This window comes from Coffea eugenioides, chromosome 1 (genome assembly GCF_003713205.1).
Source record: "Coffea eugenioides isolate CCC68of chromosome 1, Ceug_1.0, whole genome shotgun sequence".
NCBI classification, from domain to species: domain Eukaryota; kingdom Viridiplantae; phylum Streptophyta; class Magnoliopsida; order Gentianales; family Rubiaceae; genus Coffea; species Coffea eugenioides.
Window position 1 is genome coordinate 37,583,479 of NC_040035.1, and position 72,089 is coordinate 37,655,567.

Here is a 72,089-nt window from a genome sequence, read left to right on the forward strand (position 1 = left end):
GTCCTTCACCATTGTTGGCCAGTAGTATCCCATTCTTTTAATGCGAAAGTGTAATTTCGGGCCAGATTGGTGAGCACCACATATCCCAGAGTGAGCCTCCTCCATTGCCTGCATGGCCTCATCTTCTCCAAGACATCGTAGAAACACCCCATCGAATGACCTTCGGTAAAGCGTCCCTTTGTAGTAAATGAAACGTGATGCTCGACGACGTATATCAACCCTTTTCTTAGGATCTTCTGGTAACTTCCCATGATTAAGGTAATCAATGATGAAGTGACGCCAATCCTCCTTTTCGATCTCATGGACAAAAATATGATAAGCATTTTCTTCCTCTCCATCCTCACATTCATCAAACATCGGAGGTATGACCCAATTTTGACATATTGAAATCTGATTTCGATGAGAAGGTAGAGTGATCATGGACGCCACCCTTGCCAAAGAATCAGCTTGTTGGTTGAAATTTCTAGGGATATGTTCTATAGTGACATTACCCAGATATCCCATGAGTTGTCTTGCATACTTATAATATGGGATCAATTCGGGTTTCTTGACATCATAAACACCAAGAAGTTGATTTACCACCAATTTTGAATCACCATAGACTCTAAGATGCAACTGCTTCATGTCCACAGCCGTTTCAAGACCGAGAATCAACGCCTGATATTCAGCCACATTGTTGGAACACCGGCCCGTTAAAGTGAAAGAGTATGGCAATATATCTGCTTCAGGAGTATAAAAGACAACTCCTGCGCCAGCTCCATCACGGTGGGCAGCTCCATCGAAATACATTGACCACGACGATTCGACCATAAACACTTCTTCATCGGGAAGTTCATCAGTCAACTCCCACTCGGCAGGTAGTGGATGATCGGCTAAAAAGTCTGCCAATATTTGTCCTTTGACAGCTTTCGCAGGTACATAAATAATTTCAAATTGTTGAAACTGGAGGTACCATCTCGCGAGCCGATCAGACAGTACAGGTTTTGCCATCACATATTTAATGGGATTAGACTTAGATATGAGTCGAATAGTGTGTGCTTGAAAATAATGTTTTAACTTCTGAATGACAAATATAAGTGCCAAACACAGCTTCTCAATGGGAGAGTAATTCAACTCATTAGGTGTCATCATCCGACTCAAGTAATACAGCGCATTCTCCTTACCTTCATCATTTTCTTGAGCAAGTAAGGCCCCAACCGACCGTTCTTGAGCGAAAATATAAAGAATCAATGGTTTTCTTGGGATGGGTGCAGCCAAAACTGGAGGATTCATGAGATACATTTTGATGCTTGTATAGGTATTCCTACACGATTCATCCCATTCGAAGGGCACCCCTTTCTTCATCAGTCGACTGAAGGGTTGGCATCGTCCGGCCAAATTAGAGATAAACCTGCGGATATAAGCTAACTTCCCTTGAAGACTCTTCAATTCATGAATATTTCGCGGTTCAGGCATATTCACAATGGCATCAATTTTAGATCGATCGACTTCTATTCCTCGCTGATGAACGATGAAACCGAGAAACTTGCCAGAAGTGACTCCGAACGCACACTTCAAAGGATTCATCTTCAGTTGGTATCTCCGAAGGCGTTGGAAAACTTTTCGAAGGTCTTGAATATGATCTTCCCGCTTCTTTGATTTCACCACAAGATCATCGACATAGCACTCCACATTTTTATGGAGCATATCGTCAAAAATTCTTTGCATTGCCCTTTGATATGTTGCTCCAGCATTTTTCAAGCCAAACGGCATTACTTTATAGCAATAAATTCCCTTGGGGGTGCGGAAGGCAGTTAGCTCCTCATCCTCGGGCGCCATGCGTATTTGATTGTAGCCAGACGATCCATCAAGAAAAGATAGTGCTTCATGCCCGGTTGTAGCATCTACCGTTAATTCTGTGATGGGGAGAGGAAAATCATCTTTGGGGCAAGCCTCGTTTAAGTCTCGAAAGTCAACACAAACTCGAATTTGCCCATTCTTCTTCCTTACAGGGACGATGCTTGAAATCCATGTTGGATATTTTACTTCTCGTATGAATCCGGCTTCAATCAATCGATTTATCTCATTTTCTATCAGAGGAATCAATTCGGGTCGAAAGCGCCTTTGAGTTTGCTTGACAGCCTTTGTTCCTCGCTTGACAGACAAATTATGAACGGCGACCCTTGGATCCAAACCAAGCATTTCTGAGTAATTCCAGGCAAAAACGTCCCTGAACTCGAGCAGCAAATCAACATACTCTTTTTCTTCTTCAGGAGTCATACAAGAGTTTATGTAAATTGGGCGAGGATCGTCGCTTGTGCCAAGGTTAATCTCTTTTAGCTCATCGACCGTATTTTTTACCCCTTGTTCAAGTTCAGGGGGAGCGTCATCTGCATCTTCTTTTTCTTCTTCGGGATCACTGATCGTAATATGGTGACAGGAAGCCGTACTTTCTTGACCCTGTTCTTCAAAAATGGTTTCAATTCTTACATTGAATAAGTCTCCATAGTGCACGAAGAAATTGGAGACTCGTTTTCTTGGTCTGTTCTTCTTTATTGGAGTAAGACTTTCTTCCTTGGCAACCTGGTACTCTTGCTTTTTACTGCCTAATCTTTCATAGACAGGTGACTTCAAATTTTTCGGCTGCGGGCCAAGTCTGTCAAACACAGAAGTACGCTTTGACTTATTTCCCAACCTATTGAACACAGATCTCTTTCGGCTTGTGACCTCCATTTCTTCGTTCACATAATTACAACTCGCTCTTTTGATCATTATACGAACAGGAGAGGACGGTTGATAACCAAGACCCATCGATGAACTTTCAACATTATAGCCCTTTTCTTTCAACATTTTCTGCGTAGGTGTCAATCCGTGAGTCTTCTCGCCAGTCACTTCAGGAGGGAGTTTGCCCAATGTATTCTTCTCATTTGGGTTATAACCCGCCTTAGCAAGAAGTCTATAGGCGTTTGGATCAAAACCTTCTTGAGTCCGATTAGTTGGTAGCGAGTAATGTTCCACTGCCGGTTCTTCTTTGGGACGGACAAACCCTTGCAAGCTCACCTTCTCAATTTTGACAGGCTCTATCTTGGTGAGCGGAACATTTAATGTGTCATTTCTGATAAAAGAAGACTGACCTTCTTCTCTCTTTGATCTTGGAGTATACCGCAAAATGGGTACTTTGGAATCTTGACTTTCTTCCCTTACAGATTCATTTCTTTTTGCTTCTTTGTGAAGATAAAATTTGGCGTCGGCAAAGTGAGTTTCGGCTTCCGTGAACGGTTTGTCGTCCGCAGTGACTTTTTTAACAATACCGTCTCGACAATACTTGAAGCATTGATGCAGAGTAGATGGTATAATTTCATTCTCGTGAATCCAGGGTCTTCCCAAGAGCATGTTATAAGAGGTTTTGGCTTCAATGATATGAAATAACGCACTTGAAGACAGCTCACCAACGAGCAATTCAAGCCTTATGAGGCCAATTGCTCTTTGCCCCCCTTGGTTAAATTCTTGGATCATGAGGCGGCTCTGGGAGAGTTCATCACTTGAGATTCCTAACTCCTTCATAGCACGTACGGACATGATATTGACGGCAGATCCCCCATCAATGAGTATCCGATTCATCTTTTGTTCTCGAACATATGCACTAACAAACAAAGGTCGATTGTGGGTTTTGAACTCAACAGTTAAATCGTCATCATCAAAAATGATGGTCGTTACACAATCCACCGGTGGTTTTTCATCGACTTTGAGTTTTTTTCTCAAATTCAGTGCCAATTTGTGTGACTTGAGGATTTTCAGCTTTGACGACATTACAAGAAGTGAAATTATCAGTATCGTCACTTAAATACCCCTTGGGTATAAATTCTCTCAAAGTCACGGGCTGTCGAACCTCTTGAAGAAGCTGAAAATCTGACGAAATTGGTGTTGTGGCGACTCCCTTTTGTTTCTTTGTCGCATTTCGTCGTTTCATCGTCACTTTCGGCTTTGTCGAATGAATGCTTTTCGAAAAGATGTACTTCTTTATTTTTGGCTTGCAAGTCCTCTTTCGAGTGACTAAAGTCCATCCTTCGTTGTCATCTTCAATAACATTTTCAATTGATGATTTTTCAAACTCCGTTTGTACAGACAGAGCACTGCTTGATGTGGGTAGAACTTCTATCGGGCAACACACAGATCCAAACATTATTGTTGTTTGGTTTGCCGATACTTTATCCTCCTCAAGAAGGATTTTTCCTTGGCGGGCTAATTCCATAATTTTGTCCTTAAAGACAAAGCATTTAGTGAGAGGGTGACCAATCAAGCGGTGATAACAGCAATAATTCGGATCATTGACTTGACCGGCTTCCTCCGGACGCTTCATGTCGGGAAGTTCAAGGAGCTTCTCCTTGAAAAGATCATCAAACATTCCTTGTAAGTCGGACTCAAGGAAAGGGTACTCCCTTTCTTGCATCTCTTTTAAAGTGGGTCTTCTTACTGATCTATTCTGGGAGGAATCTAATTTCTCAGTGATCTTTCGACTCACTTTGGTAGCAATTTTCATGGGAGCTGTGTTTATTGCCATGGACTCCTTATTATTGAATCTTGAAGGAGGCTTGCCCCCTTTTCTATTTTCTTGTCTTTCATTGTTTTGCCGAGGTGGCTGTACTCGCGGAATTTGGATAGGAAGCCCATCAGTTGCATTGGCCGTGATGCTTAACTCCATGTCATGAGCACGAGTAGCTAATTCTTCAAATGTGTTTGGGCGTATACCCTGCAAAATGTAACTTAGGCTCCAATGCATTCCTCGAATGCACATTTCTATGGCAGAGGGTTCAGACAGCCTGTCCTTGCAGTTGAGACTCAGACTCCTCCACCTATCAATGTAGTTGACCACAGGTTCATCCTTCCATTGACGAGTGTTAGTCAACTCCAGCATACTGACGGTTCTTCTAGTGCTGTAGAAGCGATTCAAGAACTCTTGTTCCAACTGTTCCCAACTATCGATGGACCCCGGAGTGAGATCAGTGTACCAATCAAACGCGTTGCCCTTCAAGGATCGGACGAACTGTTTGACTAGCAGGTCACCATAGGTTCCAGCGTTATTGCAGGTTTCAACAAAATGGGCCACATGTTGTTTTGGACTGCCTTTCCCATCGAATTGTTGAAACTTAAGCGGTTGATATCCAGCAGGCATTGCTAGATTGTCAATTCTAGCAGTGTAAGGTTTGGAGTAGGTAAAACTCGATCTTGAACTACCCCCATTTTTGTCTTTGATCACGCCTTCAACAAGTTCCTTCAACTGTTCTACGGGGATAGTTCCCTCAGCGGTCACGTGTACTTCCTTCACCTTGTCTTTACCTTTAGATGAGAGATTTTCACGCTCTTGGTTCTCCTTAGAATTCATATGGCTTCCTTCAGGAGCGTGGTCCTTTTGGGTGAGCAGTTGAGCGATAAGAGCATCTTGGTCCTTGATGTGTTTCATCATCGTCTCCATCATCTTGGACATGTTCGAAACTTGTTCTTCGAGACTCAAAGTATTTGTCATCATGGCAGGCATTGCAGCAGAAGAAGCAGCAGAATCGTCAATACAAAATCTTGAATGAAGAGTTTCATGTGAAGAGGCTGATCCAGTGCTTGATGAATCATCGTCATGCTTATAAAATTTGGGTTCGGATCCAAATTCGAGCATGGCAAGAGCCTTCTCGATCGAGGTGAAAACGTCTTGGACCCCCATCGTGGAGGAATAGCTCATTTGTGATGTTGACCCGAAGACGGGAGTTGGCGCCGAGGGTTCCATGCTACTTTGGGTGGAGGCCCTCGTCATACTCCTTGTCACGGGGCCAATAACGCGGGTATTGTGTGCAGCTTCCTGAACAGGCTTAGCATCAGTAGCCTTGGAACGTGCAATCACGATTTTGTTGCTCTTTGGTGCCATTGGTGATAGACGTAGTTGAATATTCGAGGAGAAGAGATGGAAGGCAGAGATGGTCCCACCGGGCGTGCCAAAAATTTGTACGCGATAAAATTTCAAGTCTGCAAAACGACAAGAAAAAGAAATACACGACAAATATATACTATATAAACTTAGAAAAATATGTAGGTACAATCTCTGGAAGTTTCTCGAACTTATGGAGAGTTTCCTTCGATTCTTCTCCTCGAACAACAATCCAAGGGCTTCGCAGCTTGTTCTTGGATCAACCACCGACTCCTTCAAATCTTGATATGGAAGATTTGAAGGATTTGAAAATACTTGAAGGCTCAAGCCTTGATATGCGGAAGACTTGAGGAGCTTTGAGACCCAGACCTTCGTAGCTTGAAGCTTCAATACTTGAGTGTATGAGATGTTTCTTGATATCTCTGTGTGTCCCCTTAACTTGGTTGAGAGACCTCTATTTATAGTTGTAGCAAGAGGTGGAGGTTGAAAACCTGTGTACCACTTTACTTGCCTTGCAAGACGTGCAGTCATATTAGGACTGTGCCAGTCAAATATTATCTCTTCATTTTATATTTATCAATAAAGAGATAGGTAATTTCCCGATTGGCCAAGCCTGTGGGGACAAGTGACGTGGCGCCATTTTACTGGCCAGGCCATTGCAGTATATAAGAGATATACTTGGATTAAATAACTCTAAATATTATCCCTTTAATAAGAAATAAATACTTAGATATTTATCCAATAGATATGTGATATGATATGATTTGGTTGGTGAAGATACCCCTGCGATTTGAATTGGTTTGGAACACCTCAACTTGACACGTGGAGGAATATAATTGGCTATTTAATAACCAAACTTTCCAAGTGTACATGCCATATGGCAATATCCGATTGGATAAAAATATTTTATAGACCAATGGTAGTTTTTGGAATTTAATTAAAATTCCATTGTTTACAATGCTCACTCGGCCCTACCCCGATCGCCACTCCATTACTCCCTGTGGGATGGGCACCTCGTTGTCATCCCTAGTTATTATGCGTATTTCTATTTTTCAATTGTGTATTGGCCTTTTGAAATTTTCAACATTCAATGATGGATTTGTTGTTGCTATATTTAGCATTGCTTGTAGTAGTCATGCCATATCTGTGAAAAACTCTTTTAAAAAAAAAAAGTTTTAGTAAGAAAGAGGCGGAATTTAAGAAGTAAGGAGGTGGACAGGAAGATTTAAATCCAAAATCTCTAATTTCTAGAGTCTTAACTATCTTTGAAGAACTTCTCAGTGCTTTCCTCTGCTAAATTAAATTTTGCTAATTTTTTTTACTATTCTAGCAGATAACTTTAGAATTTTATGGGACTTTGATTAAATGTTCCCTATGATTGTGTTTCAATGTGCCAGCCAATTTTTATGTTGGAACATTACGTAAGGAGCCTTAAATTATTTCAATTGTCAACTTTTGGTCCCTAATTTATATTAAATCTCAAAATGGCTCTTTGATGATAAAAAGTGTCAAATTTACACTTTCGATCCATTTCCACCATTAGATCTGTCAAATTTCACCCTTAGATCCATCAGCTTTAACAGTGAAGATGGATTGAAGGGTCAGAATTTGATACTTCTTATTGTTGAAGTAGCAATTTAAAATTTGAAGTAGATGGGCAAAAGATGACAGGACTCCCTAATTAGTTGACACCTTTTTATGTTTGCTTTGATTGAGTTGCTTTGTTTTTCTTTTGATTTAGGCTGTTATGGCTATCAAAGTTGAAACAGCCCATCGTACAAACTTCTGCAATAATGAAACTTGGACATGTAGTTACAAAAATATTGTAAGAAAATAAATAAACAGCACATTGCTAGAAGGTATGATGATGAGAAAGGAGATACGTCCCAAGACAAATAATATATATAATCCTATAATACAATTGAGATGCTTACTTAAAGAAATGTAGGCAAGAATGTGATTTGGAGCAACAGTAGGAACTAATAAGACCAATTTTTTTTGTCTCCTTTTTCGGTCCCATGCTGACGGCTTTAATCTTTCAAAGCTGCTAAACAGCCCCTTTCAGAAAAATTGTGGCCTGTTTTTTGGTATTTTATGCACCATAGGAGAAATTATTTGACTTGGGCCAACTTAATCTTTCTTTTACTTGTGCCAGACTTTTGACCAATATTTAAGAAGAAGCATATGATTTACACTTTCCTTCACTGTCAACATTATTAACTTTCTACCAAAATAAAAAAATCCTTAACTAACTTCCAATATTACTATACTATAGATTCAGAACGTCTATAAAAAAATAAGAGGTTGGTTACTTTCAATAAGAAGAAGATACTACTTTTATATATATATATATATATATATGTATGTACAATGCATAAAAGAATACATGAAGTTCGAGAGGGCAATGCCATCACAATCACTGTTGAGCCTACAAACTCATATTCACCTTATTCTTGTCAGCAGAAAATTTTTTTGGGTAGGTCTTATCAGAAGAAAATTGCACAAAGTGATCCTTTTTTTTTTTGAAGTCCCATACACTTGGAATGATATTCAGAATGCAATTTATTTTCTACCTTTTCAATGCTAAAACACACATTTTCTAAGCCACATGAAATACATTTTTTTATCTCACATATATTATATCCTAAAAAGTGTTACAGTAATTTTTTCTCAAAAATTCTTGAAAAGTTGTAATCCAAAAACAGCCTCGTTGCCTAGACAATTCACCTATATATTTGGTTTGAAAGAAAAAGGGAGAAATTGAGAATTGATATAAAAAGAGTTAATATTCATTTCATTTTTATGTCCAAAATAAGAGAACTAGTGATTTTCTAGTTAACTAATTTCCTCAGCAAGTTGGTCTTGAGAACTATATTCAAACCTTTTATTTGTCTCTTCATAAGCAAAAGGCACATGAATTTACAGGTTTTGCTTGATTAACAAAAATCTTTGGTTAAATGAAAAAAAGGAGTCCAGAACCAAAATATTTATATCTCTTTTAATGGCTTGTCTTCATGTCACATGAACTACTAAGACAAATTCTTTAATACAATTTTTGTCCTCTATTTTCAGAGTTGGACCCTTAAACTATAGAGGCACTTGCACTTTATTTTTTAAATATAATTTTTGGACGGCTTTACCTTCTAAAATATGAAATCTGTCTCACTTTAATCCTTAAATTTCAATTTTAGACATTTTATCTCTGAAAGTAAGAAATCCATCCCACTGTAGTCATTAAATTTTGAGCATCACTTGCTCCTATTCCATTTGCTTTGACAATTTCATAGATCGTATTTCATACTTTAGGAGATAAAATGCCCAAAATTGAAATTTAAAAAATAAAGTGGGAAGACAACTATAGTCTAATGGTCCAAGGTGGAATTTAGCCTTCAGAGTTCTTCTTTTTTGAGCATCTTAGCTTGAATATTTTAAGAGTTAATCTGTTTTACAATTTGAGTATCTTAACTTAGACAACAGATAAAAAAGGACTAATTTGACTCTATATTTCTCAACCATTCCCTCATTAAAAAAGATGGCCTGTAGATTTTTGAAGTTTAAATTTTAACTTGGGTCAACTCAAAGAGAAGAGTTTCCAAACTCATACCAGGTCTTTGTTGTCCCTTTTATCATTCTTTTGACTGAATCCAAGGACCAATTACTTGCACAAAGAAGAAAGGACAAATTACAAAACCCACCTCTAAATTTTAAATTGTTTTCAACCATTCTCACATTTCAATGTTATTATTCTTGGCAGATTGCACCTCAAACTTTTCTCTTCAGTATACTTTGCATCCTGAAGTTATTGATTCATTCCAAATTAACATAACTTACAAATTGATTATTCTTGACAAATTGCAATTATTTGATGCTGAAAAAAGGACATTGATCTTTTTGATGTCGAGAAAAAGGACATTATTCTTTAATCTCAAAAAAAAAAAAGGAGTGAAAGCAAATTCTTTGGTTTACTTTCATTGACAATGAAAAGACATTGCAACTATTTGGAAAATTTTGATTAGTTTAGAATGTAAACCATCTAAATTGACATTAAGGATGTAAAGTCGAAATTAAATGAGACCCTTAAAAAAGATAAAGAATAATTCGTAAGTTTAGTCAATCCTTTCCCATGTCTTTCCATTTTCCGGGCCATATATTGACAATAAAGTTTGTTACTACTTTGAATTTTTCCTCTTGGTCAGACCTAAGCATAAAGAATTAAATTCCATCAACAAATATAGGTACTTGATTAATTTAAATTTTGTTGCTTTCACTAAACTCATTTTCTTTGAATTCAGTGAGTTTGAAAATTTAATGCAATAACTGAAAGAATAAGACAAAAAGCAGACTGCAGCCTAGTTGAACGTTTGGAAGCTTAACTGATGTCAATTTCCCGTGACTTTCTTGATATTAATTCTTAGTATTTTTTCTATTTGGTTTTTGGCATTTAAGAAATGATTCATTTGATAGTGTTTTGAGTTTCAAGAATCTTGTACCTTTTTTCGTTGGTCTAAAGTGGAATCAACAGAACAATAAGAATAATTAAGGAAGGCAGCAAGAGATCGAAAGCGAAAAGAACTAAAAATAATAGTTGAGGTTGGTGCAGTTCTCAAATCTAAATTCTAGCAGGCTCCCATATGTACAGATCAGTTAATTGAGAAGCAAATTCAGGAGACATTTGTATTCTTCCAGTTTCATTGACAAGTGAAAAGTACAGTAGCACTTGAAAGATGGTATGGCTGCTGAGTGAACAAAGTAAGATTACGAATTCTAAACTCTTGCTTTTTTAGTTCAATATCACTCTTTAATGTCTATCTTTTCCTCCCTCAATATTGCAGGATGCAGAGGAAGTTCACAGCTCAGTGAGTTCATCCACAAAGCAAAAAGGTGGATTCAGGGCTTCCATGTTTATATATGGTAGGCGTCTGATTTGTATCTTTATGGCCAATGTGGCAGTGAAATCTGTCAGTTTTCCTGATAAAGATGAAATGTTACAATTTTGATCTGAGAAAATCAAAATTTGCTTCTCCAATTTAGACATGTAGGTAAATATGTGAAAATAGTTGTAATGGTTTCTATTTCCTGTGTTAGTTTTCTCAACTCTTGACAACATTGGATTCGTGGCGAACGTGGCATCATTAGTACTCTACTTCCACTTTGTGATGCAATTTGATCTGACCGCTTCTGCAAACACCTTGACGAATTTCATGGGATCAACTTTCTTGCTCACAGTATTTGGAGGCTTCATATCAGACGCTTCAATAGACTCTACACATGCTTATCATTTGGCATCCTGGAAGTACTGGTAATATACACTTGAACATGAACTTATTCCAGCTTAATTTTCTTCCCACATTTCCTCCTCTTCACTGATGTAATGTCTAATTGTGCTACAGGGTTATCTTTTGCTTTTTGTCCAAGCATATTCAGCTAAGTTGCAGCCTGATCCTTGCTATAAATCAAGCTGTCTGAAGGGTGATGAAGCTGTCATGTTCTATTGTACCATATTCCTTTTGGCTGTAGGTGCTGGTGGAGTCAAAGGATCAATTACCGCACTTGGCGCTGATCAATTTGATCAGAAAGATCCAAAGGAAGCAAAGGCACTTGCAAGCTTTTCAACTGTTATCAGTTTAGTATAACTATTGGATCAGTAATCGGAGTTACTGCAGTGATTTTGGTAGCCTTGAATAAAGCCTGGCACTGGGCATTTTTGATAAATTTGATTGCTGCTTCTATTGGTTTTGTGGTTCTTGCACTTGGAAAACCTTTCTACGGCTTGGCAGCACATAACACCAGCCCTCTTGTCAAGACATCTCAGGTTTTTCTCTAGAGTTTCTTTTCCATTTAAGCCCTTAATAGTTTATTTACCTTATCACATGTTCTGATCCTTTATGTTCGTGTATTCCAGGTTAAGTTGCTGCAACCATGGTTCGCAGTTGCGGGTCACGGTTGCGGCATATCGGTTGGATATCAAGTGATACGCACATTATAGAATATAAAACTTTGAAAAAAATTATTAAAAATAGAAAATACCAAAAAAGACACAATTTGAAAAAATATTCAAGTCGACTCTAAGTGGATTCGGATATTTTGGCCTATTCCATGCATTACAGATTCGAATCGGCCAATTTCGACTGAGTCAGAACGAGTCACCGCGGATATGAAATTATCCACGATTCGGAGATCCCTTCCGTTCCGATTATGATTCGGCCGAGTTGTATCAGACTTGGCCGAGATGGCGAACCATGGCTGCAACCCGAAACAGAAATTTATCGATACCCGTAAACCCCAAAGAGTTATATGAGACAGAAGACAGAGATGCAATTGGACACGCTAGCCAATTCAGGTAGTACAACCATTACAAGTCTTTCAATTGCATTAGATATGATGGTTGAAATATTTCCTGCACCATCTCTGCATATCAGATTGATATGACTCGGAAAGAGAAATCAATTTGGTATTGCAACAAGGGAAAGTCTAGAAATAACTTGTCTTAGATTACGTTCTTGATAATTCCAACTATTTAACAGGTTCCTAAACAAAGCTGCTACAGTTCAAGAAGGGGAGACTCCAGAACCCTGGAAAGTATGCACAGTAACACAAGTTGAAGAATTCAAAATTCTCATCAGGATGCTTCCAATACTTCTTAGCACAGTTACAATGAATACATGCTCGGCACAGTTGCAGACATATTCAGTTCTTCAAGGATACTCCATGAATACTCCCATTGGATCTCTAAAGTTCCCATCAGCTTCAATTCCAGTGATTCCCTTGGTTTTCATGGCTATTCTTCTCCCAATCTACGAGTTTTTATTCGTCCCGCTAGCTAGAAAATTTACCGGTCATCCAACAGGCATCACTCAGCTTCAACGCGTAGGCATCGGTCTTGTGCTCTCGTCCATCTCAATGGGTATTGCAGGACTCATTGAGGTAAAGAGAAGGCATCAAGCATTGAAGGATCCACTGAAGCCAATCAGTCCTTTCTGGCTTTCTTTCCAGTATGCAATCTTCGGAGTTGGCGACATATTTGCTATGGTTGGACTGGCGGAATTCTTTTACAGAGAGGCTCCAAAATGGATGAGATCTCTCTTAACTTCTTTGGCAACTTTATCACTCTCATTTGGATACTTCTTGAGTACTGTGGTCGTCAACTTAGTAATTGCCATTGCCAAGAAAGTTACTCCAAGCAAACAAGGATGGTTAGAGGCACCAGATTTGAACCACAATAAGTTGGAGCTGTTTTACTGGTTCTTAGCCATCTTAAGTTTTTTGAACTTTGCTAACTATCTGTACTGGACTTCATGGCATAAGTATAAATCCGATGCTAAAGAATTCCAAGCCGTCAATGAATCAGCCATTTATGCAGTGGAAAATTGAAACAGGAATATTACATGTGGAGTACATATGGCCCTCAATTGAACTGTGAGAAATTGCTTCTTACATACTTTTATTGTTGATGACTTATTTTTACATTAAAAGCAATATTTCAAACGAGTCGCATATTTTTTGGGCAAATTATACTTTACTCCCCTATGGTAAAGCTAATTTTTACATAACCCTCTGGTAGTTTTAAAAATTTTATATAACCCCCTCATAATTTGGATCAAAGTGACGGAAATGATCATCCGTAATAGAACCTATAAAAATGTCGAAATTACCTTTATTTAAAAACTAAAATGACTTAAGTGACCAAAATATATAAACATAATATGCATAACACTCTAATCCCGTATAGTTTTATATTTTACCATATAACTCTCTATAGTTTAGTGTTTTACTATATAACCTCCTTACTATTTTCAATATATATACATGATCCCTCTGTGATTAATAAATAATTTTTAACTTTACATAAGGCTATTTTTGATATTTTAGTTGACTCCGTTATGGATTGCAAATTCTGTCACATTGACATTGTAATTCTGTCACTTTGACATTGTAATTTTTTTGCTTTTTTGGGGCAAAGGAATGAATTGTAATTGATGATAAGATTGTAGGACATTTCACGTACTTGGTAGACTTTGATTTGTATAGAAAAAGGAGCACAGAATCGTACAAAACCAACTCCAGGGCATTTAACTTTCATCCACAATTCGAGTTTGAACAGCTAGCCAATTGACCTGATTATCCACAACTGATCAGTTCTTGACACTTGACAGAACCATAAATTAAAGCATGGTTTCATCCACAATGGTCTATCGAATGAACTTAATTTGTTCAGAGCATGGTTTGATGTCTGTGGGACTATGGTCATCCTTCTTAAAGCATGGTTCAAAGCATGGTTTGTAAACTCTCATAATTTTACTGATCTTCAAGCAAGAATACTTGAGGGTTACAACTTACAACCTATACAAATAAAAAGAAACTTGTGTACAAGACAGAATACATTACAAACAGAAACATTTATTGCCTCAAACATAGAACCTGGCAGCTCTGGTTCAGAAGCTAACAAGCGGTTGCTGAATGAATTGGCTGCTAGGTTTCTCCACTCAAATAGTATTTTCTCTAAGGTCTCTAAGTCGTATCTGATAATTCACCAATTCAGGAGGCAGGACCATTTCTTGAAATTGCTTCTTGTTCCTACTCCAAATATATAGTAGTACATTTGAGGCAGAAAAGGCAGTTCTCCCAACCAAATCACTAAATGAGTGTTGACATAATTGAAATCAAGCTTATTTGATTGGTTAAATGTAATTGGTTTTTGAATTTGGTCATCTCGTGTCTAGACTCAACGCATGATTAACTGTGAGTCGGTTATAACCGAATTCAAATTCAATTTGGTAATTTAAAATCGGGTATTTGGTAATTTGGTACAAATTCGGTACGTACCGAATTCACCGAATTCTAATATGGTATGAAATAGGTAATGAGATTATGAATTTGGTAATAACCGATTTCGCATTCAAATTCGGTAAAATGAAATAGGGTACCGCATTACTGCATTCGAATACCAAATTAGTTTATAAAATTATGTATTATATAGATAAATGCTATTTAGTATTGGTATATACTACTAATATATTAGTATATTATATAGGTAAATGCTATTAATAATAGTTAGTATATGGTATTATCATGTACTTATAATAATAATAATATATAATAATGTACAATACATTATTTTAGTATTTGTTAATTGTTATATGACTATAATAATACAAATATATAGTAATACATAACAATATAAGATAACTATAATACTTATTATTTTAAACATGAGTAACATGACTAGAATTAGATAATAATTAATACATATATGTATAATACTAAATATTAAACAATAAACATAATTAGTAATTAGAATTTAGATATTGGTAATTTGATACATCATTCATGTTTGAATTATTGAATATTTGAACGCGTAACTTGTAACTTGCAAGTATTAGTGTGCTCTAAATTTACATTACATATTTAACATAAAAATTCATATTATCTATTCACTAATCTTAAGACTTTAAGTATAGACAAGACAATTAAGTAGTGTAAGTAAATGCATATGAATTGTAAATCAATGTATTAGTGTATTGACTTTTACAATAACATATGTAAGTAAATAAGTTTTATTTTGATTTGAAATAAATTACAAGTTTGTAACTAATATAACTTATCACTAATCATTGTAATTTGTAAGTTTGTAACTAATATTACTTATTATTAATCATTGTAAATTATAAATTCATAAATTATCACTAACCATTATATAGTCTAAGGTTTATTCTAGTTTAAATTAATCACTTTTTATGTGTTGCTTAAATCATAGACTAAGGATTCTAGGTATAAGTAATCAAATAAATGCCAATTAAACCACAAAATGATTAATCGCTTTTTTTTTAATCTAACCGAATTCATTACCATTTCCGAATTCGAAATCGGTTGCGAAATGAATTCTGTTTTAGCCAATTCGAAATTGAAAGCGGTTTAGATTTCTATAAGTCAAATAACCGAATTCACCGAATTCAGCTAATCGAATTACCGAATTTGTACCGTTTGCTCACCCCTTGAAGCCATACATAAATATAAGGTAAAAAAATTTTAAAAGAAATGGTTAGGAACATGATTAGTACCTTAATAGAAAATTAATTGGCAAAATACACTCTACCTCGTGGTTTAGCGCTTTTTCACATAACTCCCATATGGTTTCAGAAACTATACATAACCCCCTCACGGTTTGGATTAGAGTGTCAAAATGACAGAATTTGGATTACATAATGGAGTCAACTAAAATGTCAAAAGTACCCCTATGTAAAGTTAAAATTTATTTATTAACCATGGGGGGTTATGTATATATTTTTAAAGTTATAAGGGGTTTATATAGTAAAATACTAAATCATAGCGAGTTATACGGTAAAACATTAAACCATACAGAGTTAGAGTGTCATACATATCATGCTTATATATTTTTGTCAGTTTAGCCATTTTAGTTTTTAAACAAGGGTAATTTTGACATTTTCATGGGTTCCGTTATAAATAATCATTTTCATCATTCTGACATTTTAATCTAAACTATAAGAGAGTTATATATAACTTTTGAAACTATAGGAGGTAATGTAAAAAATCGCCAAACCACTAGGGAGTAAAGTGTGTTTTGCCCAAATTAATAGAAAAAAGTAGTTGGAGCTTCGACATCCCAATAGGTTGAATTTCGGACAGAATTGTTTCCCCTTAAAATCTTTTGATCCTGAATCTAAAAACTAAAGACATGCAAAGTACGTGAACTATTACTAGTTAAACAAAGAGGATGGGACTTTTCTTGCAAGTGCATATCTTTTTGACTAATTTCTAATGTAGTTTCAGTCACAACTTTTGCTGTATTTGATTCCTCGGAAGTTTTTTTGAGCTCTAATTCCTCATATTATATGTGGAAAAAAAAAGTTCGGCAAAATTAGCTCTGACAGGGAGGAGGTACAAATCTATACCTGCCGTGCTGACGGGCCACGGCAGGTCAGTTTTTTTAAAAACAAAAAACTAGATGGCTACCGTACACAGTCAACATAATAGCCATTCTACCAATTCCAAAAAAAAAAAAACCTGCACTTGAAGAATCTGTCAGGTCAAAGGCTGTCACATTTGACTATTTTTTCCAAAAAAATGTCAGGTCAATTGTGACAGCCGTTGACCATTTTTTTTCCAAAAAGTTGTTCCCTGCCGTGCTGACGGGTCATAGCAGAGGGTTTTTGTAAAAAAAATTAAAGTTTGATTCTAGTCGTTCAGATGTACGGCTAGATTTGATGTAAAAGTCACATTCGTGATTATAAAAAAAGAAGAAGGTTCAGAAAACATCCGTCCTTCCCTCATTTCTCATTTCATTCTTGTCAGCCTTGACCTGATAAAAAAAAAAAAAAAATTGATCGCTACCGTGCTTAGTCATCACGGTAGCTTTAGTTTAGGACATCATATTTGACAGAGCTACATTTGGTGGACTTTTTTTTTTACACACCTATAATCTGAGCAATTAGCCCAATTTGAGTGGCTTTGCATGAGAAACGCAGCACGGGACTCATAGAATTAGTATCTATAATGGGGACTTTATAAAAGCGAAGAGACTAAGAAAATATACAATTTGTGGTAATCTTTGTTCGTCTAGTGGTTTCCCTCCGAGTATGTTTAACTAGGTAAGAAACTAAATTATATAAATTAACAAATCATGTTGAATATACATAGATAAGCTCAGGATTAAAAAAAAAAAAAAAAAAATAGCAGCTCCTTTTCTCCAAGTGACTCAAATTTCATTCTGCTATGAGTTTCATACTTGTGTTGGCTTGAATGAGCTAGGCTAACGATGCTCACGTTTCATATGAATGAGGAAAGGCAAAGATTGGACAAAGGTACTCAAGTCTCGAGCAATGAATCCATCAGCCAACTAACAAATACGTGAATCTTATGCCCTCTCAGATTACCCTACCAAAGAAATCTTCCTGCGTAATAAAGATTGAAGCTGGGGTTTATGATTCACATAATTAAACCAGGAAGATAGGTGTTTAAATTTGACATAATCAAACCAGAAAGATGTTAAATCATTATTAGAAGTAAAAGACAATACAGGTTAGAGGTGGCTCTTTGTTAACGTCTTCAACCAGTGAAATCATCTGCAATGCCATACATGGACACTGATCATCACCAAGTTCAATCCCATATTACATTATAACCACCATGTAAGCAACAGATGCACTGAAACTAAACCTACCAAATGCACAGGGTTTGATAAATGAGCCAGGCATATAATAGCACAACTGCAGACTAGCAATTACAGAAGGAAATTGCTTATCCGGACTGCACCTTTTTTGTTTTACTACCAATTTTTCTAAATCAGAACATGAGTGCTTGCTTGTGCTTGGGAGAGGAAGTACTTCTCTCAGTCTATGTACAAAATTTTTCATCCAAAAGCTGTGATATTGCACCTTACCCTTGATCTGAAACTGAAAAATTTACAGAAATTCGTGAACTTTTACAGGACCTAGAAGACAATGGATAGAGCTCAACACAACTCGGCATCAAACTTCAGAGATATGCCCATGCTGAAAAGCTCCTGGCTGAGCAACTTGGCGCCGTAAGGCACATTCACCTTAACAATGTCTTCAGCAGACTCACAGAACCGGCAAAAAGGGCCACGAATCTTCCGCCCACCAAACACTGACCTTTGGATTACGTTTGCCATACTCTTGCATTTGCGACAGATATGCATCTCTGAGGAATCGCTGAGAGTGAAGAGGCGTTCATGCAGATTGGATGCAGCACCATGGGCTATAAGGCAATCTCGCTCCATCTCACCAAATTTTATCCCACCAAATCGCTTCCTGTCTGCCACCGGCTGACGAGTGAGTGGATGGACGGGTCCAGTATTTCGAAATTTGACTTTATCTTCAGCCATATGAATAAGGCGCTGATAGAACGTTGGACCCATGAAAACCATGGAATGAATCATTTCACCTGTTCGACCACTGTACACTCTTTCATTTCCCCACCTTGAAAATCCAAGCCTGCCATGTGCAATATTAAAAGCAACTCAGAACAGGCCACAGCGCACCAAGAGTAAAGTAAATACAGGGTGCAAATGATCGTGCATAACTTTCTTATATTGCTGATAAATTACCTGTGGAGTTGGTCTGTTACAGCATCAACAGATAAAGCAGAAAAAGGTGTGGCATATTTCTGCACACCTCCTAGAGCAATTCCCTTAGCCAAAGCAGCCTCTAACAGTTGTCCAGGAGTTTGCCTTGAAGGAAATGCATGTGGATTAATCACAATATCCGGAACTATCCCTTGTGCAGTAAACGGAAAATTCTCCTGGGATTCCAGGAAACCCAGAACACCCTTCTGTCCATGCATGCTTGAAAATTTGTCACCCAGACTTGGAGAACGAACCTGAAAACCGTACTCATTCTTAGCCTAAAAGCAAATTATAAATGCAAAACTAAAACATGATCATTGAGAAAAAGAGTATTTTGTAACTCGAAACCAAATTACATCTGCTAATATAGTATCATACACAGTCTTCCAGCCCTATATATTTCAAAAGCATTTAAAACATACAAGGGAAATGATGATTTGATTCCAACGTCTGCAATTCAAAATTCAACAGTCGAGAAGCTAACCAACAAGCAAAGTTAAAGTGGAAAAAATAAGTGTTAAAAGACAAATCTTCCACTACTTTATTACCAATTATGAATTATATGATCATAGAACTTACCAATATATATATATATATATATATATATGATCATAGAAAGAGGAAATAAACAAGCTCATGAGGGACAGTCCCTACGGATGATAAAAGAGCGATTTCAGTTCTACTCTAGCTTCTATATACTCCCCTAAAGGCATTGAGTCTCATCATCTGCAGCTCTAGTGCCATGAGAAAAAGTACTAAGCCATGTCACAGGCTTGCTGACAGTGAAATCTAGGGAATGCTAAGGCAATGCTCTCCGACATTGTGTATCAAACACTTGAACCACCAACTTTTTGTTTCTTTTCTTGGCATGACACCGAATATGGATGGACCAAATATGGATGACACCAAATATGGATAGACCTAAATATTATATACCTGCCTCAGAGATACCACAGCAAAGTTCTTGCCATCATCATCAGCTGACAGTACAACCTTCTGAACCATGCCTCTTTCAGTGTGCTTCAGTTTCACACTGTGATCAGCCCCAGATTCTGAATACTTACCGATGACTATATCACCAGTTTGAAGGCTAGCACCGATGAATGGGAAACCATCATCATCAAGGCTGTCAACGCGCCCGATTTTACTTGGCATCTTTCCAAACTTTACCTCGTCCTCAGACTTATGCTTCTTTCCTAAGTTATGCTTCTCATCTATGTCTGACTTGTAGCTTCTTATATGCTCGGAGCGGAACATGCCACGCTCTAGTGAAGCACGATTCATCACCAAGGAATCCTCCTGATTGTAACCAAGGTGAACATTGACTGCCACTATAGCACATTGTCCATTATAGTATTCAGGTCGTGGCAACATTCCTCTATGACGAGGATAGGCAGGCTTCCACAGACAATCTGAAAGCATTGTACAGAACAATGGCCTCTGGGGATAATACAATTGATGAATATTTGTATCAACCCTGATACTTGGGTTTGTGGTGGAAAACCCAATGGCCTGCTGAGAGTGCTTCTGAGATTGGTACAGGACCCTTCGTGCGTGATCGTGGTTTGCATATGGGATTATTCCACAGCTTAGACCAAGTAAAAATGACATGTCCAGTTCACAATGTGTGTATTTCATGGAAGGGTTCTCTCTGTTTCCAGTATACAGATAGTCAATTGCCCAAGCAGTTGGACAATCTTCTTCCTCTTCAGGTCCAATAAGTTCAATTATTCCTTTGTCCAAAAGAGACTGAAATGAATAGTTTTCCCCTTTCAAATCTTTGATCTTTTTCAGATTCTCAACTACTAGGAGAGGACGAAGAACCCTTCCAGCATCAGAAAATATACGAATTTCTCCATGATGTTCATCTCTTTTAATTTCCACCTGCAAGAAAATAAAAAACAACAGCTCAGTCCAGGATAAACACTAGAGAGATTTGTGGGCAGTCAAAGCATGCAAATAGCCACTAAAGAAGGCTACTGAAACTAGGCCCGCTTTATTCAAAGGATAAAATGAAGTTCACTTAACAACTTAGTCTAAATCCAAAAACACTACAACATAAACAAAAAACCATCAGACAACATGAAAGTAAAATAGGTATAATTATGTTGACAGCGGAGAAAAAGGCTGCTTAGCACATTGTAAAGCTCAATAACATTAAATGGCTTGTCACTATGAGATGATTCAGACCGAAAAGAAGACTTATTATGACTACAAGTATACATACTTCAGATTAGTATACATATGTTTTTCGTCTTTGGTCAGATGAAGCAACTATTGACCAAAACAAGGGAAATGGAGCAGAAAGACAGTAATTGCATCAACACATAAATCAAGCGATAATATCTAAGAGTATCTAGCATTTCTACCTAGGTAGCTATCTGTTGTTTAAAAAGAAGTAAGATTATAAGGCAAGACAAAGGATCAATATATTTTTGCTCAGATAGTGGCATGAAAGGTTCTCGAGGGAAATTGAAACAATTGCATATCATATAAACAGTCTACATTATTGTTCTATCAGCATCCCAAAATATTTTGAAACAAGCTTAGACTATGGAAATTACCTGTGGTGGGATCTCCTTGTTCCGACGCTTACTCCTTAGTTCTGCTACAAAAAAAGCAGAATCCTTGCATGTTCCAATCCAATCCCCATCCAAAAATATCTTGTGCTCTCCATGTACCAATGATGAAGCATGATCTACCAATTGTTTCAGACCACAATTGAGCAATCTTTCAATAAGAGGTTCCAACACTTTTGTGCTGACAAGACCCAAGCTGGCCAAGTTTTTAACCAACCCACAATTTTCTCCATCTGGAGTAGAGAGGAAGCATATCTTTCCCCAATGTGAACAGTGCCTGCGTCATCAGTTTTAACCATTTTTAAAATTAATAACTCAGATCAAAGCAAGAAATTACAGATGCCCTGAGAGTGGACAGGCAGAAAGAAGAAAATAGAAATAGTGCATGGCTTTAGAATGTTAATAAAAGTATGCAAGAAAACTATTAGCAATTGAATAAAAGTAACTCTCTACCAGCGTGCATAAAGATTAGCTTAGCCAGAGTCTGAATCAAATTATAAGTTTTAGAAACATTTTAGCACGCATTTATTCTTTCTACTATATGAGAAGCTGAAAGTAATTCATAAGGAAAAATCTTAGATGAGTTCTGGTTCTCACGGATATCTAGCATCACCAACTTTTCCGATGTATGAAACCTGCTGCCGTGTTTTCCTCATGTCAGCAGTCATCTGCAATGGATTTGTTCGCCGAAGGGATGCTACAACTCCAGAAACCCTTTCCTTCTTATAAGGATGGGACCATGCTCCCGTTGAAAATGCCCTTGAGAGACCATTTGAAATGATTGATGCATCCAGATAATGTTCAATGCTCTGCAGGCTACGATCTCCATAGAGATCTCTTTGCATAGCCTTAACCATACACCTCTCAACATGCTTGAGGTGTACTTTCAGCTCCCTCTCCAGTAGCTCAGAAGCCAACTCCAATCTCTTGTTTCTGAAGTCATCCCGGTTGTCAACTTTTCTTCGCCCAGTATAGGCTTCCAACAGACACTTCACCATATACCCAAGGAAGCAGGCTTTCTGTTTGAATCCAGTTAAATTTGGAAACAGTAGATTGCTGATGCATTCTTCCACGGACTCAGCAGGAGGGTATTTGCAGTTATTCAGAAGCATCTGAACATAGTCTAGAGCATTCCTGCCTTTACGGAAGCCTCCTTTACATTTAAGATCAGCATCCTCAAATTTAGTATCAGCATAATAAATCGAGCCAGTTAGTATATTAGCAATCTTGGTGTCTTCAATGTTCAGATCAATCAAATCTACCACCTCTCTATCAGAAGATGCACCAAGGGCGAAAAATAGTATCCATACAGGCATTTCGGCAATGACAAAATAAACAGAAAGAACCCTTTGTCCTCCGATGAGATTTGCAAATTTTGATTCATCAACTAGCTTCAGATAGACTCTCTTCCTTCTTGCAACCGGACGGTAAGAAACAGTCCAGCACGGGACACTTGAGAGCCAAAGTCTTGTCAAGCAAATTTGCTCCTGTGCAACAAATGTCTAAAAGAAAATATTTTAGGACATCTAGTACCCAAATATCTACAAACAACTGCTGAAAATGGCCTTGAGCAATGAAATTTTATTCAAAGACTCGCCCAAAATGCTCAATGGAAAGATGGTTGTTGTTGGTTTTGCTCTAAATTGGTCAATGATGCAAAACAAAAGGCTAATCATTGTACTGGAAATTACTAAGATCTCAAAAAGAAAAGCTTTTAGATTTCACAACTGACTTAAAAGTATTCTCTGTTTACTCTGCAAAAGAATCTCAAACGCATGAGACTAACAGATAAAGTAAAGATGAAACACAAGGAATCAGTAGGGGTAATCTTTTGTCCCAGAAGAAATTGAACAACAGTCAACAAAGAACAGCAAGATTTAGGAGGACAAAACATACACATGGCCTCAAACAACAAGCCCTGACCGAGTAAAGAGCAAGTACATCTTAGCATGCTAGTAATACTTTTTGTGGCAAGACTTCATCTTTCACTATAATTTCTAATGCCAACTATATAATGAGGATAACTAGCTTTCTATTCCGTACTATAGATCGTTGTTCCAGCCCTTTACAAGTTTAAAGGATCCATTTACTATAGATCGTTGTCATTTCTCCATTTTCATCTATTCATGCTCCTTCGTAGTGAGATTTTTCGGTGCAATAAATTCAGAGATCTAACTAGTTGGTCGAGCAGGACAACTATTACATATTTAAAAGAGTGGCATAGACTGTTAGAAACACTATACTGGACAGGAAAAGCAGAGAATGCTACTCACCTTTTCAGCACCCTTTATAATAAAGTAACCACCATGGTCAAATTCGCAATCATCCTTTTCAACTCCATTCATCCAACATAAGTCGGATCTCACCATAACAGGAAGCCTCCCTATTATGACCTCTCTCTTCTCCTCCTTCTCACACTCATTCTCTATATGTACTGCCCTTCCAGTTTTTGCCTTGTCACTTGCTAGAAGCTTCTTGGTGTAAACCTAAGTGATTACCAAATTCAAAACACATCAAAGTCAAAGAGCTACAATAAAAAGAAAGGTTATTGTTGAAGACGAATGGCCTCTGCCAATTTTGTGGTGAAGTAGTAGGAATGGAACCATTTTAGTATCTTTGCAGAGTCAACTAATAGTCTCAGTTTAGAAGTAATTTGTATACAGAATGCTTGTGTAAATAAAAGTCATACTGACACTGTCTAAGCTACTAATCTTCTTTTAGGTATTAATAAATTAACATCATGGAAGAAAACCAAAACAAGCAGAAAATTTAAATCAATCATTTATTGAAAACCACAACAAAATGAAAGTGACTCCTGCAATGATGTCATCAGACAGATAAGCAAAGGAAAAATAAATTATTTCCAGAACTCCTTGCCATTTCATAATCACTACAGATTTGCGTTCTTCATAGTACAGGTGAGGGACTATGAGCTATTTAATCTTCAAAATTTATGAGTAAATCAACAAAGAGACTCTACCAAAGCGTTACTAGGCACTTAGCATGGCAAGATCTATTAAGAGTTAAAATTACCATTTCCAATTTCCTGTCACCACTAGGGATCAAAGACATGTAGAGTATTAGAAAATGAAATTGCTTTACAAGAAATTTTACAAACCATATTAAGAATATTCTTCAAATTAAAGCTTGAGATGGCACCCAACAGGCACAAATTGGAAATTTGGTGCAAATATTAGTTGATATGCATCAATGACAAGATACATGTACCAACTTCTACCAACACATATGAAATGGAAGATCAACAGCGTAAACTAGAGGAAATGAAATTCTACACACCACATTTAGATCCGAGTTAATTAAATTATAACACCCAAGTGAATGACTAACCTGAACATGAGTCTCCACTTTTATCCTAGCGGAATAAGTCATGCTCTGAAGCCTAGCATGACGAGGAAGAAACTTCAGGTACTCTTTTCCACCATCTCCAAAGAACTTGTCGCCTGTCCAAAAGTCTGGCTTATCAAGGATGACCTTGCCAAACTTTATGGAGGCATATTTCCATTCGCCGTCACCTCTCTTGGAAGGGTCAAACCCTGGCTCAACCACAATCTCTCCAACAGAGTCAAACATTTGTTGGATCCCATACTTGACAAAATTGTTGTATGAATTAATCTGATGACTAATTAGACCATACTGTTCAAAGAAGGCAGTTGCTGCCTTCTTGCAAAATTTCTTCAAAAAATCTTCACCCAATTCTTGTAGGGTGACAGAATTCAGCATATCATCGAAATCATCAAAGTCAATGTCATCAATATCCATCAGTAAAGTTTCGTCTGATAACTTATCTTTGCTGCTCCCAATTCCTGGATCTTTTCTGGCGTCAGGCACATCCATTAGAATCAAAATCTGTTATAATTCAAAGCAGAAAGAAATCAGAAAAGCGCACGTCAAATTCTGCATTCACAATGATTAAATTTCTAATGTCACAACCAGAAGTAGAATCAGCCAAATTGGGCAAAATATGGTCTTCCTACTAACAAAACACAGGGCAGAGTTGAAAATCAAATTATTATAATCAAATCTTTCAACCAGTAGTCAGAACAAAATCTTTTTTCCCTCTAATTTTTTTTTAACAAAATTTTCCTTCTATTTCCATCTACTTATATTGAAATATAGCTCTACGAAAACACATTTAGGAGCAAAATTTTCCGACTCTGTTCTATTTTATTAACTTTTGAGGATCGCAGGTTGTGCATTGTTCATTTTTTCAAGAAGGTCCTAAGAAACCGAAGCCGTTGCTATTTTATTCTATTCTTTTGCTTCTTGGTCTTGCATTCTCTTTTTCCTCAAAAGGGGTCCTAAAACCGTACCTTCTTTTCCTAGCCCAAAGCAACAAGTTTACATTATCAAAATACCTGCTAAAAAAAACCTTAAAATAAAATACAGCAGCCTCATTTTTCTTAGGACAAGCAACAATGCAAGGTCTTCGGCTTTACTTTCCCAGACAACCATAAGCCCCACACGTTAAACTCCTCAAAAAGAAAACGAAAACCATCAACATGCATGATATTTAAAGAGTTTCCCCAAATTTCTTTGCTCATTTTCAGGCTTCCGCAGCAACATAGAGATAAAATGAAACCAAAAAAAGAAGGCAGAGAATTTTCCGTAGATAGTAGATTAAAGTTACAAACATTTTTTCCTATTAGTGATTACTGACTGCATTGCAAATTTGGCACAAACAAAAACAAGCCAGAAAAAATTAAAAGAAAAGGAAGAAAAACTCAGAAAGCAGATGCCATTGAAGCCAGAGAACAAAACATTACCATCTTCACCCAAAGAATTTCAGAAAAACCCAAGTGAAAGTTGAAAGAGAAGAAGATCAGAGGTATACTTACACTATAAAAATCGAAGCTTTCTAATTTTGATGAAGGTTTTGGCAATGGAGAATATGATCAAAATCGAAAACGAAAAAAGAACCGCTTTTTGCAGAAAGACAAAGGAAGTGAAGTGGAGTGAAGTGAAAGGCCAAATGCTTTGATCAGTTAACTTTTCTGATACTCTGATTTACAGACCGTACATTTATTGGGTTTGGCATTAACATTTGTTTAATGTACCTATTTCATCTAATTAATAGTAACACTTTTAACCTTTGGCCATGAGATATGGGTAGATAAATATGATACTCATATTTAATTTATAAAATATTTCGATTTTGAGCCTAATTGAGGTTTAATTCAAACTCGTTTATTACTCTTTAATTTCTTGAATATAATTACTATAATTATCAAATTGTAAAGTAAATTTAATATACACAACATTAAAAAGTAATAGTTCATTAAAAAGTATACCACAAAATTTTAAATAATAATTATATTTAATTCGTTCAAAATACATGAAAAATAGTAATAAAATCAGTGTTTTAAAATCGAATGGCTAAGTGAACCGAAGATGTGGTCGATTTATAATTTTTCTGGTTTGATCGGTTCAGCAGACCGGTTCACCGGTTTTGTGTCATTTTTCTTTTTGGCGAATAACGTTATATGGTTAAAAAATCCTAAGATCCGAAATGGTAAACACCAACACAACCATAATTTACACAAACAACTCGAAAATTGATCACAACTTCCTTGTCCAAAAAATCAACTAAATACAAGAAGTAAACGAATCAAAAATTGATTACAAATTCCTAATCCAAAAAAAATCAACTAAACACAATAACTAAATAAATATTGTATCATAATTTCCACAAACAATCTTCAAAATGTTCAAGCAATTCCAAGAAATAACTATCATAATCAAATTGCCAACTTATATATAAGCTTAAAAAATTTTCATCATCATATTGCTAACTCTGCCAACTTTAGTGTATGCCGAGAATCCTAATCTCTAAATGTCTTCATTATCAAGATAAGGTGCAGCTTACAATTAACTTCAACGTCATCATTAAAAATGTTCAATAAACTTAAGAAAATTAAGAAAATTTCAAGCAACATTTTCAAGTAAAAAATGTTTCATCCCAATCCAAAAAAAGAAAAGAAACCAAAAAGAAAAAAAAATCAACTTAACAAAATTTCAAGCAACTTTGAAGGGAAAAAAAGAAAAAAGAAAGTACAATGAACACTTAAAAGCTCAAACCAATGTTAACAACTTACAAGATTGGAACTATTATCTAATGCCAAATGGTTTATTAGCCAAAAAAAATTCTAATTTAAGCCTAATAAATAACATGATTTAGTCAATGAAATGCTGATTAGAAACACAACAGTCAATGGACTAATTTTTTTTCCAACAAACGTCAACATTTTTATATCTATTAACACTTGATAATACAAGAGCTAATTACAAAAAGAGGTAACTATCCCCATATCTTTTCTTGCTAGATCTATCAACCATGTTGGGAAGTTATTTTCCTATTCGATATCTTTAACTAGTTTGACCGCCAAATTGTGCCAGGCTATGGCTACAACCATTTCCAGCTCTAGGAACAAAAGAGAATTTGCAACACTCAAAATCCTGTCTAAGGTTACCAATGTCTTCCAGGACTATTTCTATGTTGTTGTCTTGAACATTGCCTGTGTTGATTTGGTCCACTACACCTTTGCAATCTATTTGGACTTCAATATTAGTCCAACCTGCATTCTTTGCCATTACTAGAGCACTTCTAATTGTTAGTGCTTCTTCTTTGCTTGCTACTCCTCTCTTGCGTTCAGATATTCCTTTTACTTTCACAATCTTTCCCGACCAGTTCCTGGTTTTGATCCCCAAACTTGTTCTTACCATTTTGGCTGATATTACTGCATCTGTATTTATTTTGATTGCCTGCCAACTTCTGGAGTGGCCTTGTTTCCTGCATTTGCCATTGTTTCATTTTCATACTCGATCCATTCCTACTGTACTTTATCAACAATCTGCTTTGCCTTCTTGTTTTCCCAGTGGAATACCATATTGTTTCGTGCCTTCCAGATATGCCATAGAATGTTTAATGTGAGGTTGATTCTGTCTTGTCCTTGGTCCTTATTGGCTGATTACATCACTACTTCCCATCATCTCCATAGGTTACTTTGTAGTTCAGTTATTCCCTCCCACCGGACAAGCGCTATTTTCCATACCATTTTGGCTTTAGTGTAGAAGAAAAATATATGCTCAGTGGTTTCAGCTGCCTCTCCATAGCAGTTGTATATACTGTTTCCCTTTCCTATTCTTCTATATATGGATTCATTCACTGGTAAGCTGTTCTGCAAGCTCCTCCACAAAAAGTGTTTCAGCCTCATCTTCAAGTTAAGGCTCCACAACTTCTTCCATACAGTATGTTTTCTGATTTGCCAACTAGTTTCTGCTCCTGATTCCTTCGTTCTGTTTTGGGGAACTACCTCCACTTTTGCCATAGTGTATCCTGATTTTACTGTGTACATCCCAAATTTGGTGTGTTTCTAGAAAAGTCTATCTCTTCTGCTGTATAAACTAAGGGGTTTACTAACAATGCATTCAATATCATGTTCACTGAACCATTGCTATAGACAATCTATGTTCCACTTCCCTCCCTCAATCAACTCATTGACATTCCTCTGCTGACAGTGGACAGGTTTTGTTGCTAAGACTTTTCCATTTTCTGCTCCAATGACCCATTTATCCTGCCAGATTTCCACTGTCCTTCCACCTCCCACTCTTTTCCATAGTCCTTCTCGTAGTAGTTCACCACCATTATCGATGCTTTTTCAACACCAAGAAACAGAGTTGGAAGGTTTCTTCTCTAGCCACCTAACCTCTTTCATATATTTAGCTTTCAATACTCTACTTACTAACAAATTTGGGCTGTAAGAAATCTCCAAATTTGCTTTGCAAGCAGAGCCAAATTGAAAGCTTCCAAATCTCTAAAGCCCAGTCCTCTTTCCCTTTGACATATAAGAGCTTTCTCCAACTAACCTAGTGAATCTTGTTGTCCTTATCTCTATTCCCTCACCAGAATCTAGCAATTCTAGAACAGATTTCCTTACACAGTTCTTTGGATAATTTAAAGCAAGACATAATATACGTTGGCATTGCTATGAGCACATATTTGATCAGGACCTCTTTCCCTCCTTGACTTAGAGTCTTCTGCTTCAACCCTTGCGTCTTGCTAGTGATTTTATTCTTAAGATATCCGAATACCTGGTTCTTTGACCTCCCTATATTCATTGGCAGGCCTAAGTATTTCCACTGGACGCCTCCCTCATGTTGTCCAATGCTTCACTTATCTCCAATCTTGACTGGCTTGGAATGGTCCTGCTGAAATACATTGCTGATTTGTCAAAATTAATAGCTTGTCCAGAAGCTTGTCCATATTGTTCAAGGATTTCCTTCACCTTCATAGCTTCCTGCTTGCTTGCTTTGCAACACAAAAGAGAATCGTCTGCAAAGAACAAGTGAGAGACCATGGGGCTATCTTTACAAATTTTTATGCTAGTGATTTCTTTTGCTTCCACAGTTTTCTTGAGTAAGTTAGACAGCCCTTTGGCACATATAATGAACAAATATAGGGATAGGAGGTCACCTTGACGTAGCCATCTTGTAGGAGTGACATGTCCTACTTATTGTCCATTCAGGTTAAAGGAATAAGAAACAGTGGAAATACAAACCATGATTCATTTAACAAAAGTGGGACAAAATCCCATATGCATCATCAGTCTCCCAAGAAATCTCCATTCTATCCTATCATAGGCTTTAGACATGTCAAGTTTTAAGGTCATGAAGCCTACCTTACCTTTTCTCTTATTTTTCAGGAAATGTAAAATTTCATGAGCAATAAAAACGTTATCCAGAATTTGTCTCCCTGGGATAAAAGCAGATTGAGAGGAACTAATACAGTGCTTTAATTCCCTTTTCAGTCTATTAGCCAGTATTTTTTATATGACTTTATACAGCACTGTACACAGGCTAATAGGTCTGAAATTGATTAACTTCACTGGATTATCAATTTTTGGAATTAGAGATATGATGGTCTCATTGACATATTTAAGCAAATTTCTACTATGAAAAAAACTGCTAATGGCTTTGATAACATCAACTTTAATGATGGGCCAATAGTTTTGGAAAAACAAGGGAGACATACCATCTACACCTGGGGCTTTGTTTGGGAACATAGAGAACAAAGCTTGTTGAATTTCCGTCTCTTCTACTTGTTTAATTAACTACTCATTCATCAGACTGGAAATAGTGCAAGGTATTCTTTGTAGAATCTCATCAAATTCTCCAGGCTTTGTAGGAGTGAAAAGTTCCCTATAGTGATTACACAATTCTTTTTCAATTTCCTACTCATTTCTACACCAGTCCCCATTCAATTTTTGTAACAAGCCGATTTTGTTCCTTTTTCTCTTGGTCATTACACTTATGTGGAAAAACGTTGTGTTCTTGTCACTTTCTTTAAGCCATCTACTCCTTGACTTCTAACTCCAGAATAGTTCCTCCTCGTTATATGCTCTGCTAAGTTGCATTTTCAGATTTGCTATGTCCCCTCTACTGCCTGGGTCACTTCCTGTTTTCACTGCTTTCAGTTTCTCTTTTTGTTCCTGGATCTTTGCTTTTGTGTTGCCCTTCACTTTCTTGTTCCATTCAAGCAAAGCAATTCTGCATTTCTTTATGCTTTTTACCACTTTGAACATCCGTGAGCCAGCTTGTTCCATTCCCAGGCTTTTATTATCACTTCATCTGTTCCTTTGTCCTTGGCCCATCTTTGATCAAAGTAAAATCTTTGCGTCACTTTTCTGTTATGTGGATTCATATCCAATATCAAAAGACAGTGATCAGAAGCTTCCTTTTCCACATGTTCACATGTTGCTTTATCAAATTTTTGAACCCAACTCACACTTCCCAAACACCTATCCAACCTTTCCCTTACTTCTCCCACCCCCTTCCCGGAATTGCACCATGTCCAAGGAACTCCTATGAAAACTACTTCAACTAGGTCATTCCCTTTAATAAAGGAATTGAAATGCCTTAAACTTCCCTCTGGCCTCTCTCTTCCTCCTCATTTTTCTCCATTGGAACATATGTCATTAAAATCCCCCACTAAAACCCAGGTCTCACCCCAATCCCTCTTCTTATACTCAGTATACTTCCACTGTTCTTTCCTAAAACTTTTCTCTGTAGTTGCATAAAAACCTATCAACTACCAATGACTATTATCCCTCTGGTCTATTACTCTCGCTTCTATGTATCAATCGGTTACATTCACTTCATGCAAATTTACTTCATCCTCCAAAATAGGGCTTGGCCACCTGCTCTCCCCTTTAAGTGCATCACAAAAACTATTATCAAATTTGATTCTTTCTTGTACTTGTTTCATGAACTTTTCCTGATTTTTTGTCTTACTCAAAAAAACTATGTTAGGAGAGTGGAGGTTCAAAACCTCTTTTAATTGGGAAATTGTCAAGGGGTCTCTTGTATCTCAACAATCCCATACTTCAACCTTCACTTAAACAATGGAGACGCCAAGGGGTTAGCCTCCAATTCTCCTGTACTGTGAATGGTAGAACTTTCTTCTTTGGAACATCCATTGTATCCTTCTCCATTGGGTCAGGACCTTGTTGATACGTAGGAAACTTTCTTCCCTCCTTGCCTCCTTGTACTTTCTCTATTGGCAATGTCCTGTAGGGAAGCACAGCTGGTTCTTAACACTCTCCTGCCTTATTTCTTGTCTCCTTTCATGCTATTGTTCTCAGGTGCTAGGCGATGCTATTCCTCTTTTCCATTCCCTTGAGATTCTGCAGTTCCAACAACGTTGGCTCTATTTGGATTAACTGTTTTTAGGAGTGTTTTTCAAAAACTTTACTGTAACTGTATCTATGACAAACTTTTACTATAGATGTTTTTTGGATTGTTTTTAAAGGTATTTTCAAAATATATTTTTGAGTATTTTTTATAATTTATAATTTTTTTGGGATATTTTTTTTTTAAATTTACACAATCCACCACTATCCCCTCCATGTTCCTCCCCCTTTCTTTTTTCTCTTCCTCTCCTCTATTTCCTCCTCCTTCTCCTTCTCCTCCTCCTCCCTCTTTCCTTTTCTTTCTCCCTTCTCTTCCTTCCCTCCAACCCCAAACCCCTCTCCCGCTCACGGGTGGTGGCTGCGACTTTACCTACCACTATAATCATGATCATCTTGGTCGCGATCAGATTTGATTGTGACTAGGAAGGTTGCGATTAGTTGAGGGAAAGGAAATTAGGGGGTGGGTAAAGGGAAAGAAGAAAGGAGGAAGAAGAAGGAGAAAGAGGAGGAAGAAAAAATGAGAAGGAAGAGGAGTAAGGGAGGAAAGATGGGCGGAGAGAGAGAAGAGATGAGAGAGGGTCGTGGGTGTAGGGGTGATGGCGGTAAGGTGGTGGGCGTGGTAGTGGAAAGTGATGGGTAGTGGTGTATTTTGTTATATATTTGGAGTTATTTTTGACATATTGTATGGATATGGTGTTTTTGGAGTTGTTTTTGTTTGTGTATTACTATAGCATTGTAGATGAAAAAATTATTTTTCAAAAAAGTCTAAATCCAAATAGAGCCATTCTTATTTATCATTTCATTACCTGAGTTTTCTTCTATGACCATGTCTGCTGCTTGGTTGTCCTCTACACTTCCTTGCTTTCTTCCTGTCCTACTAGTTCTTTCATTTCCCCTCTTGTTTCCTCCCTATCACTGTGGACTTTGGCTTCACTTCTTCCTTTATCTTTTTCCTTCTTCTCCTTCACGATGTTCTAATCAATGTTTTCTCTTAGAATTTCCATCCACCTTATCTCATTCTCAATCATTCTCTGGTCTTTGTCTTTGTTCTTCTTATATATCCCTTCCTTTACTCGTCATTGGATCATTGGTGCTTGGACTTTGGCTATATTGTTTCTTTGCTGTTGTTTCTGCCACGCTTTTGACCTTCATTGCTACAACTTGACTCTGAACATCTTCTTTGCTAGGTCTTTTCCAAGCTTTCAAAGGGGATGTCATTATATCTCCCGCTCGCAGCCATACTCCAAACTGTCCTTCCCTATTATTTTGTCCATCCCCACTTCCTCCATTACAAGATTTATCCCCATGTCCTATAATCCCACAATTATAGTAGAAATTCGGACACCGTTCATATCTAAATTCTACCCATGTATTCTCTCAATCCAGTTTCACTGAAGTTCCTCTCACTAACGATTGGAAAACATCCACTTCACCTAATATCTTCATAAGCCTACCATTTTTCCCCTCTCCTATTGGGATTATCACTTCCCTCACTGAGTTAAATTTTTTTCAAGTTTAAATCCAACTGCTCTGCACATCCAATGAACGAGGAGGTTCCAAATTTGTATCCATAGGTATGCAAACCTGAAGTGGTTAAGGTTCCGTTCGTACCCTGCCTTCCACTGCTTCATAACTAGGATCTGGTTGTCTATTATCCATGGACCTCCCTTCATGATTTTTGCTCTGTCCTCTTCTCTTTTCAGTTGAAACTGAAACAGGTTTGGTCCTAGTTCTGTCACTACCAGATTTCTTGGGTATCCCCAAGCATGAATTGTAAAGTTTTTCATTCCTATGAAGTTTGCCACCTTTATGTATGCTATGGACTAATTGTGGTTAATAATAAAGTCACGATGCATACTTCATGTATGCTATGGACCATTGCTTTAAACAATAGTAAATTGTTGGTGGTTGTACTCCATCTAACAAAATAAAGCTAAAAGGAAAGAAAAAGGGAAAGACAATAACATTGATAGCTAACAGATTATTGTAGCCAATAGGCAAACATATTTTAGTAAGAAAAGCTCTGAATTAGTGGCTAAATATACATCTTTTACATGATTATTACATCAGTTTATCAAATTTCATCTCCTTATCTAGTTCACTTGAAAAAACAATGTTCCGGTTTAATTTGCCGTCATGGTTAGTGCTTTTAATGGAGTCGAGCCAATCCTGAGCATCTAATGATCGAACTCGACTCGAACCTTTATCGAGCTAGGCTCGAGCTTACTCGATTAGTAGTTCGAGCTTCAAAAAATGTTCAACATCGACTCGTCAAACACAGCTTTAAGCTCGAATTTGAATTCAAACTCAAGTTGCAAAAGCGAGCCAAGCTTAATGATCTCGAGTGAGCTCGAGACTCGTGCTCGAACACTTGAATCTATTAACAACCAAGTCTCAACCTGTTAACAAATTTTTCAGAAAATTTCACAACTAGATCTACATTTGAAATAGATGTAGAAATCACAAATTCACAATACAAATTTGATTGGTACAATCCCTCTATTAAATCCAAGTTTCTACATTCAAAGTAGTCAATCTAAAGTCTAAAATAACTTAAGTTCATGTCAATTACAAATTTGAAACATTGCCATAACAATTAAGCATCAAGTAGTTCAAAACAGATTCTAAAGCAAAAAATACTATGCAAAAGGCAACAAAAAGGGGTCAAGGGGTTAATATTTCTTACCAGATTACACAGTTAGTGATATGGTATCAGCCACTGGCTCTATTGAGGTGGTTCTGTGACAACCGATAGGTGCATGTGTGCTTTGTTTCCTTCAATGGTGGTAGTAGATGGGTCACTGCAAAAGTAGATGGTGGTACGCTACGGTTACCCAATGGACGGTGGTTAGATAACTGTTTGACTAGTTTATGGTGGTGAGGTGACCGGTTGATAGTGGTAGGGTAGTTTGGGTGATGAAAGTGACAGCTGAGGAAAAGGAAAGAAAATTGGAGCAATGGGAAATTTTCTTAGCGATTTAGGAAAATTTTAGGGTGTTATTACTAGATACATAATAAAATGACACTAAAGCCCCTAAATTTCGAGCTAGTAGAGCTCGACTTGACTCATTTACTAAATGAGTATATTTTCAATTCGAGCTCGACTCATTTACTGAGATAAATGAGCCAAGTCAAGCTCCTAACGAGCTGGGTCGAGCTCGGCTTGTGAGATACTCTATTTGATCAATAGTCTAGTCAAGGTGTAAGACCAAAAAAGTGAAAAGTTCATTGAGGGCAAAATCAAGGTTGAACTTTACATAAAATCCAACATCAAAATATTATCCCAATTCAAAGTATAAATTCATAGTAGTAAAGTTACAAGAATTTCACAGTGAAGTAGTAAACACTAGTAACACATACAGATAATAACGATGCAAAACCCAAAAAAAAATTGAAAGACAAGCACTAGAAGAAAGAAAAATAAATTGAAATTAATTAGCATTAAAATATAACATGTAGATAAAATTTTGTAAAAGGAAGAGAGCTAACCACAATCCCGGATTTGCATAAAAGGAAAACATCCCGAATTTGGTGAAAGAAAAAAGAGTTTTCACTACTTTACTCGCATGCCAATTCAAGATTAGAGTGCAATTTGAGAACTTGGAGGGCTCCAGAGTCGTAGATTTAGGGCTGGAAGGATAGGAAAGACTCTATCAAGGCCTTGAAGCCAAAGGAAGAGAAAGGAGTAAAAAAGAGAAGACAACGGCGATTTCACTGAAGTTGGGGAGCATTAGGGCTTCGTTCAGTAAAGTATGGTTTAATTTGTTTTTATTAAGGATTATATAGAAAACTCAAATATCGCCCGTTTATGGTTCATCCAGTTTTTTTCGGATCACAAGGTTGACTGTTCTTGACGATTTTATGTTACTTTGCAGCTTTAGTGCTTAACTGGACTGAAGTCATGGCCAATTCATAGTTGAATCGATCAAACTGGCCGGTCCAATCCAGTTCTGAAAATAATGAATAAAACATAATCAACAGTTAATACATCTTTAAATGTTAGAACTTCTCTATAGCCTTCTCAATTTGCTCCTACTAAGATTTGTCCAATCCCTTTATTCACAGTCACCAGATTTTTGTACAAGTTTATCAAAATTTAGCTTGATTTAGAAACTTGAAATTAATCCAATACAATCCAGATTGATTCAATTTTTTCCTTTTCTAATTTAAGCTTTAACACTGATCAAATCCTCTTAACTCGCTTTTGGAGGGGTAATTATGTTGCATACAAGAAATGGAAAAAGGACAAAAAGCATTTTATCTAGCACTTAGACTACTAATCAGAATTTTTTCTTAAAGCAAAGTGTAGACACCAAATTTTTGTCAATTTTAATATTTTCTTGAATTTTTATCTATTTAATGGGTCATTTACTTTTATACATTTTAATGTGATTTTCTTGTTTTGTAGGTTTATTTGAAAAGAGAAAAAAATCAAAAAAAGGAAAAGGAAATCAAGAAAAAAAAATCACCCTCCAATCATTTTTTTCCACCAAATACACTATTGGCCCAATTTAATACTCAATCTTCCATTCCTCTTTCTTTTTCTATTTTGGTACAAAATCTATTATTACAAACCAAATCTAACACCCACCCCACCATTTTTTCTTCTTTTCCTCTCTCGGTCCTTTTTTGGTTTTCTCAATACACAACACACTAACACTCCTCCCCTCACTCTCTCTCAACCCTTCCTCCTTCTCAATTTCTCACACACACACAACACTAAACTAGGCCACATTTTCCCCTCAGTCTCCCAAACTTTCTCTCGGCTCTCTCACTCCCTCCCTCTACGCATTTTCTACTACAAATCAAACATAATAAAAAGGGGATTAGGCGGTTTGACAATTGAAGCTTGGAATTTCATCAAAAAATTTTAGCCAAGGGACAACCACTTTCATTGAGATATTTTTCAGATTTTTAATCATGTTAAATGCATATTTTGTTGCTTGTTTTTCTCTTGCTTTTGCTGGTTTGTTGTTGTTGTTGTTGTTGCATTGTTGGGATTTTAGGCAAGTCATAGGACAAGATTAAGGGAAGATAAATGGGTTTTGTTTATGCATATAAAGTGTTTGAAAAAATACCAAAAGGAAAAACCGAATTAAATTGGGTCTTTTTTTTTTTGTTGATTTAAGGTCATAGTTGGATTGTAGAAATCGCAAGAAGAGTTTTGGTGTAAATTTAATGGTTTTGGTGAAGATTTGAATGATTTTAAAAAACACAAAAATCAGCTGTAATTTGCACTTTTGAGCATTTTCGTTCGTTTTTTGTAAAAACTAAGGCCAGAAACGGATTCTACGCAAAAAATTGAGTGAAAAGATGTATTTTGGTGATTTTTTGCGACCAGAGAGGTTGCCAGTAGCGGCGATCTAACAACGGCTTTACTACTAGCATCCACCATGGATGCCCGCACCGGAGCTTCAATCCACCAGAAAAGAAAAAAAAAAAAAAAGGGGGAAGAAAGAAAAGAAAGAAAGGGAAAGAAAAGAAAGAAAGAAAAAGAATGGGCTTGTGACTTTCATTTCATATGGGCTGGATTAGTTGGGCTTGTGTTTAATTTTTGTGGGTTTATGACTGGGCTTTAAATTTAAGCCCATTGTGTCCATTATATTTGAGTTTGTTAAAGTTTTAATTGGGTTTGCTTGTCTTTTAATGAATTAGCCCGCCTTTTTCTTTTGGGATAGAGTAGTCTGGCCCAAGTGATAAAGAAGAATAATGATCCAATTTGTTGTCTTCACATTTTACCCAAATCTAAAATTGAATTTGTAAGACCCTGATTTTTTGAGTAATTATATTGCAGTCCAAAAAATTTAGATTTCTTTCATTTAGACTAATTTAATTGTATTTTGATCCTTAAACTTTATCTTTATTTAATTTTTGACCCATTTTGTAAAATTATATTTTGACCCCAAATTTTTTTTTATTTTTATAATTTAATCCCTAATAGTTTTGATTCCCCAATTATAATCGCTCCCTTCCTTTAGTTGTTAATTATGCTTCTCTTGCATGTATTTAAATTATGATTTCAAGTGTTTTGAATTTATTTATATTTTTTTTAACATGGTAATGTGAATCTTGTACATCTTTATATTTCCAATTAAATTGATGCCGTAATCCTTTTGTCGTTTTGATTATACATAGGGTGTAACCATTTCAAAAAGAAGGTACCCCTATTATCCTTTAAATTTTGATTATATGTTCTTATGTGCTTATACGTGTTCCTGTATGTTTATATGTTTTTACATGTTTTATTATTTATTTAATTTAAATATTTATTCAATTTTTTAATGTTTATTGTAGTTAATTTTATAATTATTTGGAGAGATACTTAAATACCTCAAGACGTAATAGATAGGTAATATTTTTGAAAAAATTGTAATTAGATAGACTAATGTAATAGATAGAATAGATAGATTTATTTTATTATATTTTCTCCCATTTTAGATTGTAGTTAGATCCCCCATTATAATAGATAGGTTTCGTGTGTTTATATGTTTATGTGCTTATATGTTTTACCCGCTTTCTTAGGATTTTGCATCTAGATATTATTCTTATGTGTTATGTGCTATATGCTTTTATATGTTTACTTGTTTTTAATTCATACTTTATTTGTTTTATCAACCATATAGATAAAGAGGGAACCGCCCCCTGCCACGTTGGATGGTCGTCCGCCCATGTGCGTTGTAGGGATTGGCCGTTGGTTATGATGTCAGCTTCCCGTACCAGGTAGTCTTCTTCTTCTTTAAGACAGGTAGTTTTTGCATGGTTTATATATATATATATATTTTTCCCCAAAACAAATGAACTGATGTCATTAGTCATTAGTCATAGTCATCATTAGTCATTAGCGGCAGAACAGCCTCTTGGTCAGAGGTGAAATTACGTTTTGCTCCTTGAGAGTTTGTTTTTTTTACCTGTTTTTTTACTTCTGTATTTGTTGGTAATAATCTCTGCGGGTGTGCCCATCTGTGTCAAATGGCCTCTACCGCCAAATTTCCAATCTTCAACTTGCTTCGGTTTTTACGAACGAGGCATTTAATCCCTGTACGGCCATGCTAGGAAACCTCGTAACCGTTGGGTAATTCGGTCGGTTTCTGCTGGATATCTTTCTTTTTGGGTTCCATTTAGCTTGCTTTTGATTGCTCTGTCTTCTGTTCGCTGCTTTTTGCTATCGCTTGTTTGCTGTGCTTATGGTGAGTGTATTCTGTCTTCACCGTTGCTTTTGCTTTTTAAAATTTTGTGTTGTACTCTTTTAGCTCTGTTTGTCTTACATTCTTTTTGTTTCCTGGTTGTTAGCTCTGGAGTTGGTTATTGTTGCATTGCCGTCTTCCATAAACGCAGCTGCAGGTTCTTAGTCTTTTTCCTTTTTTTTTTTTATGCTGCACTGATGCTGTGTATGGTGATGTTCCTTTTGTTTCCAGAGATTTTCTGCATTTTCTCTATGTTTTAAATTTCCTCTGCATGTTCCCGGTCTTTTTCCTTTGCTTGTAGCTGGTTACTGTTGCATTGTTGTCTTCCACAACCACAGCTCTAGCTCCTTACTTTTCCTTCCTCTGGTTTTTTTAAATGCGGGTTTGTGTTGTTGCCTTCGTCGATGCTGTGCATGTTCGCGTTTGTTTTCGTTGCAGCCATTTTTTTATCATTTTCCCTCGGCTTTTAGCTCTCTTCGTTTGTTTGTTGGTCGCTTACATCCTCTCAACCTTGCCTTGTTCGCTGCTCATTTTCTTTCATCCTTCTCCTTTTTGCACTCTGTTTGTTCGCTGTAATGCTTGTTTATGCTTTTTTTTTGTCTATTTTCTTTGCTCTTATCTTCTTTCTCCATGTTATTCATTGTTGCTTCTGCTGTTGTGTGCGTGCTAAACCTTTCGTTGTTTTTCTGGAAGCTGTGGCAGTGTGTTGCGCCAGTTCTGTTTCACCTGGTGCCCTTTTGGCTTTGGAGACGTGTGCTTCCAGTCAGTGCTTGTTTGAGCCAGTTCAGGTTTTTAAACTATTCTAATCTCCTGTTCCTTCCTTTAAGCATATTCATTCTTCCTTGTGCTCTTTCATTCTACTCTACATATTTTTATTATTGTCCTCCTGTGCTCGAATTTCTTGCTACAAAAAAATGTTTTGTCCTCTACTCTGTGCCTCTGTTGCATGCCTCTGTGTTTGTTGCTGTGTGATTGTATCTATTCCATTTCTTCTCTTGCCTGTTCTGCACTCTGGGTGTTGCTGTGTCATTTTTCCTTTGGTTGTTGGGCTTAGTTTATCTTCTTCAGCCTTCCAGTCTAAGAACATGGATAGGAATTCAAGGCGTCGTAAACGCTATGCCGAAATGCCAGAGCAAGAAAAGGCCGAGCTTTTGCGCCGTCGCCGTGATGCTAATGCTGCAAAGAAAAGGAAAGATGGGCGGATGCTAATGCTGTCACCGTGATGAATTGCCGTCTTAAAAAAGCACTAATGATTCTAACCTGATGATTGTATGCACTGATGCTGTTGCCGGCGACGGCTGTTGCTTTTGATTCCAGAAAAGGTTCTTAGACTTTATACTCTCTTTTTCTTCCCAGTATGAAACCAATGATTCTAACCCTTTGGAAAGAATTCGAAGAACTGGATGGTCCCATCATTAGAGCTCCTGGGCGCCATTTTCCCATCATTATTGCGACAAGAGTCAGGGTGACAACAAACAATTGTAGCTATATACTACTCTCTTTTTCTTCAAGAACGTTAAATGCATATGTTTCTTAGAAAGCTGTTGGTTTTAACACTTTTTTTATTTCAATACCAGACCTGAGCTTCTCAACTTCTTATTGTTCAGCCATTACGGTGGCTCCATTTTTGCAACAAGCAATGCATCTTGATTTCTGGTCAGAACTATTAAATATATGATACACCGCTTTCCCATTTACATTGAGCCACTTAAAGACCGTTTCTCCCATTTTATATATATCAGGTACCATAGTCATGCACTTGCAATAGACAAGCTAATTGATAATGGAAGTTACACTGATCCGCGAGTTCTTCTCCCTCCTGTTGCCAATAATAGAATTCTTCGTATTAGTGCTGCACTTCAACAGGTCACTGTCTTGTTGCTATTTATATTCTATAAATCATGTTTACCTCCATTCTATCCTTATTATTATTATTTTACAGAGAACCACTACTGCATGGATTAAAGGAATCATTGAAATTTCCTTTAGGCCCCAAAAATTATTCTATATGGCATGCCCCCAATGTCATCAACCAAACAGCTTTGCAGGCACATCGATAGTTCAATGCGAATACTGTCAGGCTAACATTGAACTCTTACCAAGGTTTTTAAAGCTCTTCAGTGCATACAATCACTTTACTCAATGAATTCATGAAATCCATACTTTTTCATAACTGTTATACCATTTTCTCCCTTACAGAGCTTGTATTACCATTTTCATTGCTGATTCAAGCGGATCATTGGCTGCTACTGCTATGGGAACTGAAGCTGAAAATTTAATTAACTACTCAACTGCTGAACTCCATTATTTATACGAACAGGTGCCTATTCATCCCTATCCAGTCACGAGTGTTTTCTTCCCTTTATGTTTTCTTTACACTAATTTCTTCCCTTCGTTTTCTTGACCCAGAAAATTGATCTAGCTTCATACCTCATGCGTACTCTGCAAAAAAAGGACAAAACTGTTCTACGTTAAACCTTCCTCTTCCAGATTCGCTGGCATCAAATGTGCAGCCTATGAAATAATTACTTCATACGCTATGGATGAACCCATGAACATCAATCACATCAACTTCAATGGCCTTAACATCAACAACTAAGCTTTTCTTCGCTTGCCTTTAATTTTTAAGCTATTTCTAGCCAGATGGCTGCTAGACTTTGAACTTTTTTTATTATTCCCCCATCCATCTGTTATGAGTTATTGCAACTACATTATAGCAATTTATATGCTCTATGTATTATTGTCTGATTTCATTCCGCTTTCTTGCCTTTCTCGATTATCTCCGTTAATAGAATCTACCTGGGCATATACATTTTCAAATTTTCCCACCGCGCACTTGCGCGGTGAACCCCTCCTAGTTATGAATTATGATTGCATGATGTTACCACACTAGTCCAACGTTAGTTGTGGCTTCTCCCTTCACTTTCTTATTAGTCCAATACTAGTGAGAATTTCTAAAATGGGCTAATCCAACGCTAAACCCTTAGATCATCCACGTGCTAGATTCATGTATTGTGAGCTATTCGTTCCATTTCATACATATTTTTCTATTTTAAGATCTTTTCTCATTTGTATGATATTTTCTCTTATATTATTCCCTTACCCTATATGTGTGTGAACCATATCATTTAAAATTGTATCTTATTTAGCAAATTATAAAATAAGGTAGTTCATTTGCTTGCTTATGTTAGAAGAGTCATTTTCTGAATATGAGAAATTGGTGATTATAGATCTTTAGCTTAAATGTCCCATTAATCCCTTTATAAGAAAGAAAATTGTGTCACGAGTTTTATCTCCCGTATCCATTATATTGCATTCACTTTTCTTTGATCACTTATACTTACATATAATTTAATTTTCGTTTTTTCGAATCTCATTTTTGCATACTTGTGACCCTTTCAAGGGATTATTTTTGGGTTTCGCAATTAATGCAATTGGTATCAATTAGATCTTGAATGGATATTTTGCCCTTTTTTGATAGTTTCTTTAAGTTTAGGTTTGCATCCATATAGGAATATCCAATTGTGATAAGTTTAAATGTTAGATTAGGAAAATTTTGACAAAATATTGCAACTAACTTAAACTAGGTTGAAAGGGTGCCTTAACTTTGAGTCAATCGAACCATTGCCTTCCCTTTTTTCAACTGTGATTTTCGAACTCATTTTTTCTCATTTTCGAAAATTTGAAGTTATCAAAAAGGGTTTTATTTTATTTTTATTTTTTGTTAAAAATATTTTGGGTGACTTGGTACATCTAAACTCAATACCAAGTGACGACTTCTATTTTTTTTAAAACTCTTTTTAGACTAAATTTTGGGTCCGAACTGTTTCATTCTTTAAAGTCTCATTTTAAACCCTTTTTCACTTATATTTTTTAAATGAAAAACAACATTTTTTGTAAAAACATTTTCATTGCGGAAAATGGGGCGCAACGAAAAGGAAAAGGCTACTTGGGTAAATGGACAACATTTATTTGGGGACTACTTCTAATTCTAAGCATGCTTTTTCCTAGTTTTCTCCTTTTCTATAAATTTTCCCCGTAATCACATATGGATGCTTGTGTATGAGTTTAATTACATCGAGAAAAAAGCACAAAAAAGAAACATAAAATTACCCTAAAAAAATAACGTAAAGAAGGGTTTTGGAAATAGTTACGTTGCCTCTAGTTTTGGATTTAAGACGAGAAACAATTGTTTAATGAGCTTCGGATAGCATTCAAAACGTCGATCAGTTCTGCTGTTGATGCTGCTAGTTTGATGATATTGACACATAGAATTTCTTAGATTTTCTTAGGATAGATTTAAGACGTGAGGCTCAAGTGGAGATTGGAGAGCAGAGGCACACAGCAATTGGTGAGGGAAGAAGGCAGAACCCGAGGGGAAATGAAATTAGGGCATTGGGCTTTCATTGTCATTCTGTTCTGTCTAAATCTTCTGATATTTTTTATTGTTTCTGTATATTTAATATTTCTAATATATATTGATACATTTTGACACGTAAATATTAGTATTTAGTAATTATATATTTGAATATAGAATTATATATACCAAAATATAAATATATTATATATATAATACTAATAAGAATATAAACGTGAGGATGAGGAAACGAACAATGAATTTTGTCCATCATTGGCACCATGATTGTGAGGGTAGCATCGTAATTTCACATCAACGATTAATTCCATACAGCGAAGCCTTTAGTGCATTGTATGGATGGAAATTATTTCTCAATTGTGTTTTGACTATAGTGTCCTTCAATACTAATTGTGCCCCTCATTGACTGATTAGATAGTAAAAAGAAGTGTGAGCATGGTTCTTGAATTTTTCCCATTGCAATATCTATTATTATTTATTAGTATACATGTTCTTGATTTATGGTGAACTTGTTTCCAGGTTGTAGTTGCTGCAATTCGAAACAGAAATTTAAGGTTACCAGAAACTCCCGAAGAGTTAATATGAGATAGATGATAAAGATGCAATTGGACGCACTAACCAGTACAGGTAATTAAACAATTACAAGAATTTCAGTTGCGCCAGATATGATTGGTTGTTCTTTTTCCGTCGCAGTAAATCAGATTGATGAAACTTGGACTAGGGGAAAATCTTGAAATAGCCTGTTCTTGAAACAATCTCCTCAACTATTAAACAGGTTGCTAGACAATGCTGTTAGAGTCCGAGAAGGGGCGGCTCCAGAGCCTTGGAAGGTATGCACAGTAACACAAGTAGAAGAAGTCAAAATTCTGATCAGAATGCTCCCAATACTTTTTAGTACAGTTATAACGAATACGTGCATGGCACAGTTGCAGACATGTTCAGTTCTTCAAGGGTACTGCATGAATACTCCCGTAGGATCTCTAAAGATTCCATTAGCTTCAAATCCAGTGATTCCTCTGCTTTTCATGCCCATTCTTGTTCCAATCTACGAGTTTTTTATCGTTCCACTGGCTCGAAAATTCACTGGTCACCCAACAGGGAACACAACGTGTAGGCATCAGTTTCGTACTCTCGATCATCTCAATGGGTATAGCTGGATTGATTGAGGTAAAAAGAAGGCATCAACAACTGAAGGATCCACTGAAGCCAATCAGTCTTTTCTTCCTCTCTTTCCAATACGGAGCCTTGGCATCGATGAGATGTTTTCAGTGATTGGACTACTGGAATTTTTTAACAGGGAGGCTCCCAAATGGATGAGATCTCTCGCGACTTCATTTGCACCTTTATCAGTCTCATTTGTAGGGGTAGCAATTTCTTACGCAACCTGAAAACATGACACGAATCTAATACAAAATTAATGGGTTTGGGTTAAGATTTCGTAGATTCGTGTTAGAATCGGATCGAACCCGATGAACCCAAAAAGAAAACAGGTCTAATTCAGATTACTCACGATTGACCTGATAACCCGTTTATGAATTAAAAATAATTTAATAAATATAAAAAATATTTTATCTAACTAAACTAAGTTATTCTTTTTTTTTTTCCAAAGGCATTAACCATTTAATCAGAAATGAATTTGTTTAACTTGTGTGAAGTTGGAATTGTTATGTTTAGACAAATGATATATTACATTATTTTTTACTTTTAAAGTGTTTTAACTTATTTCAGATTTGATTTGGGATAAAATACTTTTACGGTGTTTTAATTTATTTTAGATCTGGTTTGAAATTGTTTTATTGAGATTTTTTTACTTGATTACGTAACTAGTCTTGTGCGGAATTGGTTTTATTAGAAATTATAGCGGTAGATTAGTAAATTAGAATTATGTTTCGGGTCATTCGAATGACCCACCAACCTGAAAATTTCGTGTTCGAGTCAAACATGTTGACCCATCACTAATTGACGGGTCGTGTTCAGATCAGCGAGTCTCCTGTTATACCCAAATCTTGACCTGACCCGTTAACCCATTTTTGACTCGATTGCCACCCCTACATTTGGATGCTTCTTGAGTAGTCTTCATCAACGTAGTGAATGCCATTTACCAAGAAGGTTACTCCAAGTAAACAGGGATGATAAGAGAGCAGATTTGAACCACAATAAGTTGGAGCTGTTCTACTGGTTCCTAGCCATCCTAAGTTTTGTGAACTTTGTTAACCATCTCTATTGGGCTTCATGGTACAGGTATAAATCAGATGCAGATGAAGCCAATGCTTTGAAGGATCAACAGTTTTTGCTGCTCCAGATTGAAATGGCCATATTAACTTTGAGAAACATTAGGCCATCAAATTGAATTTGTGGCAGTTTCTTCCTCTACATTCCTATGATGACTTATATCTACACAAACAGCATCCCTCTTAAACGACTTGCATAAAAATGTAATTTTCTTGTCTTTTTGGTTGCTAACAAAATAAATTGTAATTGATGATAAGATTTGACGGTAAGTAATTAGTAGACTTTGATTTCAAAGCCACAAGTAAAATCGGTTGTATCCTAGAAAATAAGAAAAATCAAGTCCCAGACAATACCTTTCCGGAGATCTAATTAGAATAGCCAACTGACCTGATTTTACATTATAAATTAATTTTTCACAAAACGTTTACAAATATCAGTAGAAAATTTAACCTTAAACCTACTATATTTCACACTACTATATTATGAGAAAATCTAATCTTAAACTAATATGTCTCAAGTCCGTTCCCTGTAACTATAAAAATGATAGATTGTTTTACCTTCATTGGCTGCAATTTGAAAATTTCTTTCCAATCATGCTCTTTTGAAGAGCATATAATCTTTAATGGAAACTTATGATATGAAAGGCAAAATAAAATTGAAAAAATCTAAAAATCAATCCTAAATGTGAAATATGGACGATGCCCATTTTGCCTTGTTTATAAAACTAAAGGTACAGATCAAATTTAAATCGTACTCGAGAGAGTTAAGAATCTAAAATCAAATTTTCATTCTAACTGATGTCAAATTTTCAAGAAGATCTCTTACCCTTGAATGCACAGTTTAAATATGATCAAAAACCTTATTCTTTATTATGGCTGAAGTGCATCATTCACATTCACATTCCACATTTATATTTGATTTTCATATTCTCTCCTATTCATTTTTATCTTTTATACCATTGGTTTTTAGGTGTGCAAACAAGTTGAGTTCAATCGAATAACTCGCGAGCTTACTCAGTCAAAACTCAAGTTTGAGCTCGTGTTGACAAAGTTTGAGCTCAAACTTGAGCGGCTCAAATTGCTTGATGATTTTGAACTCAAGCTTAATATGTAAAGTTCAAAAGCTTATCGAATGTAATCGAGATCAATCTAGCTTCACATACATATGTTTTTTTTTAAAATTTTTAAATTTACTAGTGTGAAATATCTATCTTGTTCCTAGTTTAGATTATATATAATATAAATTTATATTACTTAAACTCGATTGGGATCAATTCAACTAGATTGAGCTCGAATTAAGATTGACTATACTTGATTTGATCGAACTTGAGATCGAGTTCAAGTAAGGCAGACCAAAATTGAGCTCGAGTTCGAGATCGAGACCAACTCAACTTTCAAGATTTCGATGAGCTCAAGCTCAAGCATCAAGGTTGAGTTTATTAATTAGTCGAATTTGAGCAGTGCACTATTCAAGTTTAATTTAACGCAGTTACAACATGTGAATGTTAAGCCTCAAAAATAACCCAGACTTACTATTAAAAAACAAAAAATCAAGAGTAGCCGTACTTTCAAAAGAAAGAAACATTTTTAAATTCTTTTTTCATAATTAGCCTCTTTATCATTAATTTATTGAAACATATATCCATGACTATAATTATCTTGTGTGATCGGCTAATGACTTATTAAATGAACTTCCATACCAAAGACAAAGTCAAGCCAGCTGAATCATCATCCTTTCAACTCACTATTTTACGTCATCCTTACCGAATCTAAGCACATTATACGCAATTACAAAGTCAAGTCATTTCAGTCTAAAATACATCCAAAAAAAGAGACAGTCAAACCTTCTGCTTTTGGTCAAGTTTTCTTCTCCCACAGTCTATAATCGCAAAGTAGCTGACGGGAAAAAAAAAATATTATCGCACATTTTTGTTTGGAAAAATAGCCAATTTCACCCTAAATTTTTTTACCAGTACCGATTTAATCCCTAGCTTTTATTTCTAACCAATTTAATATTTGAATTTATTTTGCAGTTCCAAATCAGGACCTTTGTAGTGGTATCACTGTCTAAAACCGATCTGACTTCTAATTGACTAATTGAATTGGGGTATTATGGGAACACCACTTACATGCCTGTAATAAAACAAGTAAAATCACCCGATACAATCTTTAAATCGTGTAAAAAATCACCAGATACAATCTTTAAATCATGTAAAAAATCACCATATATAAAACTTTCTTAAAGTATAATCTTGTGATTTTTTATATGATATACTTGATTTATTACAGTTTCATAAGTAGCGTTCCCAAAACACCCTTGTTTTGTTCGTCAATTAGGAGTTAGATCAGCTTTAGATGGTGGCGCCGCCATGGAGGTTCTTAATTGGAACTGCAAAATAAGTTCACATATCAAATTGGTTAGGAATAAAAGTTAGGGACTAAATTGACACTAATGAAAATGTTTAAGGATGAAATTAGCCATATTCCCTTTTTGTTTTTGCTCTTGCATGTGTTTAAATGGTCATGGTATTTAAATTAAATTAATCCACCAAAAATCAAGGGAATTACTTATAGTTTCTTTTTTTAAATGTTTTATAACACTATTAGATGAACTTTGACTTCAAGAAAATCATACTACAAATTTACTCCCTTCAAAAAAGAAACAAAAATGTTTGTAGCTTTACATAATGCTTGAAGCCTTCTAGATAAATGAATTTAGACCGTTGTTCATACAGTCTTAGAATTAGGTTCAGCTCTCATTCTCTTTTCCTACTTCTAACTTCCAAATAAGTTCTATTAGAAAAAAAACAGAAAAACTGATGAACCATATTTGAAGGTTATTTGTTGACTTAGGTAAAACTTTGTCTTATAATAAGTCATGGGGTGTATAAATTTACATTGATTGATTTTTTTTTTTTAGTTGTATCCAACAATGAAAAAATAAAGGCCGTCCTTTTTGGACTTCTATATTAATCTATTACATCTCCGATTTATGACTTCTTCTTCGTTTCTATAATACTAAAGAGTCTATTTTACTTTATTTTTAGTAGTTTTATATGTTGCCTAGATTTGACAATTCCAATTCTTGAAGCCTAAACTAAAGGTTTTCTTTCGTCAGAGATACTGTCCTTGGAAAAAAAAACAATTTATTTGTTAAACTTAAAACCAATCAATAAACCTCCTTGATAATGAACTAGGCCTCAGTTGACCTTTTAATTAAAACCTAAGATCCCATTTGGATTACTATGTTTTAGAGTTTATGTGGAAAAATATACTATAGCTATTTAATATATGTGAGATAAAAAGGTAATTAAAAAATGTATTCACGAAAAACGTAAAAATTTTTTTTGATAAAAACCTATAATCCAAATTAGCATTTTACCAGTTTCTTGACGACATTAATAGTTGATTAGCTTAATTTATTTTGTTTGTATATTTTTTGTGACTATGTGGCTTTCGTACGACAACTGTTCAAAAAAATTGCCACAAGTGACGGTAATATTCCTTTTTATCCAAGAAAATTTGCCAATGTTTCAATTTTTTGTCAACCATAAAATTGTAACTATAATCTGCACTCACGTATTTCTTGTTTTCAGAAAGGGATAATTTCACAAAACCTCCCCTGAGGTTTTTAACAAATATAGACAGCTCCCCTTAGGTTTTAAAATTACATATACCTCCCCTACTTTTACTGTTTAGTAACAATGTAGGTCTAACAACCTAAATTTTCTCTCAAATATCCTAAATTGCCCTTTTGTACAAAACTAAGAATCATTTTCTTCCACATTTTGCATAAATCAACAAGTTTAATTCCTAACAACCATCCAAACATAAGTTTTAAAATCAAATAACTGTCCAAAAGATTCCAAATTGCATATACAATATCAATACTTGTCACGCAAAAAAAATAAATAAAAAAATAGATGCAAACCTCATTGACAACCAATTTTATACCCCAAATTAAATATTAGTGCTCAAATACTTTTTCAATACAATTTAATCTGACCTAAAACCACTATTACAACCCTCCTATGAGTTTAAAAATATTAATATCTTAAAATTAGAGAATAAATTCTACCTCCCCAATAAAATCATAATAAAAAATTTCTAATCCAATGAAAGAAATTCTTATGTAATTATTGACATTTTATAAAAGCTTTTTTACAAAAACAAAATATGAGAAATTTCACATCTTTAGTTCTTCTTTCTATTTCAACTATCAATTTCATTATTTATTTCTTTACCACTGTGAGTCTATTCATTTGCTTTTACTTTGACACATAATCTATTCCCTCTATTGATTTTGTAATTTCAATTTGCTAATATCAACAAAACTAAAAATAATGAAAATAGGTTTTATTAATTAGAAAAGAGAGGAGCGAAAATAGACAAGAAACAAAAAAATAATTTTTTTTTAGGTTTTGAAAATTTATTGCCTTAAATTTAAAATTTTCTACCAAGTGGAGGATATTATAGGTATTTTACTATATCAACGGAGGTAAGTGTAATTTCTTAAATCTGAGGGGAGCCAAGTGAAATTGTCAGAGACCTCAAGGGAGATTTCTAAAATTATCCCTTTCAGAAACCTTAGTATTTGATTGGAAGTAATTAGTTGAAAATGTCAACATTTGTTTGAGATGTATCAATTTGCATCAAAAGGAATCAAAAGAAGTCTTAGTATTTTATTAGTAACGTTGGGGTTAAATGTTTAGCAAAGGATACTCGTATAAAACATTTTACCTCCACATGGAATCAAGGAAATGATAATTTATTTTGTCTAGAGTTGATTCAACTAAGTTAGAGCATAAATCCAAGGTTGCAGGAAAGGGACAGAAAGTCAAAAGGGACTTAAACATTAGAATGATTCTCCACGACTAAGTTTCTGCAAATCTAATCCATGGTGCAATATATATATAGGCAGCTGAAAAGGCTGTTTTTTCATCGTCATCAGGCATTTGAATTCATCAATCTTCCTTGGTCTTTGGCTCTTGAAAGATGGTATGGTTTATCTGTGCTAAGAATTGAATGAGTACTTTACTCCAACGCTAACTTAGTATGATATGCATCACTCGTTAACAGTATTTAACATCAGTTGCTTACTACTGCAGGATGCAGAGAATGTTCAATCCTTAGTGAGTTCAATGACAAAGAAGAAAGGTGGATTCAGGGCTTGCATATTTGTACTAGGTGAGTGTGCATGATCAGAACATATGACCTATTGATGGCTCTCACTGGTTAACATGAAGATTAATTGTTTCCTTTTCCTTTCTTGTTTTCTGCTAGCTTTGATAACTCTCGAGAACATTGGATTTGTGGCGAATATGTCATCATTGGTTCTTTACTTTCACTTTGTGATGCAATTTGGTCTATCCGCTTCTGCAAACACCCTCACCAATTTCCTGGGGTCAACTTTCTTGCTCACAATCTTTGGCGGTTTTATATCAGACACTTACTTGAACAGACTTTACACATGCTTATCATTTGGCATCTTGGAAGTTTTGGTAAAGAACAATAACATGAATTCTAACTCTAAATAGCACATTTTTATCTATCTTTCCTCCTCAATAATTGGTGTTTTCCCTACAGGGATTGCTTTTACTTTTTGTCCAAGCAGATTCAAATAAGTTGCAGCCTGATCCCTGCGACAAATCAAGTTGTGTAAGAGGTGGTAAAACTATCATGTTCTATTGCACCATCTTCCTTTTGGCAGTAGGTGCTGGTGGAGTTAAAGGATCAGTTGCTGCACTTGGTGCTGATCAATTTGATCAAAAGGATGAAAAGGAAGCAAAGGCACTTGCAAGCTATTTCAACTCCTATCAATTCAGTGTAACCATAGGATCAATTATAGGTGTTACTATTGTGGTTTGGGTAGCTATGAACAAAGGTTGGCACTGGGGATTTTTGATATCTCTAATTACTACTTCTATTGGTATGGTGGTTCTAGCACTTGGAAAGCCTTTCTATCGCCTTCCATCCCAAAGCACCAGCCCCCTGGTCAAGATATCTCAGGTTTTTCTCTTCCTTAATTTGTTTCATTTAACTACTTGAAAGTTCCCTTCTTCCCAAAAAAATAATAAATACAATAATTTTACATGTTCGTAACCATTATCAACATGTTTTTCCAGGTTATAGTTGCTGCAATACGTAACAGAAATGTACCGCTACCAGAAAATCCCAGTGAGTTATACGAGACTGATGACAAAGATGCAATTTCACATACTAGCCAATTCAGGTAGCTCGACAATTAAAGTATCCTAATGCACCAAATTTAAGAATGAAACATGTCAAAAGAGCAAGTAAAAATGAAAGTTTATCCCCAATCCAAGAGGAGTGTATAAATCAGAACATTTTTGACCTCAAATACTTGTAATGATACAGGCTGTTAGACAAAGCAGCTAGTGTTCGAGGAGGGAGGGCTGCTAGTGTTCGAGAAGAGAGAGCTCCAGATCCATGGAAAGTATGCACAGTAACACAAGTAGAAGAAGTCAAAATACTCATCAGGATGCTCCCAATTATTCTGAGTACAGTTATAATGAACACGTGCATGGCACAGATGCAGACATATTCAGTACTTCAAGGATATTTCATGAATACCCATTTGGGATCTTTCAAAGTTCCTTCAGCTTCAATACCAGTGATTCCCCTAATTTTCATGTCTCTTCTTCTGCCAGTCTACGAGTTTTACTTCGTCCCACTCGCTCGAAAAATCACTGGTCACCCAACAGGTATCACTCAGCTTCAGCGTGTAGGCATCGGTCTTGTACTTGCCATCATCTCAATGGCCATTGCAGGAATGGTTGAGATCAAAAGAAGACATAAAGCAATAAAGGACCCATTGCATCCTATAAGTCTTTTCTGGCTGTCTTTCCAATATGGAGTCTTTGGCGTTGCTGACATGTTCACAGTGATCGGACTAATGGAGTTCTTCTACAGGGAGGCTCCCAAATGGATGAGATCTCTTTCCACTTCATTTGCACTCTTATCACTCTCATTGGGATACTTTTTAAGTACTGCCTTTGTCAATCTTGTGAATATTGTAACCAAGAAGGTGACTCCAAGCAAACAAGGATGGTTAGAGGCACCAGATTTGAACCACAATAAGTTGGAGCTTTTTTACTGGTTTTTAGCCATCCTAAGCTTACTCAACTTTGCTAACTATCTCTTTTGGGCTTCATGGTACAAGTATAAATCAACTGCACAAGATGCTGGAACTCATGGCAGGGTTGGGAGAGGAACATCCGCTGTAGCAGCTGAAGATTGAATTCCATGTATTTGTTTGTAGTACATCAAATGATCAAACTAGGGTCGAAAATCCGGATTTGGTACCCCTTTTACCTTTCTTTTGGATTAATTGTGAAAAAAAATTTGTGCATAATAGCTTGCTTTGCTATCTAAGTTGTTGGAAATATGAGGACATGCAGTCGTAATTTTGTTTTGTGATGGTTGCTTAAAAGACATAGGAATTGTTAGTGGCTGTAAGAAGGATAGAACTTTTACAGATGGGGCTTTTACTGATGTGAAACATTTACCAGAAAGTATGATAGATCAAATTCAAGTGTTTGGTTTGGTTTGGTTTGGTTTGGTTGGATCAGAGTTCTGGGTTTTGTTTTTAAAGCTATTTTAACTCGAGGTGTAACATGAAGAAAATTTGTTAGCCCATCAATCTCCTCAAATCAAAAGTCTACACAATTTACGTGACAAAACAGAGAGTTGCAGTAAAATAACTGTCAAATAGCCCCTCTCACTCAGGGCCAAAGGAAAAAAAAAACATGCACAAGCAGTAATTCGAATAGACGGGGTGGTTGGAGAAATGCAACATGACCGCACAAGTCTTATAAAAGCAAAGAGAAGAAATCTGAAATGAGTACAAGAAAACTTATCAATGGTTGATTAAGTACAAAGAAAATTTGTCAATAGTTGATTAATTACAAAGAAATGAGTACAAGAAATCTGAAAACTTGTACAAAGAAATCTGAAATGAGTACAAGAAAACTTATCAACAGTTGATTAAGTACAAAGAAAACTTGACAATACAGGTTTATTAAGTACAAGAAAAACAAAAAACCTATTTTCTGTTTAAAAGAAAGAACCCAAGCGAAAACTGAAATGAGTTTCCAGAATGTAACAATCAAGTTTGCCGCTCATAACATGTACCCCCGAAGAGGCCCTTTGTTGATTATCACTAATCACAACCATTGCTTTTTCTGCTTACACTGCTACTTCTTCAAGAGTCCTGGATGCAACCTATATTACAGACTGCTACACAATAAACCTGTACAATCTATTCATCTGAGCTAGTAGTGTCGACCCGAACTGATTCGAGTGTTCTACAGAAGCCATCGAGCTCTTCAAGAGTGAACCAGTCTTCTGTCATCTATATAATGTATGAGAGAAAATACCAATTGTTATACAGGTTAAAAGATATTTTTTTCTTCAAAAAGATAAACGAATTTGACTCACAAAGTAAGGGTAGCCCTCGTCAATGCCAAACTTCTCAGGAGCATTCTTTATGAACAAATAAATATAGTAAAGGACAAAATACCCGCATTTTTTATCATCTATCTGCTGAGGAATCTGGGAATAAAAAGAAAAAAACATAATCATTGCGTCTTTTTCAGTATAAGAATCCAACTAAAAATTGAAATAAGCTGATGATTAATTGTAACTCACACTAGGAACCAAAAGAGGAATTTTACGAATCAATTCTTTGGTTTCTGGCCTCTTCTCATTTTTATATATGTCCATAACAAACCTATGAAGGAGAAAAACAACAGAGCATTATGAGATAAAATAAGACACCGCCTACTTTTTGAGACCAATAATAAAACAGGTAATTGGTTGATCAAATACTTTCTAATTAAAGGTTCAAGCCTCTTAGGATCTGCCATGTGCAGCGAATCCAACAATATCATGCAGGGAGTGCTGCTTTCTGATTTCAGGCTTTCACCGAAATGGCAGAAGATCAGGAGATTCCAATGAGACCTGACAAGTACAATCTCGATGAACAAGATACTCCGAAAGAAAAGATGTTAACTAACTAAACCAGTTGCATAATATAAGAGACCTACCACAGAACAATGGGAACGAGAACATATATTTTTGAAAATATATCTTCCCTCTCTATCCATTTTAACACCTTTTCCTTCCATTTACTTTCTGCGTATGTGTTAAACCACAAGCAATCCATGTATGCAATTGAGTTTCGCTTCTCTGCAGAAACCTCACTCCATATGTGGCTGCATAATGCAATGCTTTTAACACAAGTAAGGTTTTGAAATAGGATCATAGTACAACTTTAAAAACATCAAACTAGAAAACTTACTCAATGTAGCGATAAAACTGCCTGGAGCTTAAAACTCCTTCCGATGTGATTGAAGTGCTGAAATTCAGGGGTCTCCTTGGTTGCCGTCGAACTCTTTTTCTTGGAATAGTAACTTCAGAACCACTTCTATTGACCATTCTTCTGCTTCTCCTGCTTCTAGTTCGAAGAGGATAGGCATTGAAGTCATCCTCAATAAAAGACTCTCCAACTATTTTAATTTCTTCTTCAGCACTTGAATGATCAGACTCTACTGGTCCCTGAAGTTTCCCACAAACTTGGAGTGGGGGGCTAACATCAGAATCAGCTGTATCAATTAAAGCTTTGCTTTTTCTATTTCTCGTTGAATAGTGACATGACTTGATTTGGTTCTTTCTTGGGTGTCTGGAGGTCACACCTTCTTCATGATCTCCACCATTGACAAAACACACGAATTACTGTGGTTTGTTTCTCATGCATCCAAGATAATTTGCAATTGACTTGTTATGCCAACTACTGTTATCAATTATCAGCAGATCATACTTTAATATCAACACTTTACAAAAAGGTAACCAAGTAAACTTTACAAAAGGAAATTGTGATTGAGGGAGGCTATCATATGAATTCACTCCTTCAATTCCATTAAGATGATTTTAAATGAGCTTGAAATCATATGGTCTCATGGCATTGAAATAATAGAACTAGATAGTTAATTTATTTTATATTTGTTTCTTTCCTATTTTTATACACAAATCATTATGATCAAGTGATTCTTTGTTCATTACAGAAATGTCTCTGTCATCTTTAAATCTTTTACCTCTACATCTTCTTACTCGGATTTTCTGTTTAGATTTCAGAAAATATCTCAGAATGCAGTCAACATGGTATCTGTAAGACCAACAAGGTGAACCAAAAAGAGACTTGTAATCCCTTGTCATAGAAGAATAGAAGAACTAGATCTTTTTAGTTGGAATATTAACAATTAACAATTAACAAAATCAAAATTCTAAGCATGGCAGAGTGAAAAATATACCAGTATCAACAACATCTGTTATTTCCTTGGGTTCACCTCTGCTTTCTGACATCTGGCCAGGCTGAAAATGTTGACATATGAGGTTAGTTTTAGCATAAATTTCCTGCATGCTTTTAAACTTATTTGGGCGAGGATACTGAGCAGCTTGCTGATGCAACTCTGTATTGTCATATTCAACAGGACCTAATGTAGAACAATAAACTTACCAATCAGAAATGCTGAACATAATTTCAATTCTGAAAGTAACAACAAAAGATCTTTTCTTTTTCTTTTTTTTTTTTGAATCTAACAACAAAAGATCTTATCCTTAAAGAATTTGAGATAGTAGCACTAGATGCATCATAATTAAGCTCCTGTGCAGAACACTGTCACATACAATAGAAGCTCATAGTATCCGCAGGTAATGTATTGGGATTTTGGCTGCACGAGCAACTTATAGTCCCTTTCAAGTTCATGCATATACCACCCATTCACATAAGTATATTGATATCTTATATCTTAAATCTTTGGCATGCTAAAACATCCAATGAATTTTTTGACATGGTCATACTTTTCTGTACAATAGCATACAGATTTGGGATTATAGGGTTTATAATGGTTCTATATCTGTACAACAGTATATAGATCATACTTTAATATCAACACTTTACAAAAAGGTAACCAAGTAAACTTTACAAAAGGAAAGTGTGATTGAGGGAGGCTATCATATGAATTCACTCCTTCAATTCCATTAAGATGATTTTAAATGAGCTTGAAATCATATGGTCTCACGGCAGTGAAATAATAGAAATAGATAGTTAATTTATTTTGTATTTGTTTCTTTCCTATTTTCTATACACAAATCATTGTGATCAAATGATTCTTCGTTCATTACAGAAATGTCTCTATCATCTTTAAATCTTTTTACCTCTACTTCTTCTTACTCGGAATTTCTGTTTAGATTTCAGAGAATATCTCAGAATGCAGTCAATATGGTATCTGTAAGACCAACAAGTTGAACCAAAAAGAGACTCGTAATCCCTTGTCATAGAAGAATAGAAGAACTAGATCTTTTTAGTTGGAATATTAACAATTAACAATTAACAAAATCAAAATTCTAAGTATGGCAGAGTGAAAAATATACCAGCATCAACAACATCTATTCTTTCCTTGGGTTCACCTCTGCTTTCTGACATCTGGCCAGGCTGAAAATGTTGACATATGGGGTTAGTTTTAGCATAAACATCCTGCATGCTTTTTAGCTTATTTGCATGAGGATACTGAGCAGCTTGCTGATGCGACTCTGTATTGTCATATTCAACAGGACATACAGTAGAACAACAAACATACCTATTAGAAATGCTGAACATAATTTCAATTCTAAAAGTAACAACAAAAGATCTTTTCTTTCTTTTTTTTTTTTTTTTGAATCTAACAACAAAGATCTTATCCTTAAAGAATTCGAGGCAGTAGCACTAGATGCGTCATAATTAAGCTCCTGTGCAGAACACTGTCACGTATAATAGAAGCTCATAGTGTCCGCAGGTAATGCATTGGGATTTTGACTACACCAGCAACTTATAGTCCCTTTCAAGTTCATGCTAATACCACCTATTCACATAAGTATATTGATATTTTATATCTTAAATCTTTGACACGCTAATACATCCAATGATTTTTTTGACATGCTCATACTTTTCTGTACAATAGTATACAAATTTGGGATTATAGGGTTTATAATGGCTCTATGGTTCTAGATTTGTCCAAACTCATCTGTTTGGAGGACTCAAAAGGAAGGGCAGTAGTTCACATGGGCGAATATCTGTGTGCACGTGTCAGAGAGAGCAAGACAGAAAGATAAACCTGAATGTCTGATACCTTGTTTTGAGTTCAAACGACTGATGGATTTCAGAGAGCAATTGGAAAGTGGAGGAATAGCAGCAACTGCTGGTTGAAATGAGAAAGTAGATGGATAGATTGGCATTACAAGCTTAAAATGAATAAAAGGGTTTTCTCATTTCAGGGATAAGGATCTACCACAGACGAAATCCAATAGTTGTAACCATAAGCCATGATGCAAAAAAAAAAAAGAAAAAAAACTTCTTGTGCCCCATTTTTCACGATGAAGTGGTTTATTTACAAAAAGATGTGTTTTTTCATTTAAAAATATGTGCAAAAAAAGCCTAAAATGGGACTTTAAGACTGCAACAATTTGGACCCAAAATTTAGTCTAAAAAGGGTTTTTAAGAAACTAGAAGTCACCACTTAGTATAGAGTTTAGGTGTACCAAGTCACCCAAAAATTTTTTTAATAAAATAAAAAATAAAATAAAATCCTTTTCAACAATTTCAGGCCTTAAAAAACAAGAGAAAAAGAGTTTGAGAATCACGGTTGAAGAAAAGGAAGGCAAAGGTTCAATTGGTTCAAATATGAGGCACCCTTTCAATTTAGTCTAAATTAGTTGCGAGATTTAGTCAAAATTTTTCTAATCTAACCCTTAAATTTATCACGTTTGGATGTTTCTTATATAGATGCAAACCTAAATTTAAAGAAGATATCAAAAGGAGTAAAATGTCCATTTAAGGTTTAATTGGTACCAATCGCATTAATTGTGAAATCCAAAATAATTCCTTTAAGGGGTCACAAATATGCAAAAATAGGACTCAAAAGAAATAAGATTTATAATGTATATATAGAATTATACACGACCAAAAGATTGGGATGCAATATAACGAGTACGAAAGACAAAAACTCGTAACATAATTTTCTTAAAAAAAGGTTAATGGGATATTAAGTTAAAGAGCTATAATCACCCATTTTCCATATTCGAAAAGTGACCCTCTAATCTAAGCAAACAGATGAACTAGCTTATTTCTTCTAATTTTCTAAATGAAATATGAATCTAAATGATATGGTTCACACATATAGAGGGTTAGGAAATAATATAAGAGGAAATATCATGCAAATGAGAAAAATAGCCTAAAATAGAAAAAATGCATGAAAATGCAATGAATGACCCATAAGGGCTGAATCTAACGTGTAGACAGTCTAAGGTCTAGTGTTGGACTAACCCCATTTTAGAAATTCTCATTAGCATTGGACTAGTAGGGAAGTGGAGGGAGAAACCACAACTAACGTTGGGACTATTGTGATGACATCATGCATTCATAATACATAATAAAACAAATAAAACATAAATTAAAACAACTAAACATATAAGAGCACATAGCATATACTCCCTCCGTCCCGAAAAGTTTGTCACTTTTCGGGACTCCAACTTATTATCAACAGTGCTCAATTTTTGAAAAATTCATCCGTGTTTTCCATGTTACCCTTCGTTTAAACACAAAAGCTGCAGAATGGATGGTCAAAATGTGATAGTGGGGTCCATATGTTTATTGATTGGCATGTGGCTTATTCTAATTTGAAGTAGAGTGTGAAGCCACGGACAGCAATCATTTCACGTTGGTTGGTGCGTGCAAAACCATCAACTAAACTGGAAAAGTTGCAAGTCTTGACGGAAGACTGTTTGGCCATAATAACACCTGCTTTTTAGTCAGGTGAGACAGGGGTAAGTATGGAAATTATTGATAAAGTTTACAACCATTTTTGGTAAGTGACAAATATTTTGGGACAAACCCAAATAGAAAGCATGACACTTTCAATGGGACGGAGGGAGTAACACATAAGCATAATAGTTAGATGCAAAAATCCTAAAAAAAAGTCAAAAAAACATATAAGCACATAAGTCACATAAACACACAAGACCTATCTATTATAGTGGGGACCTAACTACAATCTAAAATGAAAAAAAAAATATAATAAAATAAATCTATCTATCCTATCTATTACATTTGTCTATCTAATTACAATTTTTGTAAAAATAAATAAAAATATTACTTATCTATTACATTTTGAGGCATTTAAGTACCTCCCAAATAATTACAAAATTAACCAAACAAACATTAAAAATTTGAATAAGCATTTTAATTAAATAAATAATAAAAAACATGTAAAAACATATAAATATACAGGAGCATGTAGGAGTAGATAAGAATAGATAATCAAAATTTAAAGGGTAATAAAGGTATCTCCCTTTTGAAATGGTGACTAAATGAGGTAAAATCGCCCTATCTATAGTCAAAATTAACAAAAAGAGCATGGTACCAATTTACTTAAAAATAATAATAATAAGTACTAGATTCACATTATTATGTTAAAAATGTAAATAAACTCAAAACACTCAACATTTACAATTAAATGCATGCAAAAGAAGCACAATTAACAACTAAAGGACTGGAACAATTATAATTTAAAAATAAAAAACTATTAGGGACTAAATTGTAAAAATTAGAAAATTTTTGGGGTCAAAATATTTTTTCAAAATATTATGGGTCGAAATTAAACAAAGATAAAGTTTAGGGGCCAAAATGTAATTAAATTAGGGGCCTAAATGAATGAAATTTAAAATTTTTTAGACCACAGTAAAATTACTCAAAAGATTTGAGGACTTGTTACAAAATTCGGTTTCTGATTTGGACTCAATATAAACAATACTCCCTCCATTCCATTAAAAATATCATACTTTTCATTTTGGGAGGTTTCAAAACAATTGTCATGTTAGAAAAGTCAAATCACAATTGGTTATTGTGATGTTTGGAGAATCCAACTTTTTAAGAATTGTTATGTTAGGGGAATCTAACTTTTTAATAATAGTTGTTTAATTGTGATGTTTGTGCTTCTCTTTTCAATTTTATCCCCTCAAATTCAAATTTTAAATTTGAATGTATAATTAAAAAGAAGAGTTATATTGGAAAAAGAGTTTAAATGTTGCTTTGACTTTTCTAACATGACAAAATGAATGGAACATCCCAAAATGAAAAGTATAATCAAATGAATGGGACTGATGGAGTAACTCTTATTTCTAATCATAAGCATGTTACCATTCAAATTTAAATTTTGAATTTATAGGACAAATATTGAAAAGAGAAGTACAAATATCACAATCAAATCACTGTTCTTAAAAAATTAAATTCCCCAAATATGACTAAATAAATGGAACCGAAGAAGTATAATTTTAGGCCAAAATCTAGAAACAAAATTGAGCCATCATCTTAGCACTTGGGCGGGATTACTCTAGACCAAGACAAAAAATACAGGCTAATTCATGAAAAAACCAAGCAAGTTCAAACAATAATGGAAACTTAAATAGAATGGAAACTTTGGGCTTAGCTCCAAAAGTCCAGCCACAAGCGCAACAAAAAACAAACACAAACTCACCAGAAAAAAAAAAAAACCAGCCCAACTTTTTTTTTCCTTCCTTTTTCTTTCTTCTCTCTCTCTCTCTCTCTCTTTTCTTCTTCTTCTTCTTCTCCGGTGGACTAAAGTTCGGGTAGCCGACATCCATGGCAGACGCCGGCGACCGGCGACGGTCTCTTCGATTACAAAAACTCATCAAAATATATCTCTCCACTCGATTTTTCGCGTGGAGTCCGTTTCCGAGTTTGATTTTTCAAAAAAAATGCACGAAAGGGGGTCAAAATGGCAAAATGCAGGCACGGTTTTATTTTTAAACATCACTAAAATCTTCACCAAAATTCATAAAATTCATACCAAAACACTCCTTGTGATTTCTACAATATAACTATGACCTTAAATGGACAAAAAACAACCCAATTTAATTCAATTTTTCATTTAGGCATTTTTCAAACATTTGGAATGCAAGATTTTGGTTCACTCAGTTCATGAAACTCGGACAGATTTGAACTCCCAAATTTTACCAACAACCAGTATACCTATTACCACAAAGAAAAAGAAAGGAAAAATATTAACCGTCTACTCCTGTTCACAGAGCCCTCAATATTTAACTTTTAATCACAGAAAGCAAGTGGCCACATTTACATAAGGGAAAAATGAAAAGAGTACCTTAACTGGCTTAATAGCCTTTGAATTCTAGTGTGCAAATTTATTGAAGAAGCCCGTGACCATACTCCGACAATGGCGACTTCAACAGCAGTAACAAATCTTCCTTGTTCTTCTGCCCTTTTTTTTTTTTTTTTTTTTTTGAGAGACAGAGAGCAAGAGAGCTGAGATAGGGAGTTGTATGTGTGTACGATTGTTGTGTGCTATTAAGAGAAAGACGAAGAGATTTTTGGGGGAGTTGAGGAGAATGTGTGTAGTGTGTGAGAAATTGAGAAAGAGAGGAGAGGCCGAAAGTTGAGTGAGAATTTCTTTTTTAGTGTCTGTGAGTTGAGGGGAGAAGTGGAGAGAACCGAGAGAATGGAGTGAGTTTTGTCAGTCTTGTGTGTTTTATCTTGAAAGAAAAAGAGAGAGTGCAGAGAGTGAGTTGTGAGAGTTTTGGTTGGCCAAAAATGGTGAATTTTGTAGCAAAATGAAAAAGAAAGATGAATGGGGAATTGAGTGTAAAAATAGTAGATTTGGTGAAACAAAAATGATTAGGATGATTTTTTATTTCTTTTTTTCTTTTTTCCTTTGATTTTTTTTCCCATCCCTGACCCTAGAAACATCTATGCCAATCACCACACCCAATGAAGTGCAAATCCACAATAAACTGTAAACCGTATTATCTTGAACCATAGTTTTGTGCTTCCAGGGTGATCCTTTTAACATCCATGCAAGGACAAAAAGTAGTGATTATCTTTTGCTACTTGTGACATTGGAGTGAACCTTGCTTGCACCAATAAGAGAAAAATAAAAGGGAAACGAGAAGAAAGTTGGGTTTCATCAAGTTCTATTGCTTGATCAGCTACTAATTATTCAAAGGGGTTGGGAAACTATATTGGTTCCATCACTGATTTTTGGCATGGACATGATTTTGGCCTCACTTTTTATCCCCTGAAATATTTTTAACTTGTCAGTATATTTATCATGATTTGATTTGATCCAGTTCTGAATGTAGGCATATAATATAAATACATTGAGTGATATACAGAGGACTATAATTAGGGATCTTGCTGATTTGGACCTTGTGAAGCTTCAGCAGGTAAACTTTAGTTGCACTTATTGGGTGTTTCAAATGCTTGTCTTCTAGAATTTTTGCTCCACCTGCAGTTCTTAATTGTGTTTTGGCTCTTCATCAGGGAAGAAAGGAGAGTTGGTTTATCCCCACAAAGTTGGCTACAAATCTATCTATCACAGCTTATCAGATACATCATCCAGGAAACAGGTAATTCCAGCCTATCTGCAGGATTCTAGAACTTTGTTTGTTTACCATGCTGTCCAGCCGATACTCCCAATTATCTGTGTTCTTAAAAAAAAAATTGTGCTTATCATTGATTGGACTGGACATTTCAAAGGAACTTCCTCTGAACGTGGATTTGGTTGTACATTTCTTCAGCTAACTTAATATATGTCATAGCTTCTCAGTTGACTTCGATGAAATAGCAGACAGATTTTTTGACTGATTATTATTCAATTTTACTCCTATCAGGGATATGTTGTTGTAGAGACAAATTTCAGGATGTATGCATATTCATCTTCCAAATTGCACTGTGAAATCTTACGTCTATTCTCAAGGTGTGAAGTTACAGTGCTTGCTTAAGTTTCTTGAAATCATATCATTGAGGAAGAAAAGATAAAAGATATACTCAATATTCTTGATGAAAATAGAGTTTTTTTTTTCAAACAGTTTTATGTGTATAGTTTATGTCTTCTCATGAGAAATGCTTTTGTAAGTGATCAAACTATTCACAAGGATATTTTGTAGAGCAGTGTAGATAATTATGTTATGTTGTACCAAGTTGAAACAAGTCTGTTGAGACCGGCTATATCTAGAAACGTACTCCCACAAGTTTGAGCTACATTGAAGTTTAGATCTTGACCAAATGCAGAGGTTGGAGTACAGTTTTTGGCCTTCATTCGTGGTTGCTCTGCTTACTATGTATGCAAAAATGACCGAAACTACATATAACCCTTAAATTTCCTAGCTTGCTAGCCATCTGAAGAGTCTTTTATAACCCTTAATATATGATCTCATGATCGGTCTCTAAATGTTTAGCGAGGGATGTAGCTTGCATAGGATTTAGTTAATTCTGTAGCTAGACAGTTAATTATGTAATATGTCCCCTTTTTTAATTATTTTTTTTTAAGATTAGATGGTCAATTTACTAATTGACTATAACGTCATGCAGCATTATCTTTTATCTCCGAAAATCATTCTACTTTTTTGCAATGTTTTGAAAATTGAATCGGACCAGCCAGTTCGATCGGTTGAACTGCGAACCGGCCATGATACCGGTCTGGTTCTATACTAAAGTTGATCTTGTCAAAAAACTGATCAAGACATGTGATTTCCAATTTTTCAATTTTTCCCTCAATATTTTTTAAGTTTTGCAAAATGTAGCTACCAAAGATTGAACTACCTTTGCGATAGAAAGCCAACATAGTAACTATTGCATCATCACATCCTAGTAGTCTCTTTTGATAATACATTTATATAAAACAAGCATCCACCCTATAAAATCTCATCCATGACTCTTTTTTTATAATCTTCAACTCTCTCTCTCTCCTCTTTTCTTTTGTCATCCCCTTTTTAATCAAACCTCTTTAGTTTTAGTTTATTGATGTTTTCTTCCATCTTTTAATTTTGTTTTTGTCTATTAAATTGAATTTTTTTAAAAAAAATAATTATTTTTTATAACCCTAAAGATTAATTATTAAATACCACAACCACTCACTTTCATCTCATTTTTTGTTTCTTATCAAGTTTTCATCTCTATTTTCGATTCTTCTGACTTCCTTCAAACTCCAAACTTCTTTTTTTTTTAAGTTGCAATCTCTAAATCCCATAGATGTGAATTAAATTTAAAGTCACAATGTCTAATTCCCATAGACATGAATTTTGTATAATTTTGAAATATTGTGGTAGATATAATTGAGATTGAGATGAATTTTATTTGTTTCAACTTATATTTTAAAAATTTTATTTTTGAAAATCCAAGTTCTTCGAAAGTATTAAACTTTTCATCATATAAAGTTTTAAATTAGTCCATTGCATGTCTTATTTTGTGCATATATATATTTATATAAATTATTTTTAAAAAAAAATCATTAAACCAGGGTTGAACCGGTCCGATCGGTTGAACCTTGACTCGAACACCTCACCGGTTCAATTAACGGTCCAAGTTTTAAAACTAGTTTTTTGTTGCGGTATTGCTGATTATTTCTTTTCTTCAACAGAATGCACATCCTCGAGTTGCAAAAAGAACAGCTCAGCTTCTGTGCCTGAGAATGCCACTGATCAGGTTCTTCTATCTTTGTGGCATTTCAGTCTGATATGTTTTACATCCATACTTGTTGCTTCTTTTTTTGACGTTTCATGCTTCCTGGTTCCATTGAATGTAAATCCCATAGATAAGGTTGTGGGAATCAGATTTGAATCGGGTAGAGAGGATACCTGCACATTTCTTTGAAGAGTTCCCCTCTACCTCTAGGGTAAGCGTCAAGCTTATTCTCACAACCAAGGTTCTTTCTTGTTGGTCTTGGATTTGGCATTATTGTGACTTTGTGTGTTTGTCTACCAGGAAGTGTTTGAGGCTGCATGCGATCATGCAAGAGAATGTGGTGGTTTCCTCTGGGAAAATTCTAAAAAAAATGTGACTTGTAGTGAAAGCAGAAAGTTTTTCCTACATGAAGGAGTTTCTTCGCGGAAAGAAGCAATAGTCTTTTGGCACTTACCTTGAACTCTGTAATGTAGTTTGCTGGCAAAAAGGTCTTATTAGCTTCAGTGTATGAAAAATCCAATTGAAAAAATCTTAATCAACATTTTATCTAACAGGGCAATGTAATTGTGTTCTTTAAGAAAGGAAACATTTTGAATATCTACTAATTATTTTGTTAATTTTGGATCTTATCTACTTTTTATCCTTGTTTTCATGTATTGTCTTAAATAAGACAATCTTTTTTTCCCTTCCTTTTCTTATGATTTGGATTAAGCGATTATGGTTTCCATGGTAATGTTTTTCACACTCACATGATTATGGGCAATTTCTAGTTCTTTCATTTTCAAATTAATTTGCTCCCTAATTCGTTACAAAAGCAAATGTTCTTATAAGTGGTCTTTTATTTGGTCCACTACTGAAATATTCATATGTGGCTGTGTTATTTTTCAGCTCATACGGTTTCTAATTTGTCACATTTGTTATGCAAATCAAGGTATAGTTATCGAAGACTTGAAATATTTCTGGTTTGCCTTTTGGTCCCCTTTTCCCCTTTATTTTTCATGAGTGCAAGCTTTTCTGTCTCAACCTCTTTTTTACACAAATACCCTGATGAATTTGTTTCACTTTAATCAAATCCTAGAGGCAAAAATTCTGTAATGCGCATTAGTCACGATGAATTGAGTAATTAACCTAAAACATGACATGAAGGAGTATGAAATGGTGGAAGCTATGTTTTCATACTCGGACCGGGTATCGACTTGGTCGGGCTCATGAGTCAATGGGTTCGATTGGGTTCATTTGAGATTGAACTGGATGACGTCATAAATAAAATTATTTAAAATTAAAATATTGTATGTAAAAAACCTAAGAGCATGCTAATATTAATAAAGGTATATTCATATATATTTGATGTTTCAAATATATTTAACAAGAAAATACAAAGAAATTAGAATGATCAAGTAGCAATTTATATTATTCAATGAACATTAACAAGTGTAGAATTAAAATTATGGATTTGATTGAAAAATAACACCAAACTTTAGGATAACATTTATAAAGTATGAAATATTTGAGGTATATTAATAATTTTTAACAACCTAGGGGTCAAAACATAATATTGAAAATGCTTTGACCTTTTAAAAAAAAACTTTGAAACAAAACCTGTTCTTCCGGTTCTTTTTGTTTTTTGGGTCAAACCCGATCAAATCCGATTTTTTATCTGATTTGACTGAGTTTCTATCTATTCGGTTTTTTAGGATAACTCGGATCGGACACTTGGCTGGTTCCCAGTTTGATCAGTCAAACCGATCGGTCCGGTCCGAGTTTAAAAATTGACAGGTGTCGAGCCTGTACAATAATAAATATTTGTTCAAATAAAGTATAAAATTTGTATACAGTGGTAAGTAGAGTCGAATCCACAGAGATTGGGGATAATTCGTTTCTTCTAGAATTCAGAGTATGGGGGATTTTATGAAAATATAAAAACAACTAATTAACCAACTAATGAAATAACTAATGAAAATAAATAGGAATTAATCAACAGCAGATACGACTCTAGTCAAAGGTGCAACTTTTCAGACACGATTCATTCGACTAAACATCGATGCAATGATAATTCAATTACTCATTAATAGATTGGTTATAGTTGCCATAGACGCGATAAACAACCAACCTTTCCTTACTTTTTCGATAGTCAAGGTACGACTGTTGACTATTTCCCTAACTAAAAAATAATCTTAGGTACGACCGTAGGATTCAATTCCTCAATTGCATTAAGAATTAGAAAAGTGTGAGAACCCGTAAATTTTCGTAATTTCTAGGGTTTTATTTTATTTAATCGCACGTTTTTTTGTAATTTCTTTATTAGAAAATTTTCTAACTCGTTTTATGAGTAAATAGGGTTTTAAAAGTATTTTTCTAGTATAAGTTAATTCATGAGCTTTTAAGAGTAAATATCGGATGTGGGACCCACTAGTGCGGTAAGTTCGATAAAATTCGGTCGATTAGGTTAAGTTTAGTATTCAGGGATTAATTTACTAGGTGTTAAGAGATGATTAGGGGTTACCCAAATGGATGAGAGTTGGAGAGACAAAAGGATAGAGTAGCATTAATGAGAGTGACAAGTGTCACTTTGTTATTTGGTTGGATTTTGACCTTTGGACCAACTTTACCAATAAATCAAAATTGACCAAAATTTCTCCATTTTATTTCTTCCTTTGGCCGAACCTTGAAGAGGAAACATCAAGCAAAACCTTTCATCTTGCATCTTCAATTTCTTGCCCAATCTTGAGTTCCAACCATTAGCATCTTAAATTACTCCATAAAACTTCTTGCTAGAAAGGATTAAGAAGGTTTGGTGGAGTTGTTTTGGAAAGGGAAGCACTAAACTACCAACTTTTTTGGGGTTTTAAGGTATTTTACCAAGAACATCCTCTTTACTTCAATTAATTGCTTATTAGTGGTTTTTATTTGTTTTAGATGTTGTTTTGGGGAAGATTAGCACTTGAAGCAAAAAATTTCCAGATTAGGGTTTCCATTTTCCCCCTTCTGCCCGGTACTGTTTCCCCTAGTTAGAGGCCGAATTAACCTTAGCTCAAAACATGAAAGTTGTAGATAATGTTGTTTTATATTGCCTGCAAAATTTCACCTCAATCGGAGCAACGTAGCTTGTGAAAAGAGCGAAATACCCCTGCTGCCCTGTTTATGTCCGAACCTGCTAATCCGCTTCTGTAATTGGTTAGTTTGACCAGGAATACTACTGATTTGGTTGTCAGTGTCTTCTTAAGACTTATAGTCTTGTATCTTAGCTTTCAAATGGCTTTGGAATCACTTGAATTGGAGTTGTATATGCTGAGATATGACTGAATGAATCCGAACTGCCACAGTAAACTTCGAATTGGAAAATTTGACTTAGATACATTGCAAACTGGACTGAGTGGCCTTCTTCAACATTGTAACCCTTTCTCTTAGCTTCGAAACAGTGTAAATTACACCTCAATCCGACGAGGATAGCTTCAGTTGTGTTAATTCCGCTAAGCAACAGCAAATCTGCCATTTGTTTTCCAACCCAAACTTCGTTTCCGCATATGTCCTAGTTTGATTTTTCACTTATACGTTCCATATGATTTTACTCTAGTGATATGTGAATTTGGTTTATGACTCGTATTCGAGCCTTATGGTGGTTCTAATTAAAGGTGTTTGATAGCTTGTGATTTGTGGGTGTTGAGGTTTGGTTGGAAAGTAAAGAAAGACAAGGGAAATGCTGTCAAAATTTTCGCGGAGCTTCTGCACAGTCTAGGGAAATTTGCTATATCTTGATGTAGGAATGTCGGAATTGAGTTCCGTTTACTGCGTTTTAAACTAGATTCATAGGGCTATAAACTGTATAAATTTTGGACCCTGTTTATGTCTGTACCATTTATAGTGATTTTTCAAAGTTGACTGAAATATTGTACCTGTTCTGTCTTTCACTGGATAAAGCAGCAATTTGAAGCTTGAATTTGACTGACTTGCGTTCTGAATCTTATGAGGATGTTTTCTGGAAAGTTATAGCCCTTTGAATGTATTTTCCAACGGTATAACTTTTACTAATTTTGGACTTACAAAACTTGAGATATGATTTTTCATATAGGGTTGCGCGAAACTAGAAAATCCTATTTTCCTAGTATTGATCTTACTTTCATTATCTACTTCAAATTTGGAATTGGTCAGTCATTGTAGGTAGGGCTTTGAGGTTGTTCATGCTTTTAAGACTAATTGTTACCTTTTCACTCCGATGTCACCTCTTTGTTTTGCATTAATGGTTCTTTTGACTAGGCATATGGCTCGTAACCGAGTCTCACTTGCAAATTACATACTAGGTCTTGGAGTAGAGTCTTAAGTGTTTGCCTTGATTGTTCTAGGAGGTGCCGACGATTAAAGCCACACTTGGGAAGAAAACTTTTGAAGTTATCCTTATTTGAACTGGTGAGTGCACCACTCCCTTGAGTTATTGCTAAACTGGTTTTCTGTACTTGCAACTTGCTATTTGAATATCTTTCCTGACTGTTTATCTTGTATGAGACGAGAGTGTACTTTATCACACTCGTTCTCTTGCCTGTACTGAACAAACTGGAATCTATTACTTGTACTTGTTATGTACTTGAACTTGTTACTTGCACTTGTTATGAGATCGTTTGAAAGTGTGTCCAACGATCGTCCTGTTAAACTTGAGCTCAACCTCATGGGGAGTTAATTAAATCGAGCCAGTAAGGGCTTGGTCGAGATAATTGACGATCCATGAGTACCTGTTCCTGGGGAATCTTTGGGTATTGAGACTCTTGATTCCGGTATACTCGAGTATTACCATTCCTGTTCCTGTTTGGCGTTCGGGTCCGGTAAGGGGTATGTTTGGTGAACGGGGTTTTGGCGTTAAAGTGGTATTCTACTGGACTGATTTCTTTATTGAACGTTGACGGAGGGTCAACGAGGCTGGATCAAGTATAGCAACGGCGATTTGGCTCCTGAGAGCCACCTGTATCCTTTACATTGTGATGTTCATTCATTTCTCGTATTTGATGTGAATATGTGCCTCCAAAGTGCTTTCTCATGAATTCTACTGATTCTACTGTTTATACTGTTGGTACCTCATTGAGCTTTTAGCTCACCCCGTTTCGTTATCCTTGTTTTCCTTACAGGAAATCACCTTTTGAAAACTATGATGTTTTGAAGCATGAGTTGAGCTAGTTTTAGTATTCTTTTGTATAGCTCCTCGATGGTTGGAAAACCTTAAATGTATTTTAACCAAACAATTCCCTTTTGAATTGTAAATTTGCAACCATGTGTATATAAAAGTGTTTAACCATGTTCCTAAGTTGATTGGGTTTGGAAATGTTCATTTCTAGGGTTATCTAAAGTTGTTGTGCTTGGTTGGGTTTCGGACAGTGAATGTTATCTTCTCGAAGTTCTTTTGAGCGGTTTGTAGGGTTTACGCTCGTTCCGGATCCGTAATCCCGACGAGAACTGGGCAGACGGTCCGCCGAACCCTTTGGTTCGCCTTAGGGGGAGGTGGGGCTGTCACAGGAAAAGTCACATGCTACGAGAATTTGTTTAAATTAGATCATACGTTTCCCTAACATGGGACCAATCATGCTAGTCGCCACTGGTATTAACCAATCAAATAATTACGGATTTAATCAGTTAATTTGGCAGTAGACTATTAGGTTAATTCGAATATCGGGCCCTTGACATTCAAATAACAAAACAATCATAAACAATTAAATCAGGAAACGTACAAATACTAATAAATAAAAGAAATAAATAAAATAATTAGATCTCACAGATGTTCGGAATCGAGTTCTCAAATTGACCTTCGACTAAAAAAACTTAGCCACGCCTCATGAGAAAATCTCCACGTAATTTAATTGAGATCCAGGCCATCAAAGGAACCAAGAAAGAATAAAACTAAACTATGCTAAAAGCTGTCCCCAGCCTTTCTTACGATTGTCCCTTTTAAAGCCAAAAGAAAACATGACACAATGCTATCTATCTAGTGATCCCCACTGAATTGAGAGTCCAAGGGCCATAGAATTGGAGCTCTGCCAAAGTCCTTGTTTTTAGTTTCCTCTTACCCGTAAGACTCCTAGTACAAGTCCACCCTTTTCAGCATAAAGATAGGAAATCCCTTTTTGTAGCATCCTGTGGAGCTCGGCTTGTATTTCCTTTTAGAACTTCCCATGTGTGGAGTGTTTATCTCAATAAAGTCTCCTTTTTAGCACTTGTTTGCTCCACTTCCTGTAATTAGGGCCAAATACCAAATATAAGTATATTTCAACGATTAAAACAATATTTGGCAAGAATAAAGAGGGAAATTAACCATAAAATTAACAACAAATTATGCCCTATCAATTCCCCCCACACCTGAACCATGCTTGCCCTCAAGCATGAGAACAGTAATTGAACACCAAAATTTGACAATGACTGTTGCTCCAACTACTGTATGGCCAAGATATCCAGAAAAACATATATCAAGCTTCACAAGTTAAGATCCA

At 35.5% G+C, this 72,089-nt stretch overlaps 3 protein-coding genes and 1 pseudogene across 4 annotated transcripts; 2 read left to right on the top strand and 2 right to left on the bottom strand.

The window, feature by feature from the left end:
* The first annotated feature begins 5,929 nt into the window (after nucleotides 1-5,929).
* On the top strand, nucleotides 5,930-13,264 carry LOC113771865 (annotated as a pseudogene).
* A 4,692-nt stretch (nucleotides 13,265-17,956) lies between these two features.
* On the bottom strand, nucleotides 17,957-26,501 carry LOC113751163 (DNA-directed RNA polymerases IV and V subunit 2-like). The gene is made up of 8 exons (XM_027295097.1): nucleotides 26,431-26,501; nucleotides 24,923-25,441; nucleotides 23,848-24,060; nucleotides 22,172-23,076; nucleotides 21,560-21,851; nucleotides 19,932-20,879; nucleotides 18,978-19,249; nucleotides 17,957-18,864 (listed from the first exon to the last, which is right to left on the bottom strand). Exons 2-8 carry the CDS (start codon nucleotides 25,427-25,429, stop codon nucleotides 18,363-18,365), a joined length of 3,639 nt encoding a protein of 1,212 aa, XP_027150898.1. The 5' UTR covers nucleotides 25,430-25,441; nucleotides 26,431-26,501; the 3' UTR covers nucleotides 17,957-18,362.
* A 24,466-nt stretch (nucleotides 26,502-50,967) lies between these two features.
* LOC113771876 (protein NRT1/ PTR FAMILY 4.5-like) lies at nucleotides 50,968-53,331 on the top strand. Its single transcript, XM_027316427.1, has 6 exons — nucleotides 50,968-51,081; nucleotides 51,179-51,257; nucleotides 51,354-51,571; nucleotides 51,657-52,079; nucleotides 52,196-52,302; nucleotides 52,449-53,331. The coding sequence occupies exons 1-6, from the start codon at nucleotides 50,968-50,970 to the stop codon at nucleotides 53,329-53,331; spliced, it is 1,824 nt and encodes a 607-aa protein (XP_027172228.1).
* A 731-nt stretch (nucleotides 53,332-54,062) lies between these two features.
* Nucleotides 54,063-62,649, bottom strand: LOC113782482 (probable ubiquitin-like-specific protease 2A). Of its 2 annotated transcripts, XM_027328375.1 has the most exons (9): nucleotides 62,306-62,649; nucleotides 57,525-57,585; nucleotides 56,402-56,584; nucleotides 55,393-55,798; nucleotides 55,139-55,306; nucleotides 54,921-55,052; nucleotides 54,741-54,822; nucleotides 54,531-54,644; nucleotides 54,063-54,444 (listed from the first exon to the last, which is right to left on the bottom strand). In XM_027328375.1, exons 2-9 carry the CDS (start codon nucleotides 57,574-57,576, stop codon nucleotides 54,352-54,354), a joined length of 1,230 nt encoding a protein of 409 aa, XP_027184176.1. In that variant the 5' UTR covers nucleotides 57,577-57,585; nucleotides 62,306-62,649; the 3' UTR covers nucleotides 54,063-54,351. The 2 variants fall into 2 exon arrangements, with proteins under 2 accessions (XP_027184176.1, XP_027184181.1); XM_027328380.1 differs by lacking the exon at nucleotides 62,306-62,649 and having other exon boundaries at nucleotides 56,402-56,462; nucleotides 57,525-57,590.
* Nucleotides 62,650-72,089: the final 9,440 nt, after the last annotated feature.

What these genes read in the sequence shown, in the direction of transcription:
- LOC113751163 (XM_027295097.1), bottom strand. Translation starts at nt 25,429, where the DNA reads ATGGATGTGCCTGACGCCAGAAAAGATCCAGGAATTGGGAGCAGCAAA. An exon ending in AAGTGGAGACTCATGTTCAG is followed by an intron (nt 24,061 to 24,922) that starts GTTAGTCATTCA and finishes GTAATCACTTAG; the next exon opens with GTTTACACCAAGAAGCTTCT. An exon ending in GTAACAGACCAACTCCACAG is followed by an intron (nt 18,865 to 18,977) that starts GTAATTTATCAG and finishes TGCACATGGCAG; the next exon opens with GCTTGGATTTTCAAGGTGGG.
- LOC113771876 (XM_027316427.1), top strand. Translation starts at nt 50,968, where the DNA reads ATGGTGCAATATATATATAGGCAGCTGAAAAGGCTGTTTTTTCATCGT. An exon ending in GGCTTGCATATTTGTACTAG is followed by an intron (nt 51,258 to 51,353) that starts GTGAGTGTGCAT and finishes GTTTTCTGCTAG; the next exon opens with CTTTGATAACTCTCGAGAAC. An exon ending in TTGGCATCTTGGAAGTTTTG is followed by an intron (nt 51,572 to 51,656) that starts GTAAAGAACAAT and finishes TTTTCCCTACAG; the next exon opens with GGATTGCTTTTACTTTTTGT.
- LOC113782482 (XM_027328375.1), bottom strand. Translation starts at nt 57,576, where the DNA reads ATGTCAGAAAGCAGAGGTGAACCCAAGGAAAGAATAGATGTTGTTGAT. An exon ending in CTTGAACCTTTAATTAGAAA is followed by an intron (nt 54,823 to 54,920) that starts GTATTTGATCAA and finishes TCTCCTTCATAG; the next exon opens with GTTTGTTATGGACATATATA. An exon ending in TTCCTCTTTTGGTTCCTAGT is followed by an intron (nt 54,645 to 54,740) that starts GTGAGTTACAAT and finishes TTTTATTCCCAG; the next exon opens with ATTCCTCAGCAGATAGATGA.